This window comes from Arachis ipaensis, chromosome B5 (genome assembly GCF_059453495.1).
Source record: "Arachis ipaensis isolate K30076 ecotype BB chromosome B5, ASM5945349v1, whole genome shotgun sequence".
NCBI lineage: Eukaryota > Viridiplantae > Streptophyta > Magnoliopsida > Fabales > Fabaceae > Arachis > Arachis ipaensis.
Genome location: NC_142440.1, coordinates 44,616,458 through 44,688,546, shown reverse-complemented (window position 1 = coordinate 44,688,546; position 72,089 = coordinate 44,616,458). Strand labels below are relative to the sequence as shown.

The 72,089-nt window shown below is 39.8% G+C and overlaps 2 protein-coding genes and 3 non-coding genes across 5 annotated transcripts; 3 read left to right on the top strand and 2 right to left on the bottom strand.

Moving 5' to 3' along the window:
- Positions 1 to 7,881: 7,881 nt before the first annotated feature.
- On the bottom strand, positions 7,882 to 7,985 carry LOC148564029 (small nucleolar RNA R71). The gene has a single exon (XR_015885606.1). It is a non-coding gene; the product is annotated as a small nucleolar RNA R71 (small nucleolar RNA).
- A 30,384-nt stretch (positions 7,986 to 38,369) lies between these two features.
- LOC107640556 (uncharacterized) lies at positions 38,370 to 38,747 on the top strand. The gene has a single exon (XM_016344068.1). It carries the CDS (start codon positions 38,370 to 38,372, stop codon positions 38,745 to 38,747), a length of 378 nt encoding a protein of 125 aa, XP_016199554.1.
- Positions 38,748 to 49,471: 10,724 nt separating this feature from the next.
- On the bottom strand, positions 49,472 to 56,717 carry LOC148564027 (uncharacterized). The gene is made up of 2 exons (XM_088486992.1): positions 56,607 to 56,717; positions 49,472 to 50,290 (listed from the first exon to the last, which is right to left on the bottom strand). Exons 1-2 carry the CDS (start codon positions 56,715 to 56,717, stop codon positions 49,472 to 49,474), a joined length of 930 nt encoding a protein of 309 aa, XP_088343118.1.
- LOC148564028 (small nucleolar RNA R71) lies at positions 51,164 to 51,271 on the top strand. The gene has a single exon (XR_015885361.1). It is a non-coding gene; the product is annotated as a small nucleolar RNA R71 (small nucleolar RNA).
- Positions 56,718 to 65,518: 8,801 nt separating the features above from the next.
- Positions 65,519 to 65,622, top strand: LOC148564026 (small nucleolar RNA R71). The gene has a single exon (XR_015885159.1). It is a non-coding gene; the product is annotated as a small nucleolar RNA R71 (small nucleolar RNA).
- The last annotated feature ends 6,467 nt before the right edge of the window (positions 65,623 to 72,089 follow it).

Here is a 72,089-nt window from a genome sequence, read left to right as displayed (position 1 = left end):
AGGTTTCTTCTAGCAGTGAGACTACTGCCGTTACACAAGCTATATGTGAAATGACCAACCTACTGAAGCAGATGCAGTTGAATCAACAACAACAACAACAGTCTCCCCCACCACAACAAAGCCAACAGCTAGTCCCCCAAAGAGTATGCGAAATATGTGCTAATTATAGTCATTATACTGATGAGTGCCCGCAGCTCCAACAAGAGGACAACACTGTGGCAGCTACTCATAACTTTTATGACCGCCCGAATCAAGGATACAATCAACAAGGCGGCAACTACAACCAAGGTGGGAACTATAACCAAGGATGGCAGGACAACTCTAACCAGGGTTGGAGAGATAATTCCAACCATGGCTGGAGAGACAACTATAACAGAGGAGGCAGAGACAACAATGGAAACCAGATGTGGAATAACAACAACAAACAGCAGAATCAGAACCAGCCTTACAGGGCATCTCACCTAAGGCAGTCACAAGGACCCCAGCACAACCAACAACAGGCCCCCCAGATCACTTATCCTACTTCCTCATCAAATGACGAGATGCTTCATTCTCTTGCACAAGGACAACAAGACATGCAGACTACACTGAACTCTACTTTAAATGGTCTGAATGCCACTTTACAAGCTCTCGTCTCCCGAATAGATTCATTACCTGCTTCCACCAACCAACCTTCAAGCTCCAGTGGAATTCCTTCTCAATCCTTACCTAATCCCAAAGGTGGCATCAATGCCATCACTTTGAGGTCCGGAATCATACTGCAAGAGACGAATCGGGAGAAGCCAAGCCCACTAGAACACGCCCCAATTGAAGACTCAGTGGAAGATACTGAGGAGGAAGATGAAGTACAAGACATAGTTGAAGAAGAAGTAGCTCAACCAAGGAATGGAGCACCAGAGGATGCAGAAGCTACAAGTGGCACCATTCCTATCCCATTTCCACACCTTGCACGGAAGTCCAGAAAGCAGATGGAACTTGATCCCAAAATGGTAGAAATTTTCAAAAAGGTTGAGGTAACTGTTCCCCTTTTTGATGTTATTCAACAACTACCTAAATATGAAAAATTTCTAAAGGATTTATGCATACATAAAGATAAAATTAAAGAATTAGAAACTATTCCTTTAGGTAGTTCTATATCTTCTTTGATGGGAGGTATACCTGAAAAATGTAGTGACCCAGGTCCATGCATGGTTAACTGTACCATTGGATGTGTAATGTTTTCTGACTGCATGTGTGATTTAGGAGCGTGTGTTAGTATAATGCCATTGTCTATATATGATGCTTTGAGGCTCCCTCCCTTAAAATGGTCGGCAGCTCATTTTGTGTTAGCAGATAAGAGCATTATTATAGTAGTTGGAATTGCTGAAGATGTATTAGTGATCATTAAGGGGCTCACATTTCCCATTGACTTCTATATCTTGGAAATGCCCCCTAATGACCCAGGAAGACCATCATCAATCCTGCTTGGAAGACCATTCCTGAAGACTTCGAAGTTCAAGCTGGATGCATTATCAGGAACTTACTCCTTTGAGATAGATAGCAGAGCAGTGAGTTTCAGTTTAAATGAAGCTATGAAGCACCCTCCAGAAGATCATTCTATCTTCCAGTGCGACATCATTGATGAAACTGTAGCTGAAGTTCACCAAGAAGAAGCAAAAAAGAGACACATGGAGCAAGGTCAAAGTTTGGGGACACCCTCTAAACATAATGAAAACACCTTGCGATTATCACTAGTTCCAGATAATCCAGAGCCTAGCCATGAGCAAAAATTGGAATTGAAGCTCCTGCCTCCATACCTCAAGTATGCTTACCTTGAGGATAATCAGAAGTTCCCAGTTATCATTGCAAGGGAACTCACTTCCCAACAAGAGGAGCAACTGCTTAGTGTGCTGAGAAAACATAAGAAAGCAATTGGGTGGAGTTTGGCGGATATAGTAGGCATCATCCCTCAAGTTTGTGAGCATAGGATATTCTTAGAAGAAGGATCAAAGCCTATCCGTCAACCCCAGAGAAGATTGAATCCCACCATCTTAGAAGTTATCAAGAAAGAAGTGACCAAACTACTTGAAGCAGATATTATCTACCCCATCTCAGATATTGAATGGGTCAGTCCAGTACAAGTGGTGCCCAAGAAGTCTGGAGTCACAACAGTAAAGAATGAGCATGGAGAACTCCTGACAACTAGAGTGCAGAATTCATGGAGGGTTTGCATTAACTATAGGTGTCTCAACCAAGCTACTCGCAAGGATCACTACCCCTTGCTATTTATTGATCAGATGCTTGATCGCCTATCAGGTAAATCCCATTACTATTTTTTAGATGGTTATACAGGCTATTTTCAAATTCATATAGCTCCTGAAGATCAGGAGAAAACTACTTTTACATGTCCCTTTGGAACGTATGCATATAAGAGGATACCTTTTGGCTTATGTAATGCACCGGCTACTTTCCAAAGATGCATGATGAGTATCTTTTCAGATCTTATTGAGAACTGTATGGAAGTATTCATGGATGATTTTAGCGTTTATGGTGATTCCTTTAGCCTTTGCTTGGATAGTTTAGCTAGAGTATTAGACAGGTGTGTTAGTTCAAACCTTGTATTGAATTTTGAAAAATGTCACTTTATGGTAAAACAAGGTATTCTTCTAGGACATGTTGTTTCTAGTACTGGTATTTCTGTAGATCCAGCAAAGGTAGATGTCATTTCTAGTTTACCTTACCCCTCCTCTGTGAGGGAAGTCCGTTCGTTCCTAGGACATGCAGGTTTTTACAGGAGATTCATTAAGGACTTCAGTAAGGTAGTATTACCTTTATCCAGACTGCTGCAGAAAGATATTGAGTTCGAGTTCAGTGAGGATTGCATGCAAGCATTTGATAAGCAGAAGATCGCCCTGACTCAAGCTCCAATTGTGAGAGGACCAGACTGGAGCCAGCCATTTGAGATTGTGTGATGCCTCCAACCATGCAGTAGGAGCGGTGCTGGCTCAGCGCAAAGGTAAGGATCCTTTCGTAATTGCTTATGCGTCTAAGACCTTAGACGCTGCTCAGTCTAATTACACTACTACTGAAAAAGAGCTTCTTGCTATTGTTTTTGCTCTGGATAAATTCTGAGCCTATTTACTTGGTACTAAGATAGTAGTGTACTCAGACCATGCAGCTCTAAAATATTTATTAGCTAAAAAAGAGTCCAAACCAAGGTTGATACGTTGGTTAATGCTGCTACAAGAATTTGACTTAGAAATTAAGGACAGGAGTGGTAACCAGAATTTAGTGGCAGACCACTTGAGTCGCCTTGAGCACATTAAGGATGACTCCACTCCTATCAATGATGCCTTTCCATTTGATAGCTTGCATGTAGTATCTGAAGTAGTTCCTTGGTATGCACCTGTAGCTAATTATCTAGTTAGCCATACTTTCCCTCCTAATTTTACTAAGCATCAAAGGGACAAGCTGAAGAGCGAGTCTAAATATTATATATGGGATGACCCATACTTATGGAGGTGTGGTGCTGACCAGGTAATTAGAAGGTATGTGCCTCAATCAGAATTCCAGTCCATTCTAGAGTCCTGCCACTCTTCTGAGAGTGAAGGACATTTTGGCCCTCAAAGAACAGCTAGGAAAATTTTAGACTGTGGATTCTGGTGGCCTACTCTTTTTAAAGATGCTGCTGCTTTTTGTAAATCTTGTTCTCCATGCCAAAAGTTTGGTAATATATCCAAGAGGGATGAGATGCCTCAACAGATTATGCTTTTCTGTGAAATTTTTTATGTTTGGGGCATTGACTTCATGGGTCTATTTCCAAACTCTAGTGGTTACCTTTATATACTGTTAGCTATAGATTATGTTTCTAAATGGGTGGAAGCAATTCCTACCCGTACTGATGATGCTAACATTGTTGTTTTCTTTATTAGAAATCATATTATCTGTCGCTTTGGATCACCACGAGCAATCGTGAGTGATCAAGGCACTCACTTTTGTAACAGAAGATTAACAGGATTACTGAAGAAGCATGGGATAGTACACAAGGTAGCGACAGCATACCATCCCCAAACCAATGGGCAAGCAGAAGTATCTAATAGGGAAATAAAGCACATTCTGGAGAAGATAGTAAAGCCTCATAGGAAGGACTGGAATGCCAGGCTACAAGATGCACTCTGGGCATATCGAACAGCATACAAGACACCCATTAGGATGAGCCCCTTCCGCTTGAAAGGCTTGCCACCTTCCAGTAGAGGTGGAACACAAGGCTTTCTAGGCTGTGAGGGAGTTCAACATGAATTTTGAGGAAGCTGGTGCTGAAAGGAAGCTGCAACTAGCAGAATTGGAGAACCTTCGCCTAGAAGCATATGACAACTCCAGGCGATACAAAGAGAAGATGAAGGCTGTCCATGACAAGCACATAAAAAGGAGAGAATTCAGACCAGGGGAGTTAGTTCTTCTTTATAACTCCAGACTGAGGCTCATGCCATGCAAACTGAGATTAAGATGGGAAGGTCCCTACATAGTAGAAAAGGCAGAGCCATATGGAGTTTTTCACCTGCGTCATCCTTCTAGCTCCAAATTCATCAAGGTCAATGGACATTGCCTAAAGCTTTATCATGGAGAAAAGATGAAGGACCACAAAGAATTAGAGGTCTTCCTGATGCACGGAAACTTGTCTCTCAACAATTTCCCTCGGCAAGTATACCGATTTGTCGTTGATGCCAGGGCATCTTGGCCAGTTTCACTGACCTTTTCTTTACTGTTTTTAGGTTAGTTTCATGTATTTCTTTAGGAAATAAGCTAGTTTTGGGTAAATATTCACTTATGCCTTGACTCAAGCATACATTGTGCATTTTACATGATTAAATGAGGATTTTGCATAAGTTTAGTGACAAATATTATGTTGCATTACTCATGACTTGGACTAGAGCTTTGATGCACTTTGTTGCTTGATTTCAGGACCAAAAAGAAGCAAGAAAAGGGGAGGTAACTTGCAAAGATTAATGAGAAAAGTGATTGCCAATAAAAGCCATCAATGCCCACGTTAGAGAGTCACGTTAACCAAGTTAACGTGAACTCTAACGTGGAGAAAAGAAGTTGAGCCAACGTTAGTGACACTCAACATTGTCACTAACGTTGGCAATTACTCATAAGTGGCCACGTTAAAAGCCACGTTAACCTAGTTAACGTGGCCTCTAACGTTAAGGGGGAGGGAGAGAAGCCAACGTTAGTGACACTCAACATTGTCACTAACGTTGGCCTATGGTGCTAAGTACCACGTTAACTCCCACATTAACTTGGTTAACGTGGGAACTAACGTAGAAGATGAAGAGTTGTCAACAACGTTAGTGACACTCAACATTGTCACTAACGTTGAAGCAACCACACAACCCCAAGAGTCACGTTAACTTCCACGTTAACTTGGTTAACGTGGAAGCTAACGATGAGAAATGAAGGATGAGCCAACGTTAGTGACACTCAACATTGTCACTAACGTTGGGATGGCTAAAAGATGGCCACGTTAGAAGCCATGTTATCCTAGTTAACGTGGACTCTAACGTGAGACCTAGGGGCACATTGGAACGTTAGTGACAATGTTGAATGTCACTAACGTTCTCGAAGGATGGAAAAGGCCACGTTAGAAGCCACGTTAACCTAGTTAACGTGAGCTTTAACGTGAAGCAAGAAGGGGGCACACTGGAACGTTAGTGACAATGTTGAGTGTCACTAACGTTCTCGAAGGTTGACAAGGCAACGTTAAAAGCCACGTTAACCTAGTTAACGTGGGTTTTAACGTGAGGTAAAAGGGGTGCATTGGAATGTTAGTGACAATGTTAAGTGTCACTAACGATCCCGAACTTGGACTTTCACTAAATGATTAACACTCCTTATGCCCTGAGCTTAAGTCTCTGCCCACTCCGCACTTTCTCTCTCCAAGTAAAGCCAAGCCCAAATAAAGAAAGGAACTGCTTCAAACTCAAGATCCAAAGGCCCAAGACTTGAAGAGTGAACTAGAAGCTGAGAAGAGTAGTATATATAGGAGTAGCTTTAAATTGTAAAGGAGTTCTGGAGGCTGAAGAACCACTCTTTGTATTTTACTTTCTTTGCAATTTCTAGTTTTATGATGTATTCTCCATCTTTGTTTTCATCTTCAAGAGCTATGAACAACTAAACCCCTTTCATTGGGTTAGGGAGCTCTGTTGTAATTTGATGGATCAGTACTAATTTTCATTGTTCTTCTTCTATCTTTCCTCTTGATTTTACTTGAAAGCTTTCGGTCTTCATCCAATTGAGTAGTTATCTTGGAAGAGAGGCTATTCAAACTTGGATCTCTTTTGAACGTTGGAAGAGGAATGAAGAGATCAAGCTAGAAATGCTTTCTCATGCTGGACCAAATTGGGTTTGGATGGGTATGTGACTGTAACCCTTTCAATACTTGGTTTGGGAAATGCATGTGGTATAATCAGTGACCATACTTCATCTCTTCTCATGAGCAATTGACCAAGGAATTGGCTATTGATCAAGATTTGAGAGATTGAATTGCAAGAAATTGCAATTCAATCACTTAAGATTGCCAAGGAGATCAATGAGTGCATTGATTGAGGAAGAGATGAAAATAAACTTGATCCGGAGAATTGCAACATCTCCTAAGCCCAATGAACTCCCCATCTCTAATCTTACCCATTCTCTTTAATTTCTGCCATTTACTTTTATGAGCAAATCCCCCATTCCCATTTACAATTCTGCAATTTATTTTCAGTCATTTACTTCCAGTCCTTTAATTCTAGCATTTACTTTTCTGTTATTTACATTCCCGCCATTTTATTTTCTGCAACTCTCAACCCAAATTCTGGATTCGCTCAACTAGAACATTCTTCTAATTAAAGTTTCTTGATCAATCAATCCCTGTGGGATTCGACCTCACTCTATTGTGAGTTTTTGCTTGACGACAACTTCGGTACACTTGCCGATGGGAGATTTGTTGAGAGACAAGTTTTCCGTGCATCAAGTTTATGGCACCGTTGCCGGGGATTGATTGTGCATCAACAATGATTAGATTGGAAGATCACTAGATTGAGCATTTTATTTTGTGAATTTCATTTTTCTGTTTGAGTGATTTACTTTTTGTTTTAGTTAAACTTCTTCCCTTCTCCATCTACTCTTTTGTTTCTCTTTGTTATTTTCAATTCTGTTTGCTAACCCACTAACTGTTTGATATATTGTATCACCCACAACTAACATCAATTCTGACACAAATACTGTCTGCACCTATATTCTCTGCTTGTACTTGTTGGTTGTATGACAGGGAGAAGAAGCAGGGCTTCAACTTCCTTTGATTCTGAACCAGAGAGAACCTTCCTTAGACTAAGGAGGGAGGCAAAAGAAAAATGAGTAGTTGGTGCTGAAGAAGAGGAGAAACAGTTTGAGGAATACTTTGAACCAAACATGGAAGAAAACATGGAAAATCATCATGAAGAAGAGATTCACAACCATGGCAGAGGAGGTGGAGCAAATCATGCTGGGGAGGATAGAAGAGTTTTGGGCTCTTACATTAATCCAAACCCAGGCAATTGTGAAAGTAGCATCCAAAAGCCAACAATCCATGCCAACAACTTTGAACTTAAACTACAGCTCATCACCCTTGTTCAGAACAACGGTTCGTTTGGAGGAGGTGTTCAAGAAGATCCCAACCAACATTTGACCACCTTCCTGAGAATATGTGACACAGTGAAATCTAATGGTGTTCATCCTGACGCCTATAGATTGCTCTTCTTTCCCTTCTCACTCAGAGACAAGGCAGCCAAGTGGCTGGAATCCTTCCCAAGGGAGAGCTTGACAACTTGGGAAGATGTGGTGAACAAATTCTTAGAAAGATTCTACCCTCCTCAACGAATCAATAGGCTGAGAGCTGAGGTTCAAACCTTCAGGCAACAGGATGGTGAGACTCTGTATGAAGCATGAGAGAGGTTCAAAGACTTAACAAGGAGGTGTCCACCTGACATGTTCAACGAATGGGTCCAGCTGCACATTTTCTATGAAGGGCTCTCTTATGAGTCAAAGAAGGCAGTAGACCATTCATCTGGAGGGTCCTTGAACAAGAAGAAGACCATTGAGGAAGCCATAGATGTTATTGAAACAGTAGCAGAAAATGACTACTTCTATGCTTCCGAAAGAGGGAACACAAGAGGAGTGATGGAGCTAAATAATGTGGATGCTCTGTTGGCCCAAAACAAGCTCATTACCCAGCAGCTGGCTGACCTCACCAAGAAGATGGAGATGAACCAAGTAGCAGCAATCTCCACTTCATCAACAACACAAGAAGGAGTAAACCAAGAAGCAGAAGGGAGTCAGGAGTAAGCCAACTACATTGGGAATTCACCAAGGAAAAACTATGATCCATACTCCAAGACTTACAACCCTGGATGGAGAAATCACCCGAACTTTGGGTGGGGAAGTGAGTAAGATCAAAACCAAGACCAGAGACGTTACAACTCCAACAAAAATGCAGCTCACCAACAATTCACCCAGAGGACATCTCAACACCCCCACAACAACACTTCTCCACACACTTATCAAAACCAAAACAGCACATCTGCTCCAAATCACTCATCAATTGATGACAAGCTCTCTAAGATCGAAACCTTCATTGAAGGAATATGCAGAGACATTCAAGACAGTAAAGCATTCAGAGAGGAAGTGCAGTCAAACATGTAGAATCAAAATGCTGCCATCACAAAATTGGAGACACAAATCAGCTATCTTTTTAAGCAGCTTCCGAACCACAATTTTTGCTATGATGCTCATTCAAGCAAAAGGGAGGAGTGTCAAGCTATCACACTTAGGAGTGGGAAGGAACTGAAGGAACATCCCCAAAAACCACTAGAAGAAAGCTCAATTGAAAAGGAAGAGGAGCAAGATGGAATGCAACCCCCCACGCCAAGTTTGCAGAAAGAGAAAAAGATACCCCAACTCAATGTCTCAAGAGCTCCATACCCCCAGCTATTGAAGAAAAAGGAAGATGACAACCAGTTCTTGAGATTTTTGGAAATCTTCAAGAAGCTACAAATCAACATACCATTTGCTGAAGCCATAGAACAAATGCCACTTTATGCCAAGTTTTTGAAGGAGCTAATGACTAAGAAGAGAAGCTGGAAGAACAATGAGACTGTGATACTAACTGAAGAGTGCAGTGCTATCATTCAGCATAAACTACCTCAGAAACTGAAGGATCCTGGGAGTTTTCAGATCCCTTGCATTATAGGAGAAATCACAGTAGAAAAGGCTCTTTGTGACTTAGGGGCCAGCATCAATTTGATGTCAGTAGCTATGATGAGAAAGATGAAAATTGAGGAGGCTAAACCAACAAAAATGGCTCTACAACTGGCAGACCGATCGTTCAAATTCCCTCACGGGATAGTGGAGGATTTGCTAGTAAAAGTAGGAGATTTCATATTCCCAGCAGATTTTGTGGTGCTGGACATGCAGGAAGACGCCAAAACCTCCATCATTTTGGGAAGGCCATTCTTGACCACTGCTGGAGCTGTCATTGATGTTCAAAAAGGTGACCTCACCCTTAGATTACACAATGAAAAGATGACATTCAATGTGTTCAAGGCCATGAGTTATCCACCGGAACAATTGGGGGAATGCATGAGGTTAGATGCACTTAAGGATGAAGTGCAGGAGAATTTTGAAGAAGATAAACCTGAAGAGAACCAGAGATTGGTGGAGGAAGAATCTGAATCAAGTGAAGAGGTAGCTACAACAGAAACACATATACCAGATGCACCAAAGGAAGGGAGCGAAAAATCAGAAGCACCCAAACTTGAACTCAAAGCATTGCCACCCACTCTCAAATATGCCTATCTAGGAGAAAATAAAAACTACCCAGTGATCATAAATTCATCCCTCAGTCAAGATCAAGAGGACGAGCTACTCAAGGTGCTGCGGGAGCATAAGGATGCCATTGGATGGACCCTTGCTGACTTGAAGGGAATTAGTTCAGCCATATGCATGCATAAAATACTGTTGGAAGATGATGCCAAGCCATCCATTCAATCCCAAAGAAGGCTAAACCCAATCATGAAGGAAGTGGTACAGAAAGAAGTTATGAAGCTTTGGCAAGGAGGAGTCATATACCCAATTTCGGATAGCCCTTGGGTTAGCCCCATACATGTTGTGCCAAAGAAGGGAGGGATCACTGTGGTTACCAATGAGAAGAATGAGCTCATACCTACAAGGACCGTCACAGGATGGCGGATGTGCATAGACTACAGGAAACTCAATGAGGCTACACGAAAGGACCATTTTTCCCTTCCATTCATGGATCAGATGCTGGAAAGACTTGCAGGGCATGCATATTATTGTTTTCTCGACGGTTATTCAAGATATAACCAAATAGTGGTTGATCCAAGAGACCAAGAGAAAACCTCATTTACCTGTCCGTATGGAGTGTTTGCCTATAGGCGCATGCCATTTGGATTATGTAATGCCCCTGCAACTTTCCAACGCTGCATGCTTTCTATCTTTTCAGATATGATAGAAAAATTCATTGAAGTTTTTATGGATGATTTCTCGGTATTCGGAGATTCTTTTCCTAGTTGCCTAAATTACCTCGCCTTGGTATTGAAAAGATGCCAAGAAACCAATTTGGTCTTGAACTGGGAAAAATGCCACTTCATGGTGACAGGAGGAATAGTCCTTGGTCACAAGGTCTCTCACCAAGGCATTGAGGTTGATAGAGCTAAAGTAGAACTTATTGAAAAACTACCCCCACCCAGTGATGTCAAGGCAATTAGAAGTTTTTTAGGGCATGCTGGTTTTTACAGAAGGTTCATTAAAGATTTTTCAAAGATAGCCAAGCCCTTAAGCAATCTCCTTGTATCTGATACACCATTCATCTTTGATGAAACATGCATGCTAGCATTTGCACATTTGAAAATGAGGTTATCCTCTGCTCCTATCATCTCCCCACCTGATTGGAACCTACCATTTGAATTGATGTGCGATGCATCTGATTTTGCAGTTGGGGCAGTGTTAGGACAAAGGAAAGATAACCTAGTTCGTGTGATATACTATGCTAGCAAAGTCCTTAATGAAACTCAAAAGAATTATACCACTACTGAAAAGGAGTTGCTAGCAATAGTTTTTGCATTTGACAAATTTAGATCATACCTCATTGGTGCTAAAGTGATTGTTTTTACAGATCACACAGCACTTAAATATTTGTTTGCCAACCAAGAATCAAAGCCAAGACTAATAAGGTGGATCTTACTGTTGCAGGAATTCGATATTGAAATCAGAGACAAGAAAGGAGTGGAGAACAAGGTGGCAGATCACCTATCCAGAATCCCCCATGATCAAGGTGGAGAAAATGATACAAATGTGAACGAGCTCTCCCCTGATGAGCAGTTGATGACAGTTCACAAAGCACCATGGTTTGCAGATATTGCAAATTTCAAGGCGACTGGGGCATTACCCCCAGGGATTAATAAACATCAAAAGAGGAAGCTCATGAATGATGCAAAATACTTTGTCTGGGACGAGCCATATCTCTTCAAGAAATGTTCAGATGGAATTCTTAGAAGATGTGTTTCGGAAGAGGAAGGGAGAGAAGTCCTGTGGAACTGCCACGGTTCATGCTATGGCAGGCACTTTGGAGGGGACAGAACTGCAGCAAAGGTGTTACAAAGCGGATTCTTTTGGCCCACTCTTTTCAAGGATGCCAAAGAACTAGTAAAAAGCTGCAATGAATGCCAAAGATCTGGAAACTTGCCCAAAAGAAACGCCATGCCAAAAAATTTCATCTTGGAACTTGAACTGTTTGATGTGTGGGGAATTGATTTCATGGGACCATTCCCAACCTCATATGCAAACAATTACATCCTGGTAGCAGTAGATTATGTTTCCAAGTGGGTAGAGGCTATTGCAACCCCAACCAATGATAACAAGGTAGTCATGAACTTCCTCAGGAAGAATATCTTTAGCCGGTTTGGAGTCCTAAGAGCCCTCATCAGTGATGGAGGGAGCCACTTTTGTAACAAACCACTAGAAGCTCTCCTCTTACGATATGGGGTAAAACACAGAGTAGCCACACCTTACCATCCTCAAACAAGTGGGCAAACTGAGATATCCAACAGAGAGCTGAAGAGGATCCTGGAAAAGACTGTGGGCGCATCTAGAAAAGATTGGTCGAAGAAGTTGGATGATGCTCTGTGGGCATACAGAACAGCATTCAAAACCCCACTTGGAATGTCTCCATATCAATTAGTCTATGGGAAAGCTTGTCATTTACCACTGGAGCTGGAACATAAAGCTCTTTGGGCTATCAAGATACTAAATTTTGACAGCATTGCTGCGGGTGCAAAAAGAATCTTGCAGCTGCAAGAGATAGAGGAATTCAGGTCACAAGCCTATGAAAACACTAAGATGTATAAAGAGAAGGCAAAGAGAAAACATGACATGCATTTGGCACCCAGGAGTTTCGAAAAAGGGCAGCAAGTACTCCTTTACAATTCTAAATTAAGGCTGTTCCCAGGAAAACTCAAGTCAAGGTGGTCCGGACCTTTCTTGGTTACAAAAGTATCACCATATGGCCATATCGAAATCACGGATGAAGGTTCAAAGAGGACTTTTACAGTGAATAGACAAAGACTTAAGCATTATCTGGGCAACATGGGGGAAGACCCCAGAGTAAAGTACCATCTCAAGTAATTAAGGACTCGTCGAGCTAGCGACGATAAAAGAGCGCTCTGTTGGGAGGCAACCCAACCTCAGGTAGTTTCACTTTCGTCTTTATTTCAATAAAAATCATAAAGTTGTTTCCCCTGTATTGTAAGGAGCTAAGTTTGGTGTTCCACACCAAAACAATCCAATAGTGATAGTGTAGTTCTAAGTTTGGTGTTCCACTAAAGGAAATTGGTTAGAATTACACTCCACTCCAAAAGAACATTGCTAGCTCCATCCAATCAAGAGAAACAACTTAGATGTAGTTAGACTTTAGGTGATCATGGCTTTGCTGATAGCAAAATATGAGGGTCTCTGCATATATGCAATGTTATGTACTGGGCAAAGAACTAAGTTTGGTGTTCACACACCAAACTGAGTTCAAGAGGCACAAGCATACATATAAGCTAACTATGTCTCAAGTGCTTTGGGAACAAGCAACTTCCAGTGACCTTGTAGGAATCTTATAAGGAAATGGTGCACCTTCACCCAAAGAAGCGAGGCAGAAAAAACTAGGATGATGACAAAGAGAGAGGGGGACCAGAGATCATCACCCGAAGGTTGTATTGTTACCTGATTCCATTGTACTTAGAACTGTTGAAAGTTGGAGGTCCGAATTGCACTTTTGATTTGTAGTTACTTGCAGTTGAAGTTTTTTTAAATTCTGTCTTTTAAATTTTTCCTTCTGAATAGGTCCATGATTTCTGGTTTAAATGTCACTGCACCATCACTTAACCTACTTGTAAGCTTGTCCATTTAAATCAAATAAAAAGAGAATGATTATAGTTGTAAAAGACCAGAGTGGAGTTCATATTGTGGAAGTGCATTCATGAATCTTTGGGGGTAGTCATAAGTTAGCTAAGTTGGTTCAACCACAAGTTTAGGAGGACAACTATCTATCCTGAATACTTGACTTTGGATATACCCATGAGACTAAGCATATGACAAGATCCTAATAAGAGAAAAGGGAAAAAACAAAGGAAGTGAAAAACAAAAGAAAAAGAGTAAGCAATAAGGCTAGGCATCAATGGTTTTAATCTTGAGGCAAGTGTCTGTGGTGCTCCTGTGTGAGGGATCTACTTGGATGAATAAGTTCTTAGGGGTGCCTTATCACTTGGTAACTTGGGTTAACTAACTCGGGATTATCAGCTGAAAGTCCACTATCAAGAGTAACCCTCAATACAGAGCATTTAGTAACCCAAAGAGGTGCTGGACACCAAGGTCTCAAGAAAAGAAAATAAATAAACTATATGCCTGTGGTGTGTATGTATGGGGGAGAGACTTAAGGAAGTAAGTCCTTAGGGGTGCTTCAACACCTAGCACCTTGAACCAACTGGTTCGGGAGTGTTGGCTGAAAGCTTATCTTAAAGAGTTGCCCCCTTACAGAGCACTTAGCCTAAATAACAAAACAACCCTTGTAATAACAATAAAAGGATCAATGAATAAAAGTCTCATGAGATATAAACAAAGTAAGTGTTTAGGGACATGATAAAGGTCTGAAAGTCAGTAATGGAATGAACCTAAGTTGCTATGCATGAAACCACCATAAAATCAGTAATATGACTTCCACAAGAATGACTCATTCCTCTGGATATTCCATTCATCATTCTCTTGTTCCAGTACTTGCTTAGGGATAAGCAAGCTTTACGTTTGGTGTTGTGATGCCAGGGCATCTTGGCCAGTTTCACTGACCTTTTCTTTACTGTTTTTAGGTTAGTTTTATACATTTCTTTAGGAAATAAGCTAGTTTTGGGTAAATATTCACTTATGCCTTGACTCAAGCATACATTGTGCATTTTACATGATTTCATGAGGATTTTGCATAAGTTTAGTGACAAATATTATGTTGCATTACTCATGACTTGGACTAGAGCTTTGATGCACTTTGTTGCTTGATTTCAGGACCAAAAAGAAGCAAGAAAAGGGGAGGTAACTTGCAAAGATTAATGAGAAAAGTGATTGCCAATAAAAGCCATCAATGCCCATGTTAGAGAGTCACGTGAACTCTAACGTGGAGAAAAGAAGTTGAGCCAACGTTAGTGACACTCAACATTGTCATAACGTTGGCAATTACTCATAAGTGGCCACGTTAGAAGCCACGTTAACCTAGTTAACGTGGCCTCTAACGTTAAGGGAGAGGGAGAGAAGCCAACGTTAGTGACACTCAACATTGTCACTAACGTTGGCCTATGGTGCTAAGTACCACGTTAACTCCCACGTTAACTTGGTTAACGTGGGAACTAACGTAGAAGATGAAGAGTTGTCGACAATGTTAGTGACACTCAACATTGTCACTAACGTTGAAGCAACCACACAACCCCCAAGAGTCACGTTAACTTCCACATTAACTTGGTTAACGTGGAAGCTAACGATGAGAAATGAAGGATGAGCCAACGTTAGTGACACTCAACATTGTCACTAACGTTAGGATGGCTAAAAGATGGCCACGTTAGAAGCCACGTTAACCTAGTTAACGTGGACTCTAACGTGAGACCTAGGGGCACATTGGAACGTTAGTGACAATGTTGAATGTCACAAACGTTCTCGAAGGATGGAAAAGGCCATGTTAGAAGCCACGTTAACCTAGTTAACGTGAGCTTTAACGTGAAGCAAGAAGGGGCACACTGGAACGTTAGTGACAATGTTGAGTGTCACTAACGTTCTCGAAGGTTAACAAGGCAACGTTAAAAGCCACGTTAACCTAGTTAACGTGGGTTTTAACGTGAGGCAAAAGGGGTGCATTGGAACGTTAGTGACAATGTTAAGTGTTACTAACGTTCCCGAACTTGGACTTTCACTAAATGATTAACACTCCTTACGCCCTGAGCTTAAGTCTCTGCCCACTCCGCACTTTCTCTCTGCAAGTAAAGCCAAGCCCAAATAAAGAAAGGAACTGCTTCAAACTCAAGATCCAAAGGCCCAAGACTTGAAGAGTGAACTAGAAGCTGAGAAGAGTAGTATATATAGGAGTAGCTTTAAATTGTAAAGGAGTTCTGGAGGCTGAAGAACCACTCTCTGTATTTTACTTTCTTTGCAATTTCTAGTTTTATGATGTATTACCCATCTTTGTTTTCATCTTCAAGAGCTATGAACAACTAAACCCCTTTCATTGGGTTAGGGAGCTCTGTTGTAATTTGATGGATCAATACTAATTTTCATTGTTCTTCTTCTATCTTTCCTCTTGATTTTACTTGAAAGCTTTCGGTCTTCATCCAATTGAGTAGTTATCTTGGAAGAGAAGCTATTCAAACTTGGATCTCTTTTGAACCTTGGAAGAGGAATGAAGAGATCAAGCTAGAAATGCTTTCTCATGCTGGACCAAATTGGGTTTGGATGGGTATGTGACTGTAACCCTCTCAATACTTGGTTTGGGAAATACATGTGGTATAATCAGTGACCATACTTCATCTCTTCTCATGAGCAATTGACCAAGGAATTGGCTATTGATCAATATTTGAGAGATTAAATTGCAAGAAATTGCAATTCAATCACTTAAGATTGCCAAGGAGATCAATGAGTGCATTGATTGAGGAAGAGATGAAAATGAACTTGATCCGGAGAATTGCAACATCTCCTAAGCCCAATGAACTCCCCATCTCTAATCTTACCCATTCTCTTTAATTTCTGCCATTTACTTTTATGAGCGAATCCCCCATTCCCATTTACAATTCTACAATTTATTTTCAGTCATTTACTTCCAGTCCTTTAATTCTAGCATTTACTTTTCTGTTATTTACATTCCCGCCATTTTATTTTTTGCAACTCTCAACCCAAATTCTGGATTCGCTCAACCAGAACATTCTTCTAATTAAAGTTGCTTGATCAATCAATCCCTGTGGGATTCGACCTCACTCTATTGTGAGTTTTTACTTGACGACAACTTCGGTACACTTACCGAAGGGAGATTTATTGAGAGACAAGTTTTCCGTGCATCAGTCGTCAAGTAAAAACTCACAATAGAGTGAGTTCGAATCCCACAGGGATTGATTGGTCAATCAACTTTAATTAGAGGAACATTCTAGTTGAGCTAAGCAGAAATTGATTTGATAATTGCAGGAAATTAAATGGCGGGAAAGTAAATGGCAAAAATGTAAATGCTGGAAATAAAGAGCTGAATATAAATGACGGAAAGTAAAGTGCAGAATCTTAAATGGGTAATGGGGAATTTAGCATGAAAATAAATTACAGAAATTAAAGAAAATGGGTAAGATCAGAAATAGGGGATTCATTGGGCTTAGGAGATGTTGCATAATCCGGATCAAGTTCATTTTCATCTCTTCCTCAATCAATGCATTCATTGATCTCCTTAGCAATCTTAAGTGATTGAATTCCAATTCCTTGGTAATTCAATCTCTCAAATCTTGATCAATAGCCAATTCCTTGGTCTAATTGCTCATGAGAAGAGATGAAGTATGGTCACTGATTGTACCACATGTATTTCCAAATCAAAGTATTGGGAGAATTATATGTCACCATATCTGCCCAAACCCCAATTTGGTCCAACATGAGAAAGCATTTCTAGCATGATCTCTTCATTCCTCTTCCAAGGCTCCGAAGAGATCCAAGTATGAATAGCTTCTTTTCGAAGACAACTACCCAACTGGATGGAGATTGAAAGCTTTCTAGTAAAATCAAGAGAAAAGAAAGAAGAAGAATAATGAAAACTATTATTGATCCATCAAATTACAACAGAGCTCCCTAACCCAATGAAAGGGGTTTAGTTGTACATGGCTCTGGGAATGGAAAACAAAGATGGAGAATGCATTCTGAAAGTAAAACTAGAAGTTGCAGAGAAAGTAAAATTATGCAGAGAGTAGTCCTCTCAATCCAAAAGCTCTCTCTAGTTCAAAACTACTCCTATATATGCTACTCTTCTGATCTTCCAGTTGGCTCTTCAAGTATTGGATATGGGCCTTTGGATCTTGAGTTGAAGCAGTTTGGAATCTTCAGTGGGCTCAGCTTTACTTGCAGAGAAAGTGTGAAGTAGGCATGGACTTTGGCTAGGACGTTAGTGGCGTTAACGTTAAGTGAAAATGTGGGTTCGAGAACGTTAGTGATGATCACCTTTTGCACTAACGTTCCTAGCCTAAGATGAGTTACGTTAACTTCAACATTAGTGGCACTAACGTGACCACTAACGTTGCCTCTTGGTCCATCGCGAGCGTTATTGGCGTTTACCTTTGCCAATAATGTTGCCCTTAGCTCCTTTTTCTCACGTTAGAGTCCACGTTAGTATAACTAACGTGGCTCTTAACGTGGCATGCCTTAGCCTCGAGAGCATTAGTGACACTTACCTTTGTCACTAACACTCCAAACGCCCTTTCTCACGTAAATTGTCTTAACGTGGCCACTAATGTGGTGGTGATTGCCATTTCCAACGTTAGTGACAAAGGTGAGTGTCACTAACGTTGGCTCATCAATTCTTTCCTCCACGTTAGCTTTCACGTTAATGCACTTAACGTGGTAACTAACGTGGCTCATAGTGGCTTAGTCCAACGTTAGTGACAAAAGTGAGTGTCACTAACGTTGGCGATTCCTTGCTCCTTCCACGTTAGAGTTCACGTTAACCAAGTTAACGTGGCTCTTAACTTAGCCAATATGGGCTTAGTCCAACGTTAGTGACAAAGGTGAGTGTCACTAACGTTGGCATTATCATCTTCTTCCACGTTAGGGTTCACGTTAACTGAGTTAACGTGACTCTTAATGTGGCCAATTGCCCTTTTGGAGCGTTAGTGGCACTTACTTTTACCACTAACGCTTGGAGCTTCCTTTTCTTCTACGTTAACTACCACGTTAATGTAGTTAACGTGGTAATTAACGTGGGCTATGATGGCTTCGAAGACGTTATTGGTGATTACTTTTCTCATTAACGTTGCAAGCTAGCTCCCATTCCACGTTAGTGGTCATGTTAGTTAGACTAACATGGCTTTTCCTTGCTTCCTTTGTCCTAAAATCAAGCAAATAAAGTGCATCAAAGCTCTAATCCAAGTTATGAATCATGCATCATCCAATTTGTCATTAACTTCATGCATAATTCTAATGAAATCATATAAAATTCACAATGTTTGCTTGAATCAAGATGTAAGTGTAATTCTACCCAAAACATGCTTATTTCCTAAGAAAATGCATGAAACTACCCTAAAACAGTAAAGAAAAGGTTAGTGAGACTGGCCAAAATGCCCTGGCATCACTTCCTCTTGGAAGACCCACCAACAGAAGCAGAATGAGCCTGAGGACCGTCCAACTTAAGGACGTAAAAGCAAAGTGCTAGGTGGGAGACAACCCACCATGGTATGATCGTTCCGTTTCAGTCTTAGTTTTGTTTTATTTTATTTTACTTTATTTTTCTTAGTGACTCTTTTCATAATCTCTGCATATAGTCTGCATTTGCATTTGCATTCTGCATAAAAAAAATGCACGCAACGCGCAAGCGTCGCTGACGTGTCCGCGTCATATGTGCATTCGAAACAAAGAAGAAAAGAAGCAGAGAGTCACGCGGGAGCATGGCTGGAGGCGTGCCTTAGGCACAAACACGCCCACGCAAACGCGTCCCTGATGCGTCCGCGTCGCTTGTGAAATCAACCATCCACGCGTGCGCAATTTACTGTTTTTCAGAATCCTTGTTTTCTCTCTGAACCATGAGCAACTAAACCTCCACTGTTAAGGTTAGGAGCTCTATCTATTGTATGGATTGATAATATTACTATTCTATTTCAATTCATGTACTGATTTATAATTCAAGAATTGTTTTAGTTCTTTATCTTATGAATTTGGGTGGAACAGAAGTATGATCCTTGTTTTAATTGAGTTCTTGTATAACTTGGAAAAGCTCTTTACTTGAACAACAGTTTGAAAACATATTCTCCTAAATTTATAGTTATCTGGACTTAACGGGATACGTGACATATAATCCTCTTATATTTGGGTAATTAGGATTTTTGTGGCATAGAACTAGAATTGAACTTCACCCTCTAATTGGAATTAAGTGACCAAGGAATTGGCGGTTGATGAAGGTTAGAGGAGACGAAAACGGTCTAAGGCATTAGGGTTTAGTCACATATAGTTTGCCATGAATTAAATCTTGCATGATTAAAATAGTTAGTAAGAAAAGTCAATCTGGAAAATAGATAACTCTGAAGCCTTAACTTCTCCATATATTATTCACAACTTGTTTACTGCTTGCTTTTCTAAATTTCTGAATTATTGTTTAATGCAATTGAGACCCAAACACTACTTTCTGTTTGTCTGACTAAGCAAATCACTCAATCATTTTTGCTTGATCCATCAATCCTCGTGGGATCGACCCTTATTCACCTGAGGTACTAGTTGGTACAACCCGGTGCACTTGCTGGTTAGTTTGTGGTCATAAATTCCGCACGATCAGTCTCAAGCTTATCACTTGACACCTTCACACGACAAGCATATAGTTAGGGGAAGCAGCTCATGTGAACTTTTTAGGCCAAGATTTTATTTCTTTAGACCCTCCGAACCATTGATGCTCAAAGCCTTGGATCCTTTTACTATTGCCTTTTGGTTTAAAGAGCTATTGGCTTTTTCTTTTTCTCTCTTTTTTTTTTTTCGCAATTTCTTTCTCTTTTTCTTTTTTATTTCTTTTTCTTTTTGCTGCTTTTTATTGCTTCAAGAATCAATATTTGAATTTTTCAGATTACCAATAATACTTCACCTTTTCCATCATTATTTCAAGAGCCAACACACTTTACTTTAACATCAAATATGCATTGTTAATTCATGGATTCAGAAGGTAAAAGTAATGCCACCATATCAAATATTTGGACTATTCTTATTATATAACTTGAGTTCATGCATCTTACTTCTCTTTTCCAAATAAAAATTTTCTTTTAAGTATGGTGAGAGATACATGGAATATTTCATAGCTTTAAGACATAAATAAAGATGATCATGCACTAGAAACCAGAAATAGACAATGAAATTGGTGTGAGAAATCGTGATTCACACTTTTCACAACTCCGCACAACTAACCAGCAAGTGCACTGGGTCGTCCAAATGGTTTTGAGATTTTGATAATTAAAAGATAAATAAAACATAAAATAAAATAAAGTTACTTATGTAATTCATTAGTGGGAATTTCAGATAAGCGTCTGGAGATGCTTTGTTGCTTCTAAACCTCTGCTTTCCTATTTTCTTCTTCCAACCATGCGTGCTCGCTTCCATGGCAAGCTGTAGGATCTTCTCAGTGAAAATGGTCCTCTACGGTTTCTGCACGGCTAATCAACTGTTGGATTTCTCGTCTCGGATGAAAAATACCAGGCACAGCTACCGCATGGCTAATCATCTGTCGGTTCCCGCTAGCGTCGGAATAGGATCCATTGATCCTTTTGCACACTGTCACTGCACCCAACAATCGCAGGTTTGAAGCTCGTCACAGTCATCCCTTCCCAGATCCTACTCGTAATACCACAGACAAGGTTTAGACTTTTCGGATCCCAGGAATGCTGCCAATTGGTTCTAGCCTATACCACAAAGATACTAATCTCACGGACTCGGTCCGTGTATTAGATATCCAAGAGAATATACTCCATATGTTTTCCAATGACTACGTTGAACATCATGTAGACTGCTTTGTGGTTGTCAAGCACGCGGATCTTGGCTAAGCGAGTAATGAAGATTGGGTGATTGTCACGGGTTACCTCTTCATTCTGAATTAACTGAATTAAGTATGAGAGTATATCTTGGAGAAGAAGTAGGCGTGAATTGAATTGAAAACAGTAGTAATTGCATTAATTCATGAAGAACAGCAGAGCTCCACACCTTAATCTATGGGGTGTAGAAACTCCACCGTAGAAAATACATAAGTTAAAAAGGTCTAGGCATGGCCGTGAGAACAGCCTCCAAACGTGAAAAGATGATAAAAGTTACATATGATTCCCCAGATTCTAAAATAAATCTCTAAAAGTAGTTTTTATACTAGACTAGTAACCTAGGGTTATAGAAAATAAGTAACTAAGTGCAGATAGTGCAGAAATCTACTTTTGGGGCCCACTTGGTGTGTTCTTGGGCTGAGCATTGAGCTTTACACGTGCATAGGCTGTTCCTGGAGTTAAACGCCAGCTTGGGTGCCAGTTTGGGCGTTTTATGCCAGAAAGTTTTAGGCTGTCTTTTAACGCCAGTTTGGGCCATCAAATCTCGGGCAAATTATGGACTATTATATATTGCTGGAAAGCCCAGGATGTCTACTTTATAACGCAATTGAGGGCGGGCCAATTGGGTATCTGTAGCTCCAGAAAATTCACTTCGAGTGCAGGAGGGTCAGAATCCAACAGCATCTGCAGTCCTTTCTCAGCCTCTGAATCAGATTTTTGCTTAGTTCCCTCAATTTCAGCCAGAAAATACCTGAAATTACAGAAAAATACACAAACTCATAGTAAAGTCTAGAAATGTGATTTTTGAATAAAAACTAATAAAAATATAATAAAAAGTAACTAAAATATACTAAAAACTATGTAAAAAAATGCCAAAAATGGTATAATTTATCCACTCATCACAACACCAAACTTAAATTGTTGCTTGTCCCCAAGCAACTAAAAACAAAATAGGATAAAAAGAAGAGATAATACAATAAATCTCAAACTTATCAATGAATTTAGTTCCAATTAGATGAGCGGGGCTAGTAGCCTTTTTGCTTCTGAATAGTTTTGGCATCCATCTCACTTTATCCTTTGAAGATCAGAATGATTGGCATCCATAGGAACTTAGAATTCAGATAGTGTTATTGATTCTCTTAGTTCAGTATGTTGATTCTTGAACACAGCTACTTTATGAGTCTTGGCCGTGACCCTAAGCATTTTGTTTTCCAGTATTACCACCGGATACATAAATGCCACAGACACATAACTGGGTGAACCTTTTCAGATTGTGACTCAGCATTGCTAGATTCCCCAGTTAGAGGTGCCCAGAGCTCTTAAGCACACTCTTTTTGCTTTGGACCACGAATTTAACCACTCAGTCTCAAGCTTTTCACTTGACACCTTCACGCTACAAGCACATGGTTAGGGACAGCTTGATTTATCCGCTTAGGCCAGGATTTTATTCCTGTGGGCCCTCCTATCCATTAATGCTCAAAGCCTTGGATCCTTTTTACCCTTGCCTTTTGGTTTAAAGCGTTATTGGCTTTTTCTGCTTGCTTTTTCTTTTTATTCTTTTTTTATTTTTTTCGCATATTTTTTTTCACAAGCTTTGTGTTCACTGCTTTTTCTTGCTTCAAGAATCAATTTTATGATTTTTTAGATTATCAATAACATTTCTATTTTTTCATTATTCTTTCAAGAGCCAACAATTTTAACATTCATAAACAACAATATCAAAAATATGCACTGTTCAAGCATTCATTCAGAAAATAAAAAGTGTTGCCACCACATCAAAATAATTAAACTAATTTCAATATAGAATCAAAAATCATGCACTTCTTGTTCTTTTGCAATTAAAAACATTTTTCATTTAAGAAAGGTGAATGATTCATAGGACATTCATAGTTTTAAGACATAGACACTAGACACTAATGATCATGTAATAAAGACACAAGACATAGACAAAATAGAAAGCATAAAAACCGAAAAACAGAAAAATAAGAACAAGGAAATTAAATAACGGGTCCACCTTAGTGATGGCGGCTAGTTCTTCCTCTTGAAGATCTTGTGGAGTGCTTGAGCTCCTCTATGTCTCTTCCTTGCCTTTGTTGCTCCTCCCTCATGGCTCTTTGGTCCTCTCTGATTTCATTGAGGATAATGGAGTGCTCTTGGTACTTCATCCTTAGTTTCCCCATGTTAGAGCTCAGTTCTCATAAGGAGGTATTGATTTGCTCCCAATAATTGTGTGGAGGAAGGTGCATCCCTTGAGGCATCTCAGGGATTTCTTGATGAGGAATTTTCTCATGCTCTTGTTGAGGTTCATGAGTGGGCTCTCTTGTTTGCTCCATCCTCTTTCTAGTGATGGGCTTTTGAGATGAATCTCTCCATCTCCCATGACTCAGAGGTGGAAGCAATTGCCTTCTCTTTCTTCTTTCTAGAGGTTTTTTCAGTCTTAAGTGCCATTAATGGTTATGGAAAAATAAAAAGAAGAGCTTTTTGCACACCAAACTTAGAATGTTTGCTCGTCCTCGAGCAAAAAAAAAAGGAAGAAATGAGTAGAAGGAGAAGAAATGGAGGAGATGGAGGGGAGGAGTAAATTCGGCCAAGGGGGTTTAAGTGTGTGAGGGGTTGGGTTTGGGAGGGAAATGGTTTGAATTTGAATGGTTAGGTAGGTGGGGTTTTATGATGGATGGATGTGAGTGGTGAAGAGATTATGGAGAAGAGGGTAAGATTTGATAGGTGAAGGGTATTTGGGGAAGAGTTATTGATGGGATTGGTCAAGGGTATTTGGGGAAGAGTGCTATGGAAAGGTGTGAAGAGCAGAGAAGAAGAGGTGGGGTAGGTGGGGATCCTGTGGGGTCCACAGATCCTGAGGTGTCAAGGAATTCTGCTCACTTCACCATTCTGACGTTCAAACGCCCTCTGTGTGCCAATTCTGGCGTTAAACGCCAGCTCTGCTACTTTTCCTGGTATTAAACGCCAGTCTGCTGCCCCTTTCTGGCGTTAAACGCCAGCCAGACACCCTTTTCTGGCGTTAAACGCCAGTCTGTTTGCCATTTCTGGCGTTTAACGCCAACCAAACGCCAGACACCCTTTTTTGGCATTAAATGCCCAGAGTGCTGCCCATTCTGGCGTTTAACACCCAGAATGCTGCTAGGCTGGGTGTTAAACGCCCATTATGCTATCCTTACTGGCGTTTAAACGCCAGTAAGCCTGTCATTCAGGGTGTGCTATTTTTTATTTTGCTTTAATTCTGCAGCTGTTTTTATGACTTCACATGATCATCAACCTAAAGAAAACATAGAATAACAATGGAAAACAAATGTCTATCAAATTAAATATAATTAAATAACATTGGGTTGCCTCCCAACAAGCACTTCTTTAATGTCAATAACTTGACAGTGAGCTCTTAGAGAGCTTCATAGAGATTCAGAGCTTAATGGTGGCCTCCCAACACCAAACTTAGAAGTTGAGTGTGGGGGCTCTGTTTGACTCTATACTAAGAGAAGCTTTTCATGCTTCCTCTCCATGGTTACAGAAGAAGATCCTTGAGCTTTGAACACAAGGTAGTCCTCATTCAATTGAAGGACTAACTCTCCTCTGTCCACATCAATCACAACTTTTGCTGTGGCTAGGAAGGGTCTTCCAAGGATAATGGATTCATCCTCACCCTTCCCAGTGTCTAGGATTATGAAATCAGTAGGGATGTAAAAGCCTTCAACCTTCACTAAGACATCCTCTACAACTCCATAAGCCTGTTTCCTTGATTTGTTTGCCAATTTTAATGAGAATTTAGCAGCTTGTACCTCAAAGATCCCTAGTTTCTCCATTACAGAGAGTGGCATGAGATTTATACCTGACCCCAGGTCATACAGAGCCTTCTTAAAGGTCATGGTGCCTATGGTACAAGGTATTAAGAACTTTCCGGGATCCAGTTTCTTCTGAGGTAATTTCTATTGAACCAAGGTATTCAGTTCATTGATGAGCAATGGAGATTCATCTTCCCAAGTCTCATTACCAAATAACTTGGCATTCAGCTTCATGATTGCTCCTAGATACTGAGCTACTTGCTCTTCAATAATGTCTTCATCCTCTTCAGAGGAAGAATACTCATCAGAGCTCTTGAATAGCAACAGTAAGCTCAGTGGAATCTCTATGGTCTTTGTATGAGCCTCAGATTCCCTTGGTTCCTCATTAGGGAACTCCATAGTGGCCAGTAGATGTCCATTGAGGTTTTCCTCACTGGAAATCACTGCCTCTTCCTCCTCTATAGTTTCGGCCATGTTGGGTATATTTCTGGCCTTGCACTCTCTCTTTGGATTCTCTTCTGTATTGCTTGGGAGAGTACTAGGAGGAGTTTCAGTCATTCTTTTACTCAGTTGACCCACTTGTGCCTCCAAATTTCTGATGGAGGACCTTGTTTCAGTCATGAAACTGAGAGTGGTCTTAGATAAATCAGAGACTATGGTTGCTAAGTCAGAGAGGCTCTGCTTAGAATTCTCTATCTGTTGCTCAGAAGATGATGGAAAAGACTTGCCAGTTTGGGCGTTTAACTCCAATTCTGGTGCCAGTTTGGGCGTTTTACGCCAGAAAGTTTTAGGCTGTCATTTAATGCCAGTTTGGGCCATCAAATCTCGAGCAAAGTATGGACTATTATATATTGCTGGAAAGGCCAGGATGTCTACTTTCCAACGCAATTAAGAGCACGCCAATTGGGCTTCTGTAGCTCTAGAAAATCCACTTCGAGTACAGGAGGGTCAGAATCCAACAGCATCTGCAGTCCTTTCTCAGCCTCTGAATCAGATTTTTGCTCAGGTCCCTCAATTTATGCCAGAAAATACCTGAAATTACAGAAAAACACACAAACTCATAGTAAAATCCAGAAATGTGATTTTTGAATAAAAAATAGTAAAGATAAAAAGTAACTAGAACATACTAAAAACTATGTAAAAACAATGCCAAAAAGGGTATAAATTATCCGCTCATCAGAAATACAATGGAAAATTTTGTGGTTGAAACTTTTGTTAACCTAAGGTTTGGTGCCTTAGAATTTGAAGGAAATTTTTTGGAGAAAAAGGGCAGTATGCGTACGCACACCATTGTTCGTACGCACACAATCAGTGAATTTTGCGTCTTGTGCGTACGCACCCCTATGTGCGTACGCCAACTCTTCTGCACAGCGCTCGCACCTCTCTGTGCGTGCGCATCCCAGGTTTTTCGCTCTTTGTGCGTGCACACAAGCTTGTGCGTACGCACACCAACCCTTATTTGTGCATCCTATGCGTACGCACACGTATGTGCGTACGCACACCCAATTGCAACCCTTCTGTTGGGAGTGCTCGCACCTCGCTGTGTGTGCACATCTTAGCCATTTTTCCTCTCTGTGCGTACACACACCTTTATGCATACGCACACATGATCCTTTTTACAAAAAAAAAGTCTTCTATGTATATGCACCCGTCTGTGAGTACGTACACTTTTTAATCTCCTCTCTGCTGAAAGCGCTCGCACATCCTTGTGCATCCGCACACCCTCATTTTCCTTCCAGTGTGCGTACGCACACATATATGTGCGTACGCACACATATATGTGCGTACGCACAAGTGCTGTTTTGGGTAAAATTTTGATTGCACTATGAATTAAGCCCTAACGCACTTCCACCCCCCTCCATCCCTCTCTTTTCTTAATTTTACCCTGTTTTTCTACTTATTCTAGTTAGTTTTAATTGAATTTCATTTTGATTTTAGTAATTATATTAGGTTTGATTTAGTTGTTTGTTAATTAAATAAGTTGCAAGTGTTTGCTTGATGCTAATTGGGTTGCTTCTTGCTTGAAATTTGGCATAATTTTTTATGAATATGTGCACTAAGCATTAAGTCTTTGTTTAATTGCCTAAATGAATTTTGAGTTTAATTTATATGTTGTAGCTACCGTATGTGTTAAACTATATCCTTGTTTGGCAATTTGTTGTGAATTGTGCACTTATGCGGATGATTTTAAATCTTATTTGAGATTGAGAATCGATAATGCACTTGTCCATTGATCTAATTTCAAACATCTAAGTGGGTTGAACAGTCATACTTTATTGCATCTTGGGTGAAATTCTTGATACGTGTCTTTGAATTAATTGAAGTGAATTGAGTTGAATTACTTGTTCATCATGATTTTCATATCAAATTAATCATATAACCGAGACTTGTTTCTTGTTAATGGCTTGCATTTGTTTGAGTGACTTGACTTGATTCTTATCAAACTTGTCACTTTTTTGCAACAAGTACCTTTACCATGTGACTATTTCATTATATTTGGGATGAATAAGTAGTTTTCTTTTCATTATTGGATTTGTTATTGTTTATTGTGCTTTTATATTAATTTTGCGCTTTCATTTGCACAATTACAATATCCAATATTTCCTAGATTCAATTTACTCTTGTTCTATTTGTCTAAGCTTGCTTGTGCTTCAATCTTTGCTTATTCTGCGTCTTGCAACTTAGGCTATTTAATTGAGGAACTTAGACTTCATTTTGTAAACGTGTGGTTTTTGTTTTAACTGGCCAATGTGTATGTCCTAACCGTGTGCACATTTAGAATACACACGTTGTCTTTTATCATACCACACTACTATGAATTTTTCCTCAATTCCTGTTTATTTGTTTTCTACAGCAGCTCGAGCCCCTGCATTGATGCACCGCTATTTAGTGATACATTTTGTGCTCAATTTGAGTGGTTTTATCAATATTCCTTCATACTTATCCATATAAAATGCATTGTTTTGTGTTTCCTTCCCAATTTTGCTTAATGGTTGAAAACATGCTTTTTAGGCCTTAATTATGCTATATTTTTATCTGCCTCCATCACCATTCGATGCCGTAATCCGTTTATTGAGTGATTTCAGAGTTTATAGGGGGAAAATGGTCAAGAAGAGAGGAAGAAAGCATGCATAAGTGGAAGGAGAAAGGAAAATGGAGTTTTGAAGTATTAGCATCGACGCGAATGCGCAGCCTACGCGCACGCGTAGAAGACTGAATTATGGAATTGGCGCGCAAGCATGGACGCATACGCGTGGCTGGGCAAATCTCCATCGACGCGTACGCATACCCGACGCATACGCGTGCATCGCAAAAAGCCCATCGACACGTACGCGTGCACGTGACCTTTTTAACTGAAAATGTGCCTAGCGATTTTGGAGGGTTTCCAGGCCCAATTCTGAGTGGAATTCTGGTAGGAAAGGATTAAAAGAACCAAGGCTTGAAGGAAAAATGATCTTTTACACACTTTAGTTAGTTAGTTGTGGAAGTTACATTTTTAGAGAGAGAAACTCCAACTTCTCTCTAGGGTTTTTTGGCTTTCTCATTCGCAATTGTACTTGGATATTTTGGTGAGATCTAAATTTGGTTGACATTTACATTGTTCTAGTGGTAGATCCTTTTCTTCCATTCTTAATTTGGTGTTTTTGATGCTCTAGTGTTGTAGATCTTGGATCTAGACTTTGTTACCTTGATTTCCATTAATGAATTGAGGAATTTCATTTTCAATTGTTGTTAATTGTTAGTTGTTGTTGATTATTTACAATAGATAGCTTTAATTCAATTCCTTTCTCCAATTTCATGATGTCTTCCATTGTTGCTCACCAATTGCTTGATAAAATGTCAACCTTAGCTATGGAGTAGTTCTTCACACTTGGCTTAGGGGTTGGGCAATTGGAAACACTTGAATTATTAAGGTCTTTTGTTGATTGACAATTGAAAATTGCTAATTGATTTGAATGACACTAACTCTAGTCTTTCCCTAGGATTAGACTAGGACTTGTGGACTCAAATTGATTATCTTCACTTGACTTTCCTTCATAATTAGAGGTTAACTAAGTGGAGCAATAACCAATTGATGTCTCAATTGATGGAAATAATGATGATAGGACTTCCAATTCTCAACCCTAGCCAAGACTCTTATATTGATTTATTGCCATTCACTTTAGCTTGATTTCAAATTCATATGTCCTTTAGCTTCATTGTTATTTGTTCATTACTTTCATGCAATTGTTTACGTTTCTCACATCCAACCTCACACCAAGAGACTCCTAACCAATGATGTGCACCTTAGGACAAATCCTAGGGAGAACGACTCGAGGCTAATACTCTCAGTTATTGATTTGAATTGTGGACACACTTTCTTTGTTTGATGTGCTATAGTTTGTTGGTTTAGAGCTATACTCACGACATAATTTCATTAGAGAATTCTATACCGACAAAATATAGCTTATCAAAATGGCGCCGTTGCCGGGGAGTTGTAATTGTGTGCCATATTGTTGGTTAGTGTAAATATGTAGATATGTGAATACTTGCATTTTCATTGATTGTTTGATAGTTCAATTGTTAGTTAGGATTAATCTTTGTTTAGTGCATCTTATTGTCATGAGCTCTATACCTCTTTCATTGAATGACGCGATCACTACCCGATCCAAGCTTAGCCACTTTTGATCCCGAAATTGAGAGAACTTTATTTCATCTTAGGCAAGCTAGGAGACGGTTAGCCTTTGGCGGTGGTGAAAGGGTTTCTACCAATTCACCAACCATATCCGAGGGTGAATCGGACACGTCATTTGAGGAGGAAACCATTTATTCTTTCATCAATCCTACTAATTCTTCTTCTATCAATATAGGTACCAAACCAATGGCTGCTCCAAGGAGAGTTACTCTTAAAGAAGCCGGTGCTCCGGATTTTATCCTTCAACCGCTTCAAGTGCGTTATCCAGAGTTAAACGCTAATTTTGAACTCAAGACCGCTTTGATTCATCTTCTACCCAAGTTTCATGGACTCTCTGCCCAAGATCCTATTAGACACCTTAGAAATTTTCAAGGTGTATGCTCAACAACTAGGCGGGAGGGTTCCGATGAGGTAGCTATTTGGTTGTTTGCCTTTCCTTTCTCTCTAGAAAGGCCAAAGAGTGGTTTTACACTTTGCAGGATGAGATTGTTGGTGATTGGAATTTGCTTAGAAGGGAGTTCTTAGATAAATTCTTTCCTCCGGAGGTGACGGATAAATTGAGGAAAGAAATTTCATGCATTGTCCAAGGTGAAATGGAAACTCTATACGAGTATTGGGAAAGGTTTCAGAGACTACTTGGCTCATGCCCACACCATATAATTGACACTCTAGTGTTGATAAGCTATTTTTGCCAAGGAATGAAACCACAAGACAAGATCCTCTTGGATGCCTCAAGCAATGGTTCCTTGACAAAGTATAGAATGGCGGAAGAGGCATGGCAATTGATCATCGACTTGGCTGAGTCCACTGATGACAAGTCATCCTAGCCTATTTTAACTAGTCTTTTTCTTTTGTTTTCATTAGAATTATGCACTTTCTTGAGCTACAAGCATGCTAATTGAGTAGATTTTCATGTTTCCCTTGATTGAACCAACCATATATGAATTTATGCCATTTCATGAGGTTTTATGCTATATTTGTTGCATATTATGAAAGAATGAATATCTCATGATTTTGAGCATAGCTTTGATGAGTTTGGTTGATTAATGATAGGTGAAGAAAGCTTGGAGAAAGGTTGAAGCAAAGAGGAATGGCTAGGAGTGAAGAGAGGACAATGGAATAAGTGAAATTGAACCAGGAAGCAAGAAGTTAGCCCCAACGTTAGCCCCCTAACTTGGAGGCTAACGTTGGAACTTGAAATTTCCTCCCTGGCCATCCCACGTTTGCGCCAACGTTAGCCCCCTAACTTGGAGGCTAACGTTGGCACATGAATTCCTCTCTGGCCTTCCAACGTTTGCACCAACGTTAGCCCCCTAACTTGGAGGCTAACGTTGGCACATGAAGACATAAGGGAGAAGGGCCAACGTTTGCGCCAACGTTAGCCCCCTAACTTGGAGGCTAACGTTGGCACATGAAAATATAAGGGAGAAGGGCCAACGTTTGCGCCAACGTTAGCCCCCTAACTTGGTGGCTAACGTTGGCGCCACTAGCACCAAGGGAAGGCCAACGTCCAAACCAGAAAAATGTGCCAACTGATATTAAAAGTTGGAGCCAAAGTTAGACCCCTAACTTTGGCTCAAACTTTTGGTCCAACTTTTGCTAACCTCAAAACCGGTTCAATTGGTTCACTTCGGTTCTTCTCCAAACTTCAAGAGCAATCAACCAAGGCCTCTTTCAACCCAATTCCACCAAGAGCAAAGGCCCAACTCAAGGCTTGAAGATCATTTTTGAAAGTGTATAAATAGGATAGAATTCAAGTTATTCGAAGAGCTTTCCTTTTAGAATTTTCATAATAGTTTTCGGAGAGCTTTTGAACTTGAGTGAACTTTAATTTCTTGTTTCATTGCTTTCAATTTCATTTTACATTTGTCTTGGATCTTGGATTGGAGAATTAAAGAAATTCTGTTTCAATCTCAATCTTGGATCTCTCTGTTTCTTTACTGTTAATTGAATTTCATTTCTGGTTCATTGCTCTTCATCTATTCTCTTTGCAATTTACAATTCCCTTGCAATTGTTCTTGTTGGATCTAGGAAGGCATTGAGATCTAGACTTGGTTTTCTAGTCTCTGGGTCCTGAGATCTGAATTTCCCATTTCACTTCTCTGTTTACTGCTTTCTATGTTCATTTACTTTTCTGCTTCACATCCGGTTCAATCCCAATTCCCTTTCCCTCTTCTGTTTGATGCAATTTAGTTTTTCCTTGTTTAATTTCTGCAAATCCACATCCCAATCCCCTTTACATTTCAAGCAATTTACATTCCTTGCACTTTAAGATTCTGCAATTTACATTTCTTGCCCTTTAAGTTTCTGCTATTTAATTTCTTGTCATTTACGTTTCAGCAATTTATTTCTTGTTCTCTTTACTTCAATGCAATTTAATTCTGCAAACCACAAAACCATCAACCAAATCTTGATTCGCTTGACTAAATTAACCACTAAGCTAAAATTGCTCAATCCTTCAATCCTTGTGGGATCGACCTCACTCCCGTGAGTTTTTATTACTTGATGCGACCCGGTACACTTGCCGGTTAGATTTGTGTGTTTTGGGAGAGATTTATTTTTCCTCCAAAATAACTCATCATCCACCCAACACGCTAGACAAAGAAACAACCATCCAAGAGCTATAAATGAAGTTTCTACTAGTGGTGAGACCGCCGCCCTTAACAAAAACCTTGGGAGAAATGACAAACATTCTAAAGCAACTCCAACTAAATCAACACCAACCTCCACCTCCTCAACCACGACAAAGTCAACAATTGGTTCCTCAACGAGTGTGCAGAATTTGCTCTTGCTACACCCATTACACCGATGAATGCCCAAACATCCAAGATGATAATACTTTGGCGGCTACTAATGCCTACTACAATCATCCAAACCAAGGTTATTATCAACAAGGAAGCAACTATAACCAAGGGGGCAATTTCAATCAAGGGTGGCAAGATAACTCCAACCAAGGATGGAGGGACAACTCCAACCAAGGATGGAGGGACAATTATAATCAAGGAGGAAGGGACAATAGTGGAAACCAAAGATGGAACAACAACAACAACCAACAAAATCGATACCAACAAAATCCCCCGTACCAAAACCAAAACCAAGGAAGAGCCTACCAAACATACCAAGCACCTCATCAAAGGCAAGCACCTCCATCCAACCAACCACAAGCCCCTCAAAACACTTACTCCTCTCCTTCTTCTAATCAAGATGAGACACTCTGCTCCATCCTCCAAGGGCAAAAGGAGATGCAAACAACACTTTCCGCAAGCCTTACCGGTCTCAATTCTACACTCCAAGCCCTTGTTGCCGGAATGGAACCCCCCTCAAACTCTCCTTCTACCTCTACCACTCAAGCCTCAAGCTCAAATGCCTTACCCTCTCAACCTCTACCCAACTCCAAGGGTGGCATTAATGCCATCAGCTTGAGGTCTGGAACCAAATTGCAAGAGAGGAGTCAAGAAGAGCCAAGTCCAATAGAGACCACTCAAGATGAGGATGCGGTTGAGATAGAAGAAATTGAAGAAGAGAATGAAGCTCAAGAGGAAGTTGAAGAGGCGATTGCTCAACCAAGGGGTGGATTGCCTAAGGATGGGGATGTCTTGCAAGATGCTACTCCAATCCCATTTCTCACATTGGCAAGAAAGACCAAGAAGCGAGTTGAGTTGGACCCCAAAATGGTGGAGATGTTCAAGAAAGTTAAGGTAACCATTCCTCTCTTTGATGATATCCGCCAAATGCCTAAATATGCAAAGTTTCTAAAGGACTTATGTATGAACAAGGAAAAAATTTGTGAATTAAAAACTATTCCATTGGAGAGTTCAATTTTCGCTTTCATGGATGATGTACCGGAGAAGTGTGGTGACCCCGGCCCTTGCCTAGTGATGAGCGGATAATTTATACGCTTTTTGGCATTGTTTTTAGTATGTTTTTAGTAGAATCTAGTTACTTTTAGGGATGTTTTCATTAGTTTTTATGTTAAATTCATATTTCTGGACTTTACTATGAGTTTGTGTATTTTTCTGTGATTTCAGGTATTTTCTGGCTGAAATTGAGGGACTTGAGCAAAAATCAGATTCAGAGGTTGAAGAAGGACTGCTGATGCTGTTGGATTCTGACCTCCCTGCACTCAAAGTGGATTTTCTGGAGCTACAAGACTCAAAATGACGCGCTTCCAATTGCTTTGGAAAGTAGACATCCAGGGCTTTCTATCAATATATAATAGTCCATACTTTGGCTGAGTTTAGACGACGTAAAAGGGCGTTCAAAGCCAGTTCTACGCTGCTGTCTGGAGTTAAACGCCAGAAATACGTCACGAACCAGAGTTGAACGCCAGAAATACGTTACAACCTGGCGTTCAACTCCAGAAAGAGCCTCTGCACGTGTAACATTCAAGCTCAGCCCAAGCACACACCAAGTGGGCCCCGTAAGTGGATTTATGCATCAATTACTTACTTCTGTAAACCCTAGTAACTAGTTTAGTATAAATAGGACTTTTTACTATTGTATTTGACATCTTGGGACGTCTAGTTCTTAGATCAGAGGGGCTGGCCATTTGGCCATGCCTGAACCTTCCACTTATGTATTTTTCAACGGTAGAGTTTCTGCACTCCATAGATTAAGGTGTGGAGCTCTGCTGTTCCTCATGAATTAATGCAAAGTACTACTGTTTCTCTATTCAATTCAACTTATTCCGCTTCTAAGATATTCATTCGCACTTCAACATGAATGTGATGAATGTGACAATCATCATCATTCCCTATGAATGCGTGCCTGACAACCACTTCCGTTCTACCTTCGATTGAATGATTATCTCTTGGATCTCTTAATCAGAATCTTCGTGGTATAAGCTAGATTGATGGCGGCATTCATGAGAATCCGGAAAGTCTAAACCTTGTCTGTGGTATTCCGAGTAGGATTCTGGGATTGAATGACTGTGACGAACTTCAAACTCGCGAGTGTTGGGCGTAGTGACAGACGCAAAAGGAGGGTGAATCCTATTCCAGTATGATCGAGAACCTCAGATGATTAGCCGTGCTGTGACAGAGCATTTGGACCATTTTCACAAGAGGATAGGATGCAGCCATTGACCACGGTGATGCCTCCAGATGATTAGCCATGCAGTGACAGCGCATATGCCCATTTTCCAGAGAGGATGAAAAGTAGCCATTGACAATGGTGATGTCCTTACATAAATCCAGCCATAGAGAGGAGTAGGACTGATTGGATGAAGACAGCAGGAAAGCAGAAGTTTAGAGGGACGAAAGCATCTCAATACCTTTATCTGAAATTCTCACCAATGATATACATAAGTATTTCTATCTTTATTTTCTATTTATTAGTATTTTCGAAAACTCCATAATCAATTATTATCCGCCTGACTGAGATTTACAAGATGACCATAGCTTGCTTCATACCAACAATCTCCGTGGGATCGACCCTTACTCACGTAAGGTTTTATTACTTGAACGACCCAATGCACTTGCTGGTTAGTTGTATCGAAGTTGTGAATGAAAAACGATTTGTTAAGACGTGCGTACAGAGTTTTTGGCGCCGTTGCCTGAGATCACAATTTCGTGCACCACCTAGTAACTTGCACCATAGATGGGGTAGAATTTGTTGATTGTATGTGCGATCTTAGCGCTTGCGTGAGCATTATGCCCTTGTCCATCTATGAGTTCTTAAAGCTTCCACCGTTGAAACGGTCGGCCACCCAGGTTGTTTTAGCAGACAAAAGTATAATCTCTGTAGTTGGTATAGTGGAGGATGTGCTAGTAAGAATAAAAGGGTTAGTCTTCCCAATTGATTTTCATATCCTTAAGATGCCCCGTAGTGATTCCGGAAGGACTTCATCTATTTTGCTTGGGAAGCCATTTTTGAAGACCTCCCGGTTCAAATTAGATGCGTTTTCGGGTACTTACTCATTCGAGATTGATGGAAGAGAAGTTAGCTTTAATCTTGATGAAGCCATGAGACACCCACCGGAGGATCACTCTATATTCCGGTGTGATTTGATTGATAATATTATGGCCCAAGTTCAAAAAGATGATTGTGATGGAAAGAGTATGATTCAAGACCCAAGTGTGGGGAATTCCCATGTGTGTGAAGAAGAGGTCCTATCACCTCCAATAATACCGGAAGACAAAGTGCCAAGTCATGAACAAAATGCGGATTTGAAGCCCCTCCCAACCCACCTAAGATATGCCTTTCTTGAGGAGAACCAAAAGTTCCTGGTAATAATTGCAAGGGAGCTCACCTCCCACCAAGAAGAGAAGTTGCTTAATGTCTTGAGGAGGAACAAGAAGGCTATAGAGTGGAGCTTGGCGGATTTGGTTGGCATTAGCCCCTAAGCATGCGAACACCTAATTTTCTTAGAAGAAGGAGCCAAACCGGTTAGACAACCTCAAAGGCGTCTCAATCCTACCATACTAGAGGTTGTGAAGAAGGAGGTCACCCGGTTATTAGAGGCGGACATCATCTATCTGATTTCGGATAGTGAGTGGGTGAGCCCCGTCCAAGTGGTTCCAAAGAAATCGGGGGTCACTACAATCAAGAATGAACAAGGGGAGCTTATAGCCAGAAGAGTCCAAATCTCATGGAGGGTATGTATTGACTATCGGCGCTTCAACTTGGCCACTAGGAAGGATCACTTTCCATTGCCCTTCATCGATCATATGCTTGATCGCCTATGTGGTAAATCTCATTATTGCTTCTTAGATGGATATTCCGGATATTTTCAAATCCACATTGCTCCAAATGACCAAGAAAAAACCACCTTTACATGCCCTTTCGGAACGTATGCGTATAAGAGAATGCCATTTGGCTTGTGCAACGCACCGGCAACGTTCCAAAGGTGTATGATGAGTATATTTGCGGATCTTTTGGAGCAATGCATGGAGGCGTTCATGGACGATTTTTCTGTGTATGGGGACTCCTTTGATTTTTGCCTAGACAATCTTGCAAAAGTATTAGAGAGGTGTACTAAATCAAACCTTGTGTTAAATTTTGAGAAATGCCATTTTATGGTTAGACAAGGTATTATTTTAGGGCACATTATCTCTAACGATGGGATCTCTGTGGATCCGGCAAAGATCAATGTCATTTCTAGTATGTCTTACCCCTCTTCTGTGAGGGAAGTCCGTGCGTTTCTTGGACATGCAGGTTTTTACCGGCGATTCATTAAGGACTTTAGTAAGGTGGCGTTACCTCTCTCACGATTGTTGCAAAAGGATGCGGAATTTGATTTGTGTGAAGCGTGCATGGAGGCCTTTGACAAGCTCAAAATTGCTTTGACCCAAGCTCCCATAGTGCGAGGACCGGATTGGACTAGACCTTTCGAAATCATGTGTGACGCCTCAAACTATGCGGTGGGAGTGGCGCTAGGTCAGCGCGAGGGTAAGATTCCTTATATCATTGCCTATGCCTCAAAAACTTTAGATGGAGCGCAATCCAATTATACCACTACCGAGAAGGAATTGTTAGCTATTGTCTTTGCCTTGGATAAATTCCGGGCTTATCTACTTGGCTCTAAGGTGGTGGTATACTCGGATCATGCGGCATTGAAATATTTGTTGGCCAAAAAGGAATCCAAACAGGTTGATACGATGAGTGTTGCTATTGCAAGAATTTGACCTTGAAATCAAAGATAGGAGTGGTTTACAAAACTTAGCGGCAGACCACCTAAGTCGCCTTGAGCACACAAAGGGCGATTCCACTCCTATTAATGATATCTTCCCTCTTGAGGGCTTGCTAGCAATCTCCGAAGTTATCCCTTGGTATGCACCTATTGCCAATTACTTGGTTGCTCGTACCTTTCCTCCCGATTTTTCTCAACATTAAAAGGATAAGCTTAAAAGTGAATCCAAATATTATGTATGGGATGACCCATACTTATGGAGATGTGGTGTAGATCAAGTAATTCGAAGGTGTATACCACAATCTGAGCATCAAGCTATCTTGGAGGCTTGCCACTCTTCCGAAAGCGGTGGTCATTTTGGTCCTCAAAGGACGGCTCAGAAGGTTTTGGATTGTGGCTTTTGGTGGCCTACACTTTTCAAAGATGCATCCCACTTTTGTAGCTCTTGTTCACCATGCCTTAGGTTTGGAAATATCTCTAAGAAGAATGAAATGCCCCAACAAACAATGTTGTTTTGCGAAATTTTTTATGTTTGGGGTATTGACTTTATGGGGCCTTTTCCAAATTCTAACGGGTTCATGTATATCCTACTTGTTGTTGATTATGTTTCCAAGTGGGTGGAGGAAATCCCCACTAGAACCGATGAAGCTAATATAGTGCTTTCTTTTATTCGGAATAACATTATTTGCCGCTTTGGATCACCACAAGCAATCGTGAGTGATCAAGGCTCGCACTTTTGTAACAAAAGAATGGCAGGGTTAATGAAGAAGTATGGCATCATCCATAAAGTAGCCACGGCATAACACCCACAAACAAACGGCCAAGCTGAAGTCTCCAATCGGGAAATCAAGCGAGTATTGGAAAGGGTTGTGAAGCCCCATAGAAAGGATTGGAGTACTAAACTCAATGATGCGCTTTGGGCCTACCGAACGGCATACAAGATGCCGATTGGCATGAGCCCATTCCGGTTGGTTTATAGGAAGGCTTGCCATCTACCGGTGGAGATAGAGCATAAAGCATATTGGGCCGTAAAAGAGTTAAACACCGGATTTGGGGTGGGTGTTAAAAGAAAGCTACAATTGGTGGAGCTTGAGAACTTCCGTTTGGAAGCCTATGAGAATTCAAGGCTTTACAAGGAGAAGATGAAAGTGGTGCATGATCGAAACATAAGAAGAAGAGAGTTTAAAGCCAGAGAACTAGTTCTCCTCTATAACTCTAGGTTAAGATTGATGCCCGGAAAGCTAAGATCAAGGTGGGAAAGCCCTTATAGAGTGGAGAAAGCGGAACCATATGGAGTCTACCACCTAAGACATCCTTAAAGCCCCAACATCTTCAAAGTCAATGGTCATCGTCTAAAGCTATACCATGGAGAAAAGATGAAAAGCAACAAAGAGGTTAAGGTGTTCCTCCTTGAGGACGCACCCGAAAGCAAAGAGATTTGAGCTCATGACTGTCCAACTTAAGGATGTTAAACAAAAGTGCTAGGTGGGAGACACCTAATGAGGGAAAAACGATTCTACACAAAGCTTACCGGCAAGTGTATCGGGTCGCATCAAGTAGTAATAACTCACAAGAGTGAGGTCGATCCCACAGAGATTGATGGATTGAGCAATTTTAGTTAGGTGATGAATTTAGTTAAGTGAATATTTGATGATTTGAGTGATTTTGATTAACAGAAGCTAAATTACAAGAAAATAAAAGGTGTAGAAGGTAAATTGACTGAATCTAAAAGTGCTGAAGAAGTAAATTACAGAAACTTAAAGACCAAGAAAGTAAAAGAGCTGAAACTTTAATTGCAAGAAAAGTAAATTGTAGAAACTTAAAGTGCAAGAAATGTAAATTGCTGAATCTAAATTGCTGAGAAATGTAAATTGCTTGAAGAGTAAAAGGGATTTGGGTACTGGGATTCAGAATTGAACAAGAAAATGCAAGCTAAAGTGAATCAGAGAGCTCTGAGATGAAGAGATTCAGCTCAGCAGCCAAACAGAAATGTAAAATTGCTTGAAGAAATAAACAACAAGAAAACTTAGCTCAATTATGAAATTCTAAAAGAGAACTTGAAGATCGAAGAAGAGCAATGAGATCAGAAATCAGATCTAGATCTCATTTACTCCCTTGACCAAGCAGAAAAGAAATTGCAGAAGAGATGAAAATGAAAACAGCAAAAGAAGCTTAGATCCAATTCTCCAATTCCTAAAACTTTATGAAAGAAAAGCAAAGATGATTATCAGATCAGGAATCAATGGAACTCTTCAATCTCAATTCAAAAACCCAAAAACAAAAAGTAGAGTTGCAGAAGAAAGAAAATGAAAACAGAAAGCAAATCAGATCCAATCCCAATTCCCAAATTCAAAACAAATGAAAATTAAAAGTGAGAAAACTAAAATGAGCTAAAGGTCCTTTACAAATCAAATTAACTCTTATATATACACTTTCTATTTTGGTCTTCAAAGCTTGGAGTGGGCCTTTTGATTTTTGAATTTGAAGAAAGGTGGATCCGGGTGGCATTTCATTGAAAATGGGTTGGAGGCATGCTCTAGTGGAGTGCTCCGTTTTGAGTAGTGAACGTTGCGTTCACTTTTTGTTGGTGAGCCTTTGTGCCAATCCTCCTTGCCTAGCGTTCACTTTTTGAACGCTACGTTCAAATTGTGAACGCTACACTTGATTGCTTGCTTTCCTTGGCTTCCTCTTCGAGCGCTACGTTGCAATTCTTGAGTGCTCCTTGTTGCTTTGATGTTGTGCCTTGCTTCCCTTGATTGAGAGGCATAAAAAAGGGAAGGATAGTGAATGTAGCGTTCACTTCTTTGAACGCTAGCCTTTGGGTTGGCCAAAGGTCTTTGCTTCCAAGCCAAGGTCCACGAGAAAGTTGCAAAAAGTGAATGTGGCATTCTAATTTCCAAACGCTACCCCTTTGTTTTGCTTTGTGTGAGCTTTGCTTTCCTTGGCCAAGAGCACGAAAAAGGTGAAGAAAGGCAACGTAGCGTTCACTTCTTTGAACGCTGTGCCTTGGCATGTCTTGGTGCGCCTTCCTCTTGGTTTGCTACGTTCAAAATCTTGAACGCTACCTTTGCTCCCTTGGTTGAGCGCAACGCTTTAATGTCATAAAAGCGTGGCCTAAGGTATAAAGCGTGCTCCAAAATTCTTCTTTCCTTTTTTCATCATTTCTTCACCTACAAGCAACCAAACAACTAATCAAAGTCCCACTAAAATCACTAGATCTTTTCATCATTTATAATATCAATTAATTCTAGCATAAAACCTATGATTTTGTGTAAAATAAATGATGTTTGATTGATTCAACATAATCATGAAAATCCACTCCAATTACTTACTTATTGTGCAAGAAAGTGCATAAAACCTAATGAAACTAATGAAAAATGCTTGTAAAACTAGCAAAAGATGACTTGTCATCAACACCCCACCACAGTATGATCGTTCTTTGCTTCTAGTTCATTGTACATAGCATTTTTTTTGGAGTTTTTTCCCTTTTGTGATTGCTTCACTTGTGAGATTGTTCATAGTATACTTTCTTTTTGCTTGATTTTTTTGCTAAATTGCTCATGAGGAGTCCATTGATATTGCTTGGATTGAATTGAGATGTTGAAGAAATGCTTTAGGATTGAGTGTTACATGAGATTTTTTATGTTTTTGACCCCTTTAGCATGCATTACTGCCAATTTTGTGCTTAAATTGACTCTCCTAGAAAAAAGGGGCATCCACGTGTGCGCGCCTATGACGCGTACGCGTCAGTTGCTCGGGGTACCACTCTTGGTACATTTTCCCAAGAGTTGCACGAACACCGCACGTGCACTGCGCGGAACCCGCAAATGCCTCCCACGCGTCTGCGCAAGGTACGCTTACCCATCGCCTTTTCATCTGCCCACTGATAAACCACTATTTTATGGTTTATCTTATGCTCAATTGAGTGGTTTATATCAATTCTTTACTCACTTATTCATACAATTTGCATGTTTTACGTTTTCCTTCCTGATTTTGTGCTATGATTGAAAACATGCTTCGTTGCTCTTAAATTTGCTATGTTTAATCCTCTCTTATTACCATTTGATGCCGTGATATGTGTGTTAAGTGATTTCAGGATTTACAGGACAGGAATGGCTTAGAGGATGGAAAAGAAGCATGCAAAAGTGGAAGGAATACAAGAAACTGAAGGAACTGCTAATGTTGTCCAACCTGACCTTTTGGTACTAAATCGACCATAACTTAAGCTACAGAGGTCCAAATGACACGATTCTAGTTGCGTTGGAAAGCTAACATCTGGGGCTTCGCAATGATATATAATTTGCCATAACTGCCTAGTACACAAAATCGTGATCGCACACTTTTCACACAACTCCGTGCAGCTGACCAGCAAGTGCACTGGGTCGTCCAAGTAATACCTTACGTGAGTAAGGGTCGATCCCACGGAGATTGTCGGTTTGAAGTAAGATATGGTCATCCTTGTAAATCTCAGTCAGACGAATTCAAATAGTTATGAGATTTTGATAATTAAAATATAATTAAAACAGAAAATAAGATAGAAACACTTATGTAATTCATTGGTGGGATTTTAGATAAGCGTATGGAGATGCTTGCTGCTTCTGAACCTCTGCTTTCCTATTACCTTCATCCAATCATTCATACTCATTTCCATGGCAAGCTGTATGTTGGGGGATCACCGTTGTCAATGGCTACCGTCCGTCCTCTCAGTGAAAATGGTCCAAATGCGCTGTCACCGCACGGCTAATCATCTGTCGGTTCTCACTCATATTAGAATAGGATCCATTGATCCTTTTGCGTCTGTCACTACGCCCAACACTCGCGAGTTTGAAGCTCGTCATAGTCATCCCATCCCAGATCCTACTCGGAATACCACAGACAAGGTTTAAACTTTCCGGATTTCAGGAACGGCCGCCAATAATTCTAGCCTATACCACGAAGGTTCTAATCTTAGATTGGAAACCCAAGAGATACACATTCAAGCTTGCTTTCATGTAGAACGGAAGTGGTTGTCAGGCACGCGTTCTTAAGTGAGAATGGTGATGAGTGTCAAATAATCATCACATTCATCATGTTCTTGTGTGTGAATGAATATCTTAGAATAAGAATAAGCATGAATTGAATAGATAAATAGTAGTACTTTGCATTGATTCATGAAGAACAGCAGAGCTCCACACCTTAATCTATGGGGTGTAGAAACTCCACCGTGAAAAATACATAAGTGAAAGAAGGTCTAGGCATGGCTGAATGGCCAGCCTCCCAAAGAGGGTTCAATCATCAAAACATGATTAAAAGATGAAAATACAATAGCAAGAGGTTCTATTTATAATGAACTAGTAACCTAGGGTTTATAGAAATAAGTAAATGATGCAGAAATCCACTTTCGGGCCCACTTGGTGTGTGCTTGGGTTGAGCATTGAAGCTTTCACATGTAGAGACTTTTCTTGGAGTTAAACGCCAGCTCTGGTGCCAGTTTGGGCGTTTAACTCCAGCTTTTATGCCAGTTCTTGTGTTTAACGCTAGAATAGGGTAGAAAGTTGGCGTTTAAATGCCAGTTTGCGTTATCAAAACTCGGGCAAAGTATGGACTATTATATATTGCTGGAAAGCCTAGGATGTCTACTTTCCAACGCAATTAAGATCGCACCAATTGGGCCTCTGTAGCTCCAGAAAATCCATTTTGAGTGCAGGGAGGTCAGAATCCAACAGCATCTGCAGTCCTTTTTGAGCCTCTGAATTAGATTTTTGCTCAGGTCCCTCAATTTCAGCCAGAAAATACCTGAAATCACAGAAAAACACACAAACTCATATTAAATTCCAGAAATATAATTTTTATTTAAAAACTAATAAAAGTATAAACAAATTAACTAAAACATATTAAAAACTATGTAAAAACAATGCCAAAAAGCGTATAAATTATCCGCTCATCACAACACCAAACTTAAATTATTGCTTGTCCCCAAGCAACTAAAAACAAAGTAGGATAAAAAGAAGATAATATACAATAAATTCCGAAAACATCTATGAAGATCAGTCTTAATTAGATGAGCGGGGCTCTTAGCTTTTTGCTTCTGAACAGTTTTGGCATCTCACTTTATCCTTTGAAGTTCAGAATGATTGGCATCTAGGAACTCAAAATTTAGATAGTGTTATTGATTCTCCTAATTCAATATGTTGATTCTTGAACACAGCTACTTTATGAGTCTTGGCCGTGACCCTAAGCATTTTGTTTTCCAGTATTACCACCGGATACATAAATGCCACAGACACATTATTGGGTGAACCTTTTCAGATTATGACTCAGCTTTGCTAGAGTCCCCAGTTAGAGGTGTCCAGAGCTCTTAAGCACACTCCTTTTGCTTTGGACCACGACTTTAACCGCTCAGTCGCAAGCTTTTCACTTGACACCTTCATGCCACAAGCACATGGTTAGGGACAGCTTGGTTTAGCCGCTTAGGCCAGGATTTTATTCATGTGGGCCCTCCTATCCACTGATGCTCAAAGCCTTGGATCCTTTTTATTTTACCCTTGCCTTTTGGTTTAAAGGGCTATTGGCTTTTTCTGCTTGCTTTTTCTTTTTCTTTCTTTTTCTTTTATTTTTTTGCCTTTTTTTTTGCAAGTTTTTCACTGCTTTTTCTTGCTTCGAAAATAAATTATATGATTTTTCAGATTATCAAATAACATTTCTCCTTTTTCATCATTCTTTCAAGAGCCAACAATTTTAATATTCATAAACAACAAATTCAAAAATATGCATTTGTTCAAGCATTCATTCAGAAAACAAAAAGTATTGCCACCACATCAAAATAATTAAACTATTTTAAAATTCGAAATTCATGTACTTCTTTTTCTTTTGCAATTAAAAACATTTTTCATTTAAGAAAGGTGAAGGATTCATAGGAAATTCATAACTTTAAAGCATAGACACTAAAACACTAATGATCATCTAATAAAGACACAAACATAGATAGAACATAAAGCATACTTTTCAAAAAACAAAAAAATAAGAGCAAGGAGATTAAAGAACGGGTCCACCTTAGTGATGGCGGCTAGTTCTTCCTCTTGAAGATCCAATGGAATGCTTGAGCTCCTCTATGTCTCTTCCTTGCCTTTGTTGCTCCTCCCTCATGGATTTTTGGTCTTCTCTAATTTCATGAAGGAGGATGGGATGCTCTTGGTGTTCCACCCTTAGTTGTCCCATGTTGGAACTTAATTCACCTAGGAAGGTGTTAATTTGCTCCCAATAATTTTGTGGAGGGAAGTGCATCCCTTGAGGCATCTCAGGGATTTCATGATGAGGAATTTCCTCATGCTCTTGTTGAGGTCCATGAGTGGGCTCTCTTGCTTGCTCCATCCTTTTCTTAGTGATGGGCTTGTCCTCATCAATGAGGATGTTTTTCTCTATGTCAATTCCAGCTGAATTGCAGAGGTGACAAATGAGATGAGGGAAGGCTAACCTTGCCAAAGTAGAGGACTTGTTCGCCACCTTGTAGAGTTCTAGGGATATAACCTCATGAACTTCTACTTCCTCTCCATTCATGATGCTATGGATCATGATAGCCCGGTCTATAGTAACTTCAGACCGGTTGCTAGTGGGAATGATTGAGCATTGGATGAACTCCAACCATCCCCTAGCCACTGGCTTGAGGTCAAGCCTTCTTAGTTGAATCGGCTTCCCTCTTGAATCTCTCTTCCATTGAGCGCTTTCCACACAAATGTATATAAGGACTTGGTCCAACCTCTGATCAAAGTTGACCCTTTTAGTGTAGGGGCGTGCATCTCCTTGCATCATTGGCAAGTTGAATGCCAATCTTACGTTTTCCGAACTGAAATCTAAGTATTTTCTCCAGACCATTGTAAGCCAATTCTTTGGGTCCAGGTTCACACTTTGATCATGGTTTTTGGTGATCCATGCATTAGCATAGAACTCTTGAACCATTAAGATCCCGACTTGTTGAATGGGGTTGGTGAGAATTTTCCAACCTCTTCTTCGAATCTCATGTCGGATCTCCGGATATTCACTCTTTTTGAGCTTGAAAGGGACCTCAGGGATCACTTTCTTCTTGGCTATAACTTTATAGAAGTGGTCTTGATGGACCTTTGAGATGAATCTCTCCATCTCTCATGACTCGAAGGTGGAAGCAATTGCCTTCCCTTTCCTCTTTCTAGAGGTTTCTCCAGCCTTAGGTGCCTGGTGCACGAAATTGCAATCATCAACAATGGCGCCAAAGACTTGGTGCTCTCAAACGTGAATCACACTTTGTCACAATTTCGCACAACTAACCAGCAAGTGCACTGGGTCGTCCAAGTAAAAAACCTTACGCGAGTAAAGGTCGATCCCACGGAGATTGTCGGCTTGAAGCAAGCTATGGTCACCTTGTAAATCTCAGTCAGGCGGATTCAAATGGTTATAGAGAATTGATAATTAAAACATAATTAAAATATAAACTAGGATAGAGATACTTATGTAATTCATTGGTAAGAATTTTAGATAAGCGTATAGAGATGCTTTCGTTCCTCCTGAACCTCTGCTTTCCTGCTGTCTTCATCCAATCATTCCTACTCCTTTCCATGGCAAGCTGTATGTTGGGCATCACCGTTGTCAATGGCTACATCCCGTCCACTCTGTGAAAATGGCCCAATGCACTGTCACTGCATGACTAATCATCTGTCGGTTCTCGATCATACTGGAATAGGATTTACTATCCTTTTGCGGCTGTCACTACGCCCAGCACTCGCGAGTTTGAAGCTCGTCATAGCCATCCCTTCCTGGATCCTACTCGGAATACCACAGACAAGGTTTATACTTTCCGAATCTCAGGAATGGCCGTCCATAGGTTCTAACTTATACCACGAAGACTCTAAATATCTCGGACTCGGTCCCCTGTATTAGATATCTAAGAGATACTCATTCTATCTCATCTTCATGTAGAACGGAAGTGGTTGTCAGCCACGTGTTCATAAGTGAGAATGGTGATGAGCATCACATAATCATCACATTCATCATGTTCTTGGGTGCGAATGAATATCTTAGAATAGGAATAAGCTTGAATTGAATAGAAAAACAATAGTACTTTGCATTAATACTCGAGGAACAGCAGAGCTCCACACCTTAATCTATGGTGTGTAGAAACTCTACCGTTGAAAATACATAAGAACAAGGTCTAGGCATGGCCGAGAGGCCAGCCTCCATGATCTCAGAACTAAACGTCAAAAGATGTTCCAAAAGATGTAAATACAATAGTAAAAAGTCCTATTTATGCTAAACTAGTTACTAGGGTTACAGAGATAAGTAAATGATGCAGAAATCCACTTCCGAGGCCCACTTGGTGTGTGCTTGGGCTGAGCATTGAGCTTTACACGTGTAGAGGCTTCTCTTGGAGTTGAACGCCAGTTTGTAACCTGTTTCTGGCGTTTAACTCCAGAATAGGGCAGAAAGCTGGCGTTGAACGCTAGTTTGCGTCATCTAAACTCGGGCAAAGTATGGACTATTATATATTGCTGGAAAGCCCTGGATGTCTACTTTCCAACGCAATTGAGAGCGCGCCATTTGGAGTTCTGTAACTCCAGAAAATCCACTTTGAGTGCAGGGAGGTCATAATCCAACAGCATCTGCAGTCTTTCTTCAACCTCTAAATCTGAATTTTGCTCAAGTCCCTCAATTTCAGCCAGAAAATACCTGAAATCACAGAAAAACATACAAACTCATAGGAAAGTCTAGAAATGTGATTTTTATTTAAAAACTAATAAAAATATATTAAAAACTAGCTAAATCATACTAAAAACTATGTAAAAATAATGCCAAAAAAGCGTATAAATTATCCACTCATCACAACACCAAACTTAAATTGTTGCTTGTCCCCAAGCAACTCAAAATCAAATAGGATAAAAAGAAGAGAATATACTATAAATTCCAAAATATCAATGAAACTTAGCTCCAATCAGATGAGCGGGACTTGTAGCTTTTTGCCTCTTGAATAGTTTTGGCATCTCACTTTATCCATTGAAGTTCAGAATGATTGGCATCTATAGGAACTTAGAATTTAGATAGTTTTATTGATTCTCCTAGTTCAGTATGTTGATTCTTGAACACAGCTACATAACTGGGTGAACCTTTTCTGATTGTGACTCAGCTTTGCTAAAGTCCCCAATTAGAGGTGTCCAGGGTTCTTAAGCACACTCTTTTTTTGCTTTGGACCTTGACTTTAACCATTCAGTCTCAAGTTTTCACTTGACACCTTCACGCTACAAGCACATGGTGAGGGACAGCTTGGTTTAGCCGCTTAGGCCAGGATTTTATTCCTTTAGTCCCTCCTATCCACTGATGCTCAAAGCCTTGGATCCTTTTTATTACCCTTGCCTTTTGGTTTTAAGGGCTATTGGCTTTTTGCTCTTGCCTTTTGGTTTAAAGAGCTCTTGGCTTTTTCTGCTTGCTTTTTCTTTTTCTTTCTTTTTTTTCTGCCATTTTTCTTTTCTTTTTTTTTCGCAAACTTTTGTATTCACTGCTTTTTCTTGCTTCAAGAATCAATTTTATGATTTTTCAGATTATCAATAACATTTCTCCTTTTTCATCATTCTTTCAAGAGCCAACATATTTAACATTCATAAACAACAATATCAAAAGACATATGCACTGTTCAAGCATTCATTCAGAAAACAAAAAGTATTGTCACCACATCAAAATAATTAAACTAATTTCAAGGATGAATTCGAAACCATGTACTTCTTGTTCTTTTGTTTTTAGAACAGTTTTCATTTTAAGAGAGGTGATGGATTCATAGGAAATTCATAGCTTTAAGACATAGACATTTAAACACTAATGATCATATAGGAAAGACACAAACATAAATAACACATAAGGCTCAAAAACCGAAAAACAGGAAAATAAGAACAAGGAGACTAAGGAACGGGTCCACCTTAGTGAGGGTGGCGTCTTCCTCTTCTTGAAGAACCAATGGTGCTCTTGAGCTCCTCTATGTCTCTTCCTTGCCTTTGTTGCTCCTCCCTCATAGCTCTTTGATCTTCTCTAATATCATGGAGGATGATGGAGTGCTCTTAGTGCTCCATCCTTAGTTGTCCCATGTTGGAACTTAATTCTCCTAGGGAGGTGTTGATTTGCTCCCAATAGTTTTGTGGAGGGAAGTGCATCCCTTGAGGCATCTCAGGGATTTCATGGTGAGGAATTCTTGTTGAGGTCCATGATCTCTTGTTTTGCAGTCAAATTCTCTACTACTGAGCTATGGATCCTTGAGATGAATCTCTCCATCTCCCATGACTCGGGGGTGGAAGTTTTTGTCTTCCCTTTCCTCTTTCTAGAGGTTTCTCCGGCCTTAGGTGCCATAAATGGTTATGAAAAAATAAAAAGCTATGCTTTTACCACACCAAACTTAAAATGTTTGCTCGTCTTCGAGCAAAAAAAGAGGGAAAGAAGAAGAAGAAGAAGAAGAAAATAGAGGAGATGGAGGTGTGTGAATGGTTTGAATTTGAGTGGGTGGGTGTAGGTGGGTTGTATGATGGTTTTGGAGGAGTAATGGAGGTGATTGGTGGAGGTTATTTGTGGAAGAGAGTTATGAAAAGGTGTGAAGAGGAGAGAAGAAAAGGTGGAGATCCTGTGGGGTCCACAGATCCAGTAGGGCCAAGGATTTAACATCCCTACTCCAATTAGGCGTGTAAAACGCCCTTGCTGTGCAATCTTGGCGTTTAATGCCAGACTGCTGCCTGTTTCTGACATTAAACGCCCAAATGTAGCCTGTTTCTGGCATTTAACGCCAGCTTGGTGCTTGTTTCTGGCGTTAAACGCCAGACAGATGCTTGTTTCTGGCGTTTAAACGCCAGAATGCTCCTCCTCCAGGGTGTGCTATTTTTAATGCTATTTTTCATTCTGTTTTGATTTTTCAGTAGTTTTTGTGACTCCACATGATCATCAACCTAATAAAACACAAAATAACAAAAAGAAAATAAAATAGATATGATTAAATAACATTGGGTTGCCTCTCAACAAGCGCTTCTTTAATGTCAATAGCTTGACAGTGAGCTCTCATGGAGCCTCACAGATAATCAGAGCAAGGTTGGAACCTCCCAACACCAAACTTAGAGTTTGAATGTGGGGGTTCAACACCAAACTTAGAGTTTGGTTGTGGCCACCCAACACCAAACTTAAAGTTTGACTGTGGGGGCTTTGGTTTACACTGCAGTGAGAGAAGCTTTTCATGCTTCCTTTCCATGGTTACAGAAGGAGATCCTTGAGTTTTAAACACAAGGTTGTCCTCATTCAGTTGAAGGACCAACTCTCCTCTGTCCACATCAATCACAGCTCTTGCTGTGGCTAGGAAGGGTCTTCCAAGGATGATGGATTCATCCTCATCCTTCCCAGTGTCTAGGATTATGAAATCAGTAGGGATGTAAAGGCCTTCAACCTTTACTAACACGTCCTCTAATTGTCCATAAGCCTGTTTTCTTGAGTTGTCTGCCATCTCTAAAGAGATTCTGGCAGCTTGTACCTCAAAGATCCCAAGTTTCTCCATTACAGAGAGTGGCATTAAGTTTATTCCTGACCCCAGGTCACACATAGCCTTCTCAAAGGTCATGGTGCCTATGTTACAGGGAATTAGGAATTTACCAGGATCCTGTTTCTTTTGAGGTAATTTCTGCCTATCCAATGCATTTAGTTCATTGGTGAGCAAGGGAGGTTCATCTTCCCAAGTCTCATTACCAATTAGCTTGGCATTCAGCTTAATGATTGCACCAAGGTATTTAGCAACTTGCTCTTCAGTAATGTCTTCATCCTCTTCAAAGGAAAAATACTTATCAGAGCTCATGAAGGGCAGAAGGAGATTCAATGGAATCTCCATGGTCTCTATATGAGCCTCGGATTTCTTTGGTTCCTCAAAGGGAAACTCCTTATTGGTCACTGAACGTCCCAGGAGGTCTTCCTCACTAGGATTCACGTCCTCCCCCTCCTCTTTAAGTTCGGCCACACCAAGTAAGGTAATGGCCTTGCACTCTCTTTTTGGATTCTTTTTTGTATTGCTTGGGAGAGTACTAGGAGGGGTTTCAGTGACTCTTTTACTCAGCTGGCCCACTTGTGCCTCCAAATTTCTAATGGAGGACCTAGTTTCATTCATGAAAATTAGAGTTGCCTTAGATAGATCAGAGACTATATTTGCTAAGCTAGATGGACTCTACTCAGAATTCTCTGTCTGTTGCTGAGTGGATGATGGAAAAGGTTTGCTATTGCTAAACCTGTTTCTTCCACCATTATTAAAGCCTTATTGAGGCTTTTGTTGATCCTTCCATGAGAAATTTGGATGATTTCTCCATTAGGGATTATTGGTGTTTCCATAGGGTTCACCCATGTAATTCACCTCTGCTATTGCAGGGTTCTCAGGATCATAAGCTTCTTCTACAGAAGATGCCTCTTGAGTACTGTTGGATGCAGCTTGCATTCCATTCAAACTCTGAGAAATCATATTGACTTGCTGAGTCAATATTTTGTTCTGAGCCAATATGGCATTCAGAGTATCAATTTCAAGAACTCCCTTCCTCTGAGGCGTCCCATTACTCACAGGATTCCTTTCAGAAGTATACATGAACTGGTTATTTGCAACCATGTCAATGAGTTCCTATGCTTCTGCAGGCATTTTCTTTAGGTGAATGGATCCACCTGCAGAATGGTCCAGTGACATCTTTGATAGCTCATACAGACCATCATAGAATATATCCAGGATGGTCTATTCTGAAAGCATGTCAGAAGGACACTTTTTGGTCAGTTCCTTGTATCTCTCCCAAGCTTCATAGAGGGATTCACCTTTATTCTGTTTGAAGGTTTGAACATCCACTCTAAGCTTACTAAGCTTTTGAGAAGGAAAGAACTTGGCTAAGAAAGTCGTGACCAGCTTATCCCAAGAGTTCAGGCTATCTTTAGGTTGAGAATCCAACCATATTCTAGCTTTGTCTCTTACAGCAAACGGGAAAAGCTTAAGCCTGTAGACCTCGGGATCAACCCCATTGGTCTTAACAGTATCACAGATTTGCAAGAATTCAGTTAAGAACTGAAAAGGATCTTCTGATGAAAGTCCATGAAACTTGCAATTCTATTGCATCAAAGAAACTAATTGAGGCTTTAGCTCAAAATTGTTTGCTCCAATGGCAGGGATTGAGATGCTTCTTCCATGTAAATTGGAATTTGGTGCAGTAAAGTCACCAAGCATCTTCCTTGCATTGTTATTATTTTCGGACATGTCTCCTTCTTTTTCGAAATTTTCTGTCAGATTTTCTCCAGAGAGTTGTGCTTTAGCTTCCCTTAGCTTCCTCTTCAGAATCCTTTCAGGTTCAGGATCAGCTTCAACAAGAATGTTCTTATCCTTTTTCCTGCTCATATGAAAAAGAAGAAAAAAGAAAATAAAATATGGAATCCTCTATGTCACAGTATAGAGATTCCTTTATGTGAGTAGAAGAAGAAAAGAATAGAAGAAGAGAAATTCAAACACCAGGAGGAAGAGAGGGTTCAAATTTTTAGATGAAGAGAAGTGTTAGTAAATAAATAAAATAATTAGAAAGAGATGAGGGGGAGAGAATTTTGAAAATTAAATATATTAGAGAGAGAATTAGTTAATTGAAGAGAAATTTTGAAAAAGAGGAAGGTGATTTTCGAAAATTAGAGAGAGAATTAGTTAGGTAGTTTTGAAAAAGATATGATTGAAATAGTAAACTTTTAAAATCAAACAAAAAGTCAAGTAGTTAATTGAAAAAGATTTGAAAATTAATTTTTGAAAAGATAGGAAGTTAGAAAAGATTTTGAAATTGATTTTGAAAAAGATGTGATTGACATTTAATTTGAAAAAAGATTTCAAAAAGAAATTTAAAAAGATTTGATTTTGAAAATTAAAGTTGATTACTTGACTAACAAGAAACAAAAAGATATGATTTTAAAATTTAAGGATTGAACCTTTCTTGATAGGCAAGTAACAAACTTAAAAATTTTGAATCAATCACATTAATTGTTAGCATTAATTTCGAAAATATGAATTAGAAATAAGAAAAAGATTTTGAAAATCAATCATAAAGTTTTCGAAAAAATGAAAGAAAAAATGAAAAAGATTTGATTTTTGAAAAAGATTTGAAAAAGATAGAATTTTTAAATTGAAAATTTGATTTGACTCATAAGAAACAACTAAATTTTAAAAAGTTTTGAAAAAGTCAACTCATATTTTCAAAAATTTATGAGAAAATAAGGGAAAGATATTTTTTTATTTTTGAATTTTAACAAGGAAAGAGAAAAACATCAAAAAGACTCAATGCATGAAAATTTTGGATCAAAATAAAGGAAACATGCAAGAACACATTGAATGCAAAGATGAACAACCAGAACACTTTGAAGATGATGATGAACATCAAGTATGTATTTTTGAAAAATTTTCAATAAAAGAAAACATGCAAAACACCAAACTTAGAAATTTTTAATATTTAGACACTAAGAATTCAAGAATGCATATGAAAAACAAGAAAAGACACAAAACAAGAAATTTTAAAGATCAAACAAGAAGACTTATCAAGAACAACTTGAAGATCATGAAGAACATCATGCATGAATTTTCGAAAATTTTTTAAGGAAAAATTAAAAAATATGCAATTGACACCAAACTTAAAATTTGACTCTAGACTCAAACAAGAAACATAAAATATTTTTGATTTTATTAAATTTTTTTTTTAGTTTTTTCGAAAATTATTTTGGGAAGAACGAAAAAGGAGAAATTTTTTTTTGTATTTTTCGAAAATAAGAAATAAAAAGCTTAAAATTAAAATAAGATTACCTAATCTGAGCAACAAGATGAACCGTCAGTTGTCCAAACTCGAACAATCCCCGGCAACGGCACAAAAAACTTGGTGCACGAAATTGCGATCATCAACAATGGCACCAAAGACTTGGTGCTCTCAAACGTGAATCACACTTTGTCACAACTTCACACAATTAACCAGCAAGTGCACTAGGTCGTCCAAGTAATAAACCTTACACGAGTAAAGGTCGATCCCACGGAGATTGTTGGATTGAAGCAAGCTATGGTCACCTTGTAAATCTCAGTCAGGCAGATTCAAATGGTTATAGATAATTGATAATTAAAACATAATTAAAATATAAAATAGGATAGAGATACCTATGTAATTCATTGGTGAGAATTTCAGATAAGCGTATAGAGATGCTTTCATTCCTCCTGAACCTCTGCTTTCCTGCTGTCTTCATCCAATCATTCCTACTCCTTTCCATGGCAAGCTGTATGTTGGGCATCACCGTTGTCAATGGCTACATCCCGTCCTCTCTGTGAAAATGGTCCAAATTGCACTATCACTGCATGGCTAATCATCTGTCGGTTCTCGATCATACTGGAATAGGATTTACTATCCTTTTGCGTCTGTCACTACGCCCAACACTCGCGAGTTTGAAGCTCGTCACAGCCATCCCTTCCCGGATCCTACTCGGAATGCCACAGACAAGGTTTAGACTTTCCGAATCTCAGGAATGGCCGTCCATGGGTTCTAACTTATACCACGAAGACTCTAATATCTCGGACTCGGTCCCCTGTATTAGATATCTAAGAGATACTCATTCTATCTCATCTTCATGTAGAACGGAAGTGGTTGTCAGGCACGTGTTCATAAGTTAGAATGGTGATGAGTGTCACATAATCATCACATTCATCATGTTCTTGGGTGCGAATGAATATCTTAGAATAGGAATAAGCTTGAATTGAATAGAAAAACAATAGTACTTTGCATTAATACTCGAGGAACAGCAGAGCTCCACACCTTAATCTATGGTGTGTAGAAACTCTACCGTTGAAAATACATAAGAACAAGGTCTATGCATGGCCGAGAGGCCAGCCTCCATGATCTCAGAACTAAACGTCCAAAGATGTTCTAAAATATGTAAATACAATAGTAAAAAGTCCTATTTATGCTAAACTAGTTACTAGGGTTACAGAGATAAGTAAATGATGTAGAAATCCACTTCTGGGGCACACTTGGTGTGTGCTTGGGCTGAGCATTAAGCTTTACATGTGTAGAGGCTTCTCTTGGAATTGAATGCCAGTTTGTAACCTGTTTCTGGCGTTTAACTCCACTTTGCAACCTGTTTCTAGTGTTTAACTCCAGAATAGGGTAAGAAGCTGGCGTTGAACGCCAGTTTGCGTCATCTAAACCCGGGCAAATTATGGACTATTATATTATTGGAAAGCCCTGGATGTCTACTTTCCAATGCAATTGAGAGCACGCCATTTGGAGTTCTGTAGCTCCAGAAAATCCACTTTGAGTGCAGGGAGGTCAGAATCCAACAGCATCTGCAGTCCTTTTTCAACCTCTGAATCTGATTTTTGCTCAAGTCCCTCAATTTCAGCCAGAAAATACCTGAAATCATAGAAAAACACACAAACTCATAGTAAAGTCCAGAAATGTGATTTTTATTTAAAAACTAATAAAAATATATTAAAAACTAACTAAATCATACTAAAAACTATGTAAAAACAATTCCAAAAAGTATATAAATTATCCGCTCATCAGTGCCATAAATGGTTATGGAAAATAAAAAGCTTTAGCTTTTTCCACACCAAACTTAGAATGGTTGCTCGTCCTCGAGCAAAAGAAGAAAGAAAAGAGTAGAAGAAGAAGTAATGGAGGAGATGGAGGGTTAGTGTAGGTTCAGCAAAGTTGGAGAGAAGTGTGTATGATGTGTGAAAATGAAGGTGGTGAGGAGGGGTATTCGTGTATTAGGGGTTGGGTTTGGGAGGGAAAGTTGTTTTCGAATTTGTATTGTGAGGGGGTGATTGGTGAAGAGGTGATGGGGAAGAGAGATAGAGGTAATTAGTGAAAGGTATTTGGGGAAGGGTGTTATTGGAAAGTGTGAAGAAGAGAGAGAGTGAGTTGAGGTAGGTGGGGATCATGTGGGGTCCACAGATCCTGAGGTGTCAAGGATTTCTCATCCCTGATCCATTCTGGCATGTAAACGTTCTCTGACTGCCAATCCTGGCGTTAAACGCCAGGTTGCTGCCCATTTCTGGCGTTTAACGCCAGCTTTTCTTCCCTTTCTGGCATTTAAACGCCAGCTTTGTGCCCTTTTCTGGCGTTAAACGCCAGTCTGGTGCCCTTTTCTGGCGTTGAATGCCCAAAATGGTGCCAGACTGGGCATTTTAACACCCATTCTGCTACCCTTACTGGCGTTTGAACGCCAGTAAGCTCGTCCTCCAGGGTGTGCTATTTTTAATGCTGTTTTTCATTCTGTTTTTGATTATTCTGTTGTTTTTGTGACCTCACATGATCATCAACCTAAGAAAACATAAAGGAACAATGGAAATTTAACATAGATAAGTAAAAATTGGGTTGCCTCCCAACAAGCGCTTCTTTAATGTCAATAGCTTGACAGTGGGCTCTCATGGAGCCTCATAGACACTCAGAGCATGATGATGGCCTCCCAACACCAAACTTAGAGTTTGAATGTGGGGGCTCTGTTTGACTCTTCTTTGAGAGAAGTTTGTCATGCTTCTTCTCTATGGTTACAGAGGAAGATCCTTGAGCCTTAAACACAAGGTAGTCCTCATTCACTTGAAAGACCAATTCTCCTCTGTCAACATCAATCACAGCTTTTGCTGTGGCTAGGAAGGGTCTACCAAGGATGATGGATTCATCCATAGTCTTTCCAGTGTCCAGGATTATGAAGTCAGCAGGGATGTAAAGGCTTTCAACCTTTACTAAGACATCCTCTACAAGTCCATAAGCCTGTTTCCTTGAATTGTCTGCCATCTCTAGTGAGATTCTTGCAGTTTGCACCTCAAGAATCCCTAGTTTCTCCATTACAGAGAGGGGCATGAGGTTTATACTTGACCCTAGGTCACACAGAGCCTTCTCAAAGGTCATGGTGCCTATGGTACAAGGTATTAAGAATTTTTCGGGGTCTGGTTTCTTCTGAGGTAATTTCTGCCTAACCAAGGTATTCAGTTCATTGATGAGCAATGGAGGTTCATCCTCCCAAGTCTCATTACCAAATAACTTGGCATTCAGCTTCATGATTGCTCCAAGGTACTTAGCAACTTGCTCTTCAGCAATATCTTCATCCTTTTCTGAGAAAAAATACTCATCAGAGCTCATGAATGGAAGAAGTAGGTTCAGTGAAATCTCTATGGTCTCTATATGAGCTTCAGATTCCTTTGGTTCCTCATTGGGGAACTCCTTGGAGGCCAGTGGACGTCCATTGAGGTCTTCCTCAGTGGAAATCACTGCCTTTCCCTCCTCTATGCATTCAGCCATGTGGGACGTGTTTATGGCATTGCACTCTCTTTTGGGATTCTCTTCTGTATTGCTTGGGAGAGTACTGGGAGGAGTTTCAGTAATTCTCTTACTCAGCTGACTCACTTGTGCCTCCAAATTTCTAATGGAGGATCTTGTTTCATTCATGAAACTGAGAATGGTCTTGGATAGATCAGAGACTATAGTTGCTAAGCTAGAGAGACTCTGCTCAGAATTCTATGTCTGTTGCTGAGAAGATGATGGAAAAGGCTTGCTATTACTAAACCTATTTCTTCTACCATTAGTATTATTGAAACCTTGTTGAGGCTTCTGTTGATCTGTCCATGAGAGATTTGGATGATTTCTCCATGAATGATTATAGGTGTTTCCATAGGGTTCTCCCATGTAATTCACCTCTTCCATTGCAGGGTTCTCAGGATCATAAGCTTCTTCTTCAGAAGATGCTTTTTTAGTACTGCCTGTTGCTGCTTGCATTCCAGACAGACTCTGAGAAATCATATTGACTTGCTGAGTCAATATTTTATTCTGAGCTAATATGGCATTCAGAGTGTCAATCTCAAAAACTCCTTTCTTTTGAGTTGTCCCATTATTCACAGGATTTCTTTCAGAAGTGTACATGAATTGGTTATTTGCAACCATTTTAATGAGTTCCTGAGCTTCTACAGGTGTCTTTTTGATGCCAGGGCATTTTGGCTAGTTTCACTGACCTTTTCTTTACTGTTTTTAAGGTAGTTTCATGCATTTTCTTAGGAAATAAGCTAGTTTTAGGTAGATATTCACTTACATCTTGATTCAAGCATACATTGTGCACTTTACATGATTTCATGAGAATTTTGTATGAATTATATGATAAATTGGATGATGCATGATCCCATGATTAAGAGCAAGACTTTGATGCACTTTGTTTGATTGATTTCAGGCCAAAAGAAGAAGAGAAGAGCCACGTTAGTGGCTACGTTAGTTACACTAACGTGGGCACTAACGTGGAAGGAAGGAAAGCCCCAACGTTAATGAGAAAAGTTAGTGGCATTAACTTTGAAGAAGGAGAGCATGGAACGATAGCAAGGAAGACCCACGTTAAGAGTCACGTTAGCTACACTAACGTGAACTCTAACGTAGGGACAAAAGGCACCAAGCAACGTTAATGGGGAAGGTGAGCCCCAATAACGCTTGCGAAAAGGGGTATATGCCAACGTTAGTGGAAAAAGAGAGTGCCACTAACATTTGTGAAGGCTAGAAGACCCACGTTAGTCTCCACGTTAGTTAGATTAACGTGGGAACTAACGTGGAAGGAAAGGGAAATGACAACGTTAGTGGAAAAGGTGATCTCCACTAATGTTTGCGAAACAAAAAGACCCACGTTAGCTTCCACGTTAACTAGATTAACGTGGTAGTTAACGTGGGCAAAAGTCCCACTTGGCAGCCTGACCATGCCTTCTTCAAACAAGAATAACTTGAGCCACACAACTCCAAATGAGGTGATTCCAGTGGCATTGGAAAGTAGGATTTCAGAGCTTTCCAAGAATATATGGCACTACATAGTTGACACTAAATTTGAGGGAGAAAACCTGCCCCGAAAGTGCAAAGATGAACATGGTATCAACCTGTAGTAAGGCCAGCTGACCTCTTCACCTTCCAAGAAGTGTAACTCGAGTTGTAGAGCTCCAAATGATGCACTTTCAAAAGCATTGGAAAGTACACATCCAGGGCTTTCCAACAATATATAATAGTATGGGGTGGACACTAAGTTTGAGCTTCAGAAACTGGCAATAATGAAGCCCTGATCGCTAGCGTTAGTGGCACTCAAGTTTTCCAATAACGCTAGCGACTATGCCAGCGACCATGTCCACTTCAAAGGAGCATAACTTGAGCTACAGAGGTCCAATTGAGATTATTCCAGTTGCGTTAGAAAGCTGACATTCAGAGCTTTCAAACGATACATAATGCTCTATAGTGGGCATGAAATTAGAGCACAAACAAGAGGTATCTTTTAAACCCTAAAAACACCAACTGGGCAGCAAGTGCAACGTTAGCCACAATAACTTTAGCACTAACGCCACACTTGTAGCGTTAGTGTGGCTAACTTTAGCACTAACTTTAGCACCTGGACCTCAACTTGACTCACTTCTCTCTCAAGTCCACTTCAAAGCTCAAGCAAGCAAGCCCACAATTGTCAACCAATCAAGACCACAAGAAGCATCTAGAATAGGAATTTTCATTTAATTGTAATTTGCTTTTAATTTCATTTTGTAATTTATGAGAGCCTATATAAAGGTCTTAGTCTTTACATTGAAAGCATTGGGGGAATGGGTGATTGAAGAGGGGTCTTCGGACTCCCTCCCCTCGCACACTTTTCCTTCTCTTTCTTTTAGTTGTAATTTTCATTTATGAATGTTGAATTTTCAATTTCAGTTTGAATCTTCATATTTACTTTTCTGCACTTTCTTTCTTTTCTATTTTTGTAGAGCAATGATCAACTAACTCTTTACATTGGGTTAGAGAGCTCTATTGTGATTCAATGGATTAAGTGTAGTTCTTATTCTTCTTCTTTTTTTTTCCTCTTGATTTTACTAGAGGGCTTTCGATCTTCATCCAATTGGGTAGTTATCTTGGAAAAGAAACTATTCATACTTGGATCTCTTCTGAACCTTGAAAGAGGAATGAAGAGATCATGCTAGAAATGCTTTCTCATGCTGGACCAAATTGGGTGTGGATGGATATGTGACTATAATCCTTCCAACACTTGATTTGGGAAATGCATGTGGTATAATCAGTGACCATACTTCATCTCTTCTCATGAGAAATTGACCAAGGAATTGGCTATTGATCAAGATTTGAGAGATCGAATTACAAGGAATTGTAATTCGATCACTTAAGATTTCCAAGGAGATCAATGAATGCATTGATTGAGGAAGAGATGAGAATGAACTTGATCCGGAGGATTGCAATATCTCTTGATCCCAATGTTCATTTTATTTTTAGTTCTTACATTTACTTTTCTTGCTATTTTACTTTTCTGCTATAGTTTTTCCTTTACATTCATGTTATTTACACTTCCTGCTGCTCGTCATTCAAATCTGAACCGTCTAACTAGGATAATCAATTAACCATTGATTGCTTAATCCGTTAATCTCTGTGGGATTCGACCACACTCTTTTGTGAGTTATTACTTGACGACAATTCGGTACACTTGCCGAAAGGAAATTTGTTGCGAGACAAGTTTTCCACGCATCAAGTTTATGGCGCCGTTGCCGGGGATTAATCGTGATTAACAAACTACCGGTTGATTGATTTACTAGGTTAGACACTTTTCTTTTGTCTTTGTTTTCTTTTGTTTCTTATTTTCTTGTGCTAACTAACTGTTTGTGATATTGCCTCACTGGGAATTTCCTAATCTGTGACAATGGAGATTCCAATTTCTTTTGGTGATTATTGTTTGAGACAGAGCTTTCTACAGGAAGGAAAGGAGCATCCATCGTATTTTAGTCAATTAAATTTTATGGGAAACTCTCCACCCCCACAGAATGATTCACTTTACTATGCTCATGGTGGGTGGGAGTATCAAAAACATGAAATGGGGTACTTTCCAGAGCCACAAAATGGTCCATATTTTGGTGAAATTGATCACTACTCAAGTTGTGGCTGGGAAGATCATAATCAAAGAGATTTCACTCATTCATACCCCATTCATCAAGAGCCATCACCTCTCAATTATACAACCTCCCCTCCAAGTTTTACATGCCTAAATTCTTCATCATTTGAGTATGCCTCAACACAAAAGTCTATCCCAAATCCATACAATTCATTTCACCATCCACAAAACTCAATCCACTACCCACAAGAGTCATACCACTTTCAGAACACACAACCACAAAACAACCAATTCCATTCACAAGCCAACCCCGACCAACCATTACAACCTACCCAACCTCTTTTAGATAGACTCGCTAGGATATAACTCCTCCTTGAAGAAATAATGAAGACAATCGAAGAGGAGAAAATAGCAGAAAGAGACCATGAATAAAAATTGAGACAGAATGCACAACTCTATTCTGAAGAACAATTCATTGAAGAGCTGAGATCACAAAGAGAAACCACTCCACTCTCTCCAAAAATAGAGGAGTTCATTCAAAGGTCAAGAAAAAAGGAGGAAGTCAATCAAGGGAGCCCACACTCCAATGAAACAGAGAGTTGCATAGAGGGTGAGTTCATTGAACCACCAATTCAAGAAGTTCTTGATGAAGAGGATGCTCCAACCATCATACAATACCCAAGTCCTAAAATCAAGATTGTAAAGGCAATCAACATGAACACTAACAAAAGGATGGTGACCAAGAAAAGAAGGACAATATTCATGAAGAAGAATAGGTCAACCAAAAGCCATTCCACCCCTACCCCAACAAGCAAGTTTACTCAAGCTAACAACAGAAGAAGGCTTGCTGGGGAGAGGCACTCAAAACAAGGGGCATTAACTGGCTCCTCTTTCCTCTTGAGGTCATTCCTCTTAACAAACTGGAAGAAGAGGAAGAAAGTCGTGAACAACATGTCAAGCTAATGACATTAAAAGAGCGCTTGTTGGGAGGCAACCCAACCGTAGGTAACATTTCCTTGCTTTGCTTAGTTTACTTTCAATAATTTGGCATATGATTGCACTCTAAGTTTGGTGTTGCCATGCAACAATTTGAATTTCAATCTTCACTGGGTACTTGCAACATTCTAGATTGACAGTGGCACACTAAGTTTGGTGTTGCCACTTAACTTTCATGCAAAGTACCATGCCAACACCACTTATTAATGCAATCAAAATGTCTCTGTTTGTATCTCTTGTGTCTTTATTGTATCCTTAACCTTGCTTGCTGAAACACATGCATACTCACACTTCATTCTAAGACATTCATGATCCATCATGGACCCCGTCACCACTGTTTTAATTGTTGCTTGAGTATAAGTAATCATTCTATGTCTGGTGTGGGAAGGGGAAGAATAGGAGGAAAACGGCAACAACAATGAAGATAAAATACAAGGTGGTAAAGTTCCTTTCTCCTCTTACTTATTTTCAGCACTTTAATTTGCATGATTGTCTTCTATGTTCTTTGTATGTATGTGTGCTTTCTCCTTGTGAATAAGCATGTCAATTCTGTCTTTTAAACTTTTTATTGATTAAGGCTGTGTTTTCTAGTCTGAATGTCATTACTGCATCCTTACTTTGCTTACTAGTATACTTGACCCTTTTGAATCAAATGAAAAGAGAATTAGTGTTTTATAAAAGACCAGAGTAGAGTTCATACTATGGAGTAAGTTCCTGAGTTTGTGGTGTGGTCATAAGTTAGCTAAGTTGGTTCAACCACAAGGTGGGAAGACAACTATCTGTCCTGAATCATATGCTTTGAACACACCCCATGCGACTAGCTAAATAATAAGATCCTAATAAGAAAAAGGGAAATAACAATGAAAGTGGAAAAAAATAAAAGAAAAAAAGAGTAAGCAATAAGGCTAGGCACCAATGGTTTTAATCTCAAGGCATGTGTCTGTGGTATTCCTGTGTGAGGGATTTACTTGGATGAATAAGCTCTTAGGGGTGCCTTATCACTTGGTAACTTGGGTTAACTAACTCGGGATTATCAGCTGAAAGTCCACTATCAAGAGTAACCCTCACTACAGAGCATTTAGTAACCCAAAGAGGTGCTGGACACCAAGGTCTCAAGAAAAGAAAATAAACAAACCATGTGCCTGTGGTGTGTATGTATGGGGGAGAGACTTGAGGAAGTAAGTCCGTAGGGGTGTTTCAACACCTAGCACCTTGAACCAACTGGTTCGGGAGTGTTGGCTGAAAGCTTATTTTAAAAAGTTACCCCCTTACAGAGCACTTAGCCTAAGAACACAAATAAGCCCTGAATTGACAAGAAACAAAAGGGATCAATGAATAAAAGTCTCATGGGATGCAAACAAAGTGAGTATTCTAGGACATGATAAAGGTCTGAAAGCCAGTAAAGGAATGAACCTAAGTTGCTATGCATGAAACCACCATAAAACCAGGGACATGACCTCCACAAGAATGACTCATTTCTCTTGGCATTCCATTCATCATTCTCTTGTTCCAGTACTTGCTTAAGGACAAGCAAGCTTTAAGTTTGGTGTTGTGATGCTAGGGCATTTTGGTCAGTTTCACTGACCTTTTCTTTACTGTTTTTAAGGTAGTTTCATGCATTTTCTTAGGAAATAAGCTAGTTTTGGGTAGATATTCACTTACATCTTGATTCAAGCATACATTATGCACTTTACATGATTTCATGAGAATTTTGCAAGAATTATATGATAAATTGGATGATGCACGATCCCATGATTAAGAGCAAGACTTTGATGCACTTTGTTTGATTGATTTCAGGCCAAAAGAAGAAGAGAAGAGCCACGTTAGTGGCTACGTTAGTTACACTAACGTGGGCACTAACGTGGAAGGAAGGAAAGCCCCAACGTTAATGAGAAAAGTTAGTGGCATTAACTTTGAAGAAGGAGAGCATGGAACGATAGCAAGGAAGACCCACGTTAAGAGTCACGTTAGCTACACTAACGTGAACTCTAACGTAGGGACAAAAGGCACCAAGCAACGTTAATGGGGAAGGTGAGCCCCAATAACGCTTGCGAAAGGGGTATATGCCAACGTTAGTGGAAAAAGAGAGTGCCACTAACGTTTGCGAAGGCTAGAAGACCCACGTTAGTCTCCACGTTAGTTAGATTAACGTGGGAACTAACGTGAAAGGAAAGGGAGATGCCAACGTTAGTGGAAAAGGTAATCTCCACTAACGTTTGCGAAACAAAAGGACCCACATTAGCTTCCACGTTAACTAGATTAACGTGGTAGTTAACGTGGGCAAAAGTCCCACCTGGCAGCCTGACCATGCCTTCTTCAAACAATAATAACTTGAGCCACAAAACTCCAAATGAGGTGATTCCAGTGGCATTGAAAAGTAGGATTCCAGAGCTTTCCAAGAATATATGACACTACATAGTTGACACTAAATTTGAGGGAGAAAACCTGCCCCAAAAGTGCAAAGATGAACATGGTATCAACCTGTAGTAAGGCTAGCTGACCTCTTCACCTTCCAAGAAGTGTAACTCGAGTTGTAGAGCTCCAAATGATGCGCTTTCAATAACATTGGAAAGTAGACATCCAGGGCTTTCCAACAATATATAATAGTATGGGGTGGACACTAAGTTTGAGCTTCAGAAACTGGCAATAATGAAGCCCTGATCGCTAGCGTTAGTGGCACTCAAGTTTTCCAGTAACGCTAGCGACTATGCCAGCGACCATGTCCAGTTCAAAGGAGCATAACTTGAGCTACAGAGGTCCAATTGAGATGATTCTAGTTGCGTTAAAAGCTGACATTCAGAGCTTTCCAACGATATATAATACCCTATAGTGGGTATGAAATTGGAGCACAAACAAGAGGCATCTTTTAAACCCCAAAAACACCAACTGCGCAGCAAGTGCAACGTTAACCACAATAACTTTAGCACTAACGCCACACTTGTAGCGTTAGTGTGGCTAACTTTAGCACTAACTTTAGCACCTGGACCTCAACTTGACTCACTTCTTTCTCAAGTCCACTTCAAAGCTCAAGCAAGCAAGCCCACAATTGTCAACCAATCACGACCACAAGAAGCATCTAGAATAGGAATTTTCATTTAATTGTAATTTGCTTTTAATTTCATTTTGTAATTTAGGAGAGCCTATATAAAGGCCTTAGTATTTATATTGAAAGCATTGGGGGAATGGGGGATTGAAGAGGGGTCTTCGGACTCCCTCCCCTCGCACACTTTTCCTTCTCTTTCTTTTAGTTGTAATTTTCATTTATGAATGTTGAATTTTCAATTTCAGTTTGAATCTTCATATTTACTTTTCTGCACTTTCTTTCTTTTCTATTTTTGTAGAGCAATGATCAACTAACTCTTTACATTGGGTTAGAGAGCTCTATTGTGATTCAATGGATTAAGTGTAGTTCTTATTCTTCTTCTTTTTTTTTCCTCTTGATTTTACTAGAGGGCTTTCGATCTTCATCCAATTGGGTAGTTATCTTGGAAAAGAAACTATTCATACTTGGATCTCTTCTAAACCTTGAAAGAGGAATGAAGAGATCATGCTAGAAATGCTTTCTCATGCTGGACCAAATTGGGTGTGGATGGATATGTGACTATAATCCTTCGAACACTTGATTTGGGAAATGCATGTGGTATAATCAGTGACCATACTTCATCTCTTCTCATGAGAAGTTGACCAAGGAATTGGCTATTGATCAAGATTTGAGAGATCGAATTACAAGGAATTGTAATTCGATCACTTAAGATTGCCAAGGAGATCAATGAATGCATTGATTGAGGAAGAGATGAGAATGAACTTGATCCGGAGGATTGCAATATCTCTTGATCCCAATGTTCATTTTATTTTTAGTTCTTACATTTACTTTTCTTGCTATTTTACTTTTCTGCTATAGTTTTTCCTTTACATTCATGTTATTTACACTTCCTGCTGCTCGTCATTCAAATCTGAACCGTCTAACTAGGATAATCAATTAACCATTGATTGCTTAATCCATTAATCTCTGTGGGATTCGACCTCACTCTTTTGTGAGTTATTACTTGACGACAATTCGGTACACTTGCCGAAAGGAAATTTGTTGCGAGACAAGTTTTCTGCGCATCACTTTTTCAGATGAAGAGATCCACCAGCAGAGTTGTCCAATGACATCTTGGACAGTTCAGACAGACCATCATAGAATATGCATATGATGCTCCATTCTGAAAGCATGCCAGAAGGACACCTTCTGATCAATTGCTGGTATCTTTCCCAAGCTTCATAGAGGGATTCACCTTCCTTTTGTCTGAAGGTTTGGACTTCCACTCTAAGCTTACTCAATTTTTGAGGTGGAAAGAACTTTGCTAAGAAGGCATTGACCAGCTTTTCCCAAGAGTTCAGGCTTTCTTTAGGTTGTGAGTCCAACCATGTCCTAGCTCTCTCTCTTACAACAAAAGGGAAGAGCATAAGTCTGTAGACCTCAGGGTCAACCCTATGGGTCTTAACAGTGTCACAGATTTGCAAGAATTCAGCTAAGAACTGATGAGGATCTTCCAATGGAAGTCCATGATACTTGCAATTCTGCTGCATTAGAGAAACTAATTGAGGCTTAAGCTCAAAGTTGTTTGCTCCAATTGCAGGAATTGAGATGCTCCTTCCACAGAAGTGAGAAGAAGGTGCAATGAAGTCACCAAGCATCTTCCTTGTATTTTTTGGCATTGTTGTTGGGTTCAGCCATGTTTGTTTTGTCTGCTTCCTTTTTGAAAATTTCTGTCAGGTCCTCTTCAGAGTTTTGTGCTTTAGCTGCTCTTAGCTTCCTCTTCAGAGTCCTTTCAGGTTCAGGATCAACTTCAACAAGAATGCCTTTATCTTTGTTCCTGCTCATATGATAGAGAAAAAGACAAAGAAAGTATGAAATCCTCTATGTCACAGTATAGAGGTTCCTTAATGTGTCAGAGGAAAAGAAGAATAAAAGGATGAGGTAGAGAGGAGAATTCGAACTTATGAAGAAGGAGAGAGTCTGAATTGCTAATTTAGGAGGAGTGTTAGTCCTTAAATAGAATAAGATGAGGAAGGGGAAAGAATTCGAATTTAAATTAAAATAAAAGGAAAATATTTTTGTTTTTATTTTAAAATGTAGTTAGAATTCGAAAATTATAGAGAGAAAAGTAGTTAGGTGGTTTTGAAAAAGATATGATTGAAAACTTTTAAAATCAAACAAAAAGTCAAGTAGTTAATTTGAAAAGATTTGAAAATCAATTTTGAAAAGATAAGAAGTTAGAAAAGATTTTGAAATTGATTTTGAAAAATTATGAAAATTTGAATTAAAAACTAACTTACCTCCCTTGTTATCCTGGTGTTAAACACCCAGAATGGTATCCATACCCTTTGGGCATTTAACGCCCAGCCAGGTACCCTGGCTGGCGTTTAAACGCCAGATTTCCTTCCTCACTGGGCATTTTGAACGCCCAGCTTTTTCTCTGTAATTCCTCTGCTGAATGTTCTGAATCTTCAATTCTCTGTATTATTGACTTGAAAAGACATAGTTTTGAAAATTTTTGAATTTTTAATGATGAGAGATAAAAATAACAGAATGAAACTAAACATGGAAAATCAAGATCAAAACAGATAATGCATGCAAGAACACTTTGAATGCCAAGATGAACACTAAGAACACTTTGAAGAATATGATGAACATCAAGAACACATTTTTGAAAATTTTTCAAGAAAACAAAGACATGCAAGACACCAAACATAGAATTTTGTATACTAGGGACACTAACAATTTGAAAAATACATATGAAAAATAACAAAAGACACCAAACAGGAGAATTTAAAGATCAGAACAAAGAGAATCATCAAGAACAACTTGAAGATTAATGAAGAACACAAGAACATACTTTCGAAAAAATGCAAGAAGAATAAAGACATGCAATTGACACCAAACTTAAAAATTGACACTAGATTCAAATAGGAAACACAAAATTTTTGGTTTTTTTTTTTGAAATTTTTCAAAAAACAATTTAAAATTAAAAGGCTTAAAAATAAAATAAGATTACCTAATATGAGCAATAAGATGAACCGTCAGTTGTCTAAAATCGAACAATCCCCGGCAACGTCACCAAAAGCTTCGTACACGAAATCGTGATCGCACACTTTTCACACAACTCCGTGCAGCTGACCAACAAGTGCATTGGGTCGTCCAAGTAATACCTTACGTGAGTAGGGGTCGATCCCACGGAGATTGTCGGCTTGAAGCAAGCTATGGTCATCCTTGTAAATCTCAGTCAGGCGGATTCAAATAGTTATGAGGTTTTGATAATTAAAATATAATTAAAATAGAAAATAAGATAGAAACACTTATGTAATTCATTGGTGGGATTTCAGATAAGTGTATAGAGATGCTTGCTACTTCTGAACCTCTGCTTTCCTATTGCCTTCATCCAATCATTCATACTCCTTTCCATGGCAAGCTGTATGTTGGGGGATCACCGTTGTCAATGGCTACCGTCCGTCCTCTCAGTGAAAATAGTCCAAATGCGTTGTCACCGCACGGCTAATCATCTGTCGGTTCTCACTCATGTTGGAATAGGATCTATTGATCCTTTTGCGTCTGTCACTACGCCCAACACTCGTGAGTTTGAAGCTCGTCACAGTCATCCCATCCCAGATCCTACTCGGAATACCACAGACAAGGTTTAGACTTTCCGGATCTCAAGAATGGCCGCCAATAATTCTAGCCTATACCACGAAGGTTCTAATCTTAGATTAGAAACCCAAGAGATACACATTCAAGCTTGCTTTCATGTAGAACGGAAGTGGTTGTCAAGCACGCGTTCATAAGTGAGAATGGTGATGAGTGTCACATAATCATCACATTCATCATGTTCTTGTGTACGAATCAATATCTTAGAATAAGAATAAGCATGAATTGAATAGAAAAATAGTAGTACTTTGCATTGATTCATGAAGAACAGCAGAGCTCCACACCTTAATCTATGGGGTGTAGAAACTCCACCGTGGAAAATACATAAGTGAAAGAAGATCTAGGCATGATTAAAAGATGATTAAAAGATGATTAAAAGATGATTAAAAGATGAAAATACAATAGCAAGAGGTTCTATTTATAATGAACTAGTAACCTAGGGTTTACATAAATAAGTAAATGATGCAAAAATCTACTTCTGGGCCCACTTGGTGTGTGCTTGGGCTGAGCATTGAAGATTTCACATGTAAAGACTTTTCTTGGAGTTAAACGCCAGCTCTGGTGCCAGTTTGGGCATTTAACTCCAGCTTTTATGCCAGTTTTGGCATTTAACGCCAGAATAGGGTAGAAAATTGGCGTTTAAACACCAGTTTGCGTTATCAAAACTCGGACAAAGTATGGACTATTATATATTTCTGGAAAGCCCAGGATGTCTACTTTCCAAAGCAATTGAGAGCGTGCCAATTGGGCTTCTGTAGCTCCAGAAAATCCATTTCGAGTGCAGGGAGGTCAGAATCCAACAGCATCTGCAGTCCTTTTTCAGCCTCTGAATCAGATTTTTGCTCAGGTCTGTCAATTTCAGCCAGAAAATACCTAAAATCACAGAAAAACACACAAACTCATAGTAAAGTCCAGAAATGTGATTTTTATTTAAAAACTAATAAAAATATAATAAAAATTAACTAAAATATATTAAAAACTATGTAAAAATAATGCAAAAAAGAGTATAAATTATCCGCTCATCACTGCCTCGAAGCCAGGCGACGCGCACGCGTGGATCACGCGGACGCGTGACCTGGCAAAAACCCAATCCATGCTAACGCATAGACGACGCTAACGCGTGACTTTGCAGTGACCTGTATGTACCAAAAATCGCTGGGGGCAATTTTTGGGCTGTTTTTGGCCCAGTTCTCGGCCTAGAAAACACAGATTAGAGGGTTTAAAGTGGGGGAATCCATCCATTCATTGACACAATTGATACAACATTCATAATACACAATTTTAGGTCTTAGATGTAGTTTTAGAGAGAGAGAGGTTCTCTCCTCTCTCTTAGGTTTTATAGTTAGGATTTCTTTTACTTTATGGTTATTACTTCAACACCAGGTTCAATGTTTACTTTAATTTTATGTTCTCTTCTACTTTTAGTTACTCTAATGCTTTTACTTGTTAGTTACTTATGTTGCCAAATTGGTTTATGAATCTTTCCATGTTAGATTTGAATATTCTATTTAATATAATTTGAGGTATTTCAGATTTATGATTGTTTTATTCTATTTTTAATGCTTTCAATTTAATTTATATTTTTCTCCTTTTGGTTTTGGTTAAGTAATTGGTAACACTTGAGTTATCAAACTCAGCGGTTGATTGAGAATTGGAAACTGCTGATTGATTTGGATCGCTCTAAAGCTAGTCTTTCTACAGGAATTGACTAGGACTTGAGGATCAAATTGATTGGTCCACTTGACTTTCCTTTATTTAGTAAGGGTTAACTAAGTGGGAGCGATAAACAATTCTCATCACACTTGATAAGGATAACTAGGATGGGATTTCCAGTTCTTATACCTTGCCAAGAATCTTTATAATTATTAATTTATTTTTCTTGCCATTTAAATTACTTGCTCATTATTCCAAAAACCCATAAATATACCTTTTTTCATAACCAATAATAAACACACCTCCCTGCAATTCCTTGAGAGACGACACAAGGTTTAAATACTTTGGTTATAAATTTTATTGGGTTTTGTTACTTGTGACAACCAAAGTTTTTGTACAAAAGGATTCTTTATTGGTTTAGAAACTATACTTACAACGTGATTATTTTTATAAAATTCTTTACTAGCAAAAGTCCATTCGTCACCCACCCACGCGTGCGCGCCTATGATGCGTACGCGTCAGTTGCTGAGCAAGGCCACCCCAGTACATGAACCCGAGAGTTGCGTGAACATCGCGCACGCACTGCGCGAAACGCGCATCTGGCTCCACGCGTACGCTCGCTGTGACGCATACGCGTCCCTTCTCAGTCCACCAACCCACGCGTACACGTGGGTGGCACTTGTGCGCCCCTCCTCTTTTTACTCATCCACGCGCACGCGCACGTGGCGCGTACGCGTCGGCCCCCCACGATGCCCCTATTGCTCTAGCGCGCCCTGTTTGGTTTCTTTCTCCATTTCTTTTCTTCCTTTCTTCTTCCTTTCTTCTTCACCACTTCATGCCACCCTCTTTCTGCCACCACCACCGGTGGTGCTCTTTACCGCTGACCACCACCTCTGGCGGCCCCACATTCTCTCCCATCTCTTCCTCCTATTTCTCTTCTCCTATCTCCACTTGCACTACACCTTGCTTCCCCTCTCTACTCAAGGTTTTTTACTACTTCTTCCTTTCCTCTTCTTGTTTAAATTTTTATAGTTCTCCATCCTTAGTTGCACTCCATTGTTTCTCCCATTTCTTTTTAGTTATATTTTGATTAATGCATTCTTTTTAGTTGCTTGCTTTCTTTCCCATTTTCTATGGGTGTTGAGGTTGGATTCATCTCTTGCATTGGTGGATTGTTTTATGTGTTTTAACTTCTTGGTGATATGAGGTGTTGTTTAATAATTTGTATTGCATTTTGGGGATGCTACATTGCTAAAATCCCCCCACTTGCTTATTGGTTGAGGGTTGCATACCAAGTGTTCGATGAAAGGCACCAATGAGTTATTGTTTCAAATTTGCCACTATACCTTCAAGTTGGTGCCCTCTCTCATTACACTTACATATCTTTATGTGTATTGAACCTATTGTTCTTCATATTTCCCATTCACATGCTCATTACTTGTGACTTGCTTCCATGTGACATATTGTAAGCCTATTAATTCTACTTTCTCTAATTCCACCTTACTTCATTCGTATGCCTCATGGTAATGGAATTGGACTAGAGTATGACTTTCTTTTGCTTATTCCCTTCTTGCATATGCTACCTTGTATTATTATGGATGCTTGAGCTTGTTCTTCTCATGCCTCTTACTTGCATGCCTATTTCCCTCTTGCGTCCCATGCTAGTGCATCGCCCCATGTTTCAATTGTTTTATTGTTTGCATGTTGCAGCTGTCATGCTTTCAAGACACTTATTCTTTTGTGGCGTTTGTCCCACTTGCATATTCTAACTCAAGTGTTGTTTCTTTAGGTTTAATGTCTTCTCTTTTCCTCCTTTTTTTCAGATGGCCATCAAAAGGGACAAGGAAAAAGGCACCGAAGAAGTCGCCTACCAAAAGGGCACCTCAAAGATCCACCACCAAGGTACTCTAAGCTAAGACTCTATCCAAGAAGGCGCGAAGCGTCATTAATATTGATGTACAAGAGAAGGAGAACCCTCCAAGAGATCCCGCTAGGTTTCCCAACCGCTACTGTGAGCTTATGTACCCCATCATGGTTGCAAGGAATTATCATGCCAAACCTCTTCTTGCCCCTCCGGAGCATGTAGCTCAAGTTGTGTTACCTCGCATTGAGCGGCGGCGGTGGGGGTTTTTCATGCGTCGCCCACAAGAGGCCAATCTCTCGTGGGTAGTGGAGTTCTACTCCAATTACCATTCTCCCTCTCTTCGAACTGTTTTCATGCGCTGGAAGCAAGTCCCGATCACCAAAGAAGCCATCCAAGGGATCCTCAAAGTATTACCAGTGGCGGCTGAGGTAGATGGTTACCAAGAGGTCCTCCGCCAGTGTGATGATCTTGATTTTGTTCTTGATTGGGATGCTATCCACCGAGTCATTGCCGGACCGGAGTCATTTTGGACCCGATGGAGCCGGCCGTCCCGACCCAAAGGCATTCTTGTGTGCCATC

What these genes read in the sequence shown, in the direction of transcription:
- LOC107640556 (XM_016344068.1), top strand. Translation starts at nt 38,370, where the DNA reads ATGCCGATTGGCATGAGCCCATTCCGGTTGGTTTATAGGAAGGCTTGC.
- LOC148564027 (XM_088486992.1), bottom strand. Translation starts at nt 56,717, where the DNA reads ATGGCTGAATGCATAGAGGAGGGAAAGGCAGTGATTTCCACTGAGGAA. An exon ending in AGGAACCAAAGGAATCTGAA is followed by an intron (nt 50,291 to 56,606) that starts GCTCATATAGAG and finishes AAGAAATCCGAG; the next exon opens with GCTCATATAGAGACCATGGA.